Source organism: Tenebrio molitor, unplaced genomic scaffold (assembly GCF_963966145.1).
Source record: "Tenebrio molitor unplaced genomic scaffold, icTenMoli1.1 SCAFFOLD_146, whole genome shotgun sequence".
NCBI classification, from domain to species: Eukaryota; Metazoa; Arthropoda; class Insecta; order Coleoptera; family Tenebrionidae; genus Tenebrio; species Tenebrio molitor.
The window spans coordinates 2,306-73,465 of NW_027184104.1; the positions used below are offsets into that span (position 1 = coordinate 2,306).

Sequence of the window (71,160 nt, forward strand, 5' to 3'; positions counted from 1 at the left end):
AAACGACAGTAGTATACAGTGCATTTTTTTTAACTGTTGCCATAGGGAATTGCATTGTAAAACTTATACCCCTGTTAACTTTTGTTCTGATGAAGATATTCAAACCAATTTTGGAACAAGGTTTGAAGATTTTTTAAACTATCTGACAGAATACAATTCAATATCCTAAACTGTCGAAAAAGTTGTGAAAAAAATATTTTCTCGCGCGCCGGAATGATAGTACGTCGAGCGGTCGCCAGAATAGCATCCCTGTCGGCTCAACCAGCCAGCACCTGACCATCTCCAATTTTGACTTTTGTTACTTTCATTTAAAAAATAAATGATTAAAATAAATAACAAAATAAAATATAAAATCTAATTTTTGTTCCCATATCGTCTACTAAGTTTTTGTCAAATTATTTACGTTCATTAATTCAATTTTGATGAGTAAAATTAGTAAAATAAGACTGCTTGTCGTTGTTCAAACAATATGCATTACGTAGTCTTATTAATGATCTATTACAAAAATAAAAATTAGCACCAAACCTGCAGTGGATAATAAGCTAACAGAGGATATTATTTTTACCATGCAATTATGTAATTACCTATGGCAACAGTAAAAAAACGCATAAGATGTCAACCAGAAACTGTGGAGAAATTAAGAGCAAGAATAACTGAAGCTTAGAATTCCATTACAGTGCGACATTTACAAAACACGCGAAGAAATTTTCAAGATCGCTGCGGACATTGTCCAGCAGTCGAAGGAAAACACTGTACAATTCCTTTTACAATTTCTGTTAATTTGTTGAGTTACTTGTGCGTTAACGTTTTTACATTCTGTTTTTTTTTTAACAAGTAAATGTTTAGATGATCTGCCATCCAAAAGCTAATTTAATCATAGCCTCGAGGAGATTTCGCTATTTTTTAAATGAAAGTGACAAAAGTCAAAAGTGGAGATGGTCAGGTGCTGGTTGAGCCGACAGGGACGCTATTCTTGCGGCCGCTCGACGTACTATCATTCCGGCGCGCTAGAAAATATTTTTTTCACAACTTTTGCGACAGTTTAGGATATTGAATTGTATTCTGTCAGATAGTTTAAAAAATCTTCAAACCTTGTTCCAAAAATGGTTTGAATATTTTCATCAGAACAAAAGTTAACAGGGGGTAGGTATAAGTTTTACCATGCAATTCCCTATGGTAACAGTTAAAAAAAATGCACTGTATAAATTGTTACTTCTGGGGCAGGACATTTGGCGTCTTAAAAAACAAGGCAAAATCTTACAAATTTAGCTGTTTGCCCAAAAGCAAACAACCGAAAAGGGCCCAAAACCTTTCAAAAATCATTAATTTTTATCCACCCCAAAAGTTCCCAAATATGTGTGGACCACCAAAAATTGGGCACACGAAAAAACGGTTAAAATCTCCCAAAATAATGGAAAATTACCTCAAGAACGCCCTAAAAAACTAACAAAATACCTTGTTTTTACACACCCCAAAATGGCTTTTTACTTCTGGACCAGGACATTTGGCGTCTTAAAAATCAAGGCAGAATCCTACAAATTTAGTGTTTTCCCAAAAGTAAACATTCGAAAAAGATCTAAAAAACTTACAAAATGTCTTGTTTTTAACACCCCAAAATGGCTTTTTATTTCTGGACCAGGACATTTGGCGTCTTCAAAAAACAAGGCAGAATCTTACAAATTCAGCTGTTCTCCCAAAGGTAAACATCCGAAAAAGACCTAAAACCCTTCAGAAAGCATTAATTTTTATGCACCTCAAAAGTACCAAATATTTGTAGACCACCAAAAATTGGGCACACGAAAAAAACTTTAAAACTACTTTAAGAACGCCCTAAAAAAACTAACAAAATACCGTGTTTTTACACACCCCAAAATGGCTTTTTATTTCTGGACCAAGCCATTTGGCGCATGCTAAAAAAAAGTAAAAACAATACTAAATCAAGGAGGATACTACGATATTTGACGTCTTAAAAATCTAGGCAGAATCCTAAAAATTTATATGATTTCCCAAAAGTAAACAACCGAAAAAGACATAAAATTCTTCAAAAATTATAATTTGTGCTTATTTTTTCATTACCATTCAACCCCCCCAAATTGGGGGGGGGGGGGGTTAAATTTTTCCATAGTACTTTGTCTTCTTTGTCTACATCGATTCTGAAAGCTTTATCTGTAACACCCCAATATTCGACTATGCCTTCATGATAATTCTTGGATTCAGAATATTTACAGAATTGATAAAAATAAGTGCAAAACATTCCCCGTTTTCATTCCGACTACAATCCGATTTATTCTTACAGCATCTCCTCTTTCACGACAGCTTATACCGTTTATAGGTATGTGTCTATCGAGGAGAATCACCGGCACGACCATCATGAGCCTTTGGCGAATCAACAGGACAGGTCATTGTTGTTCGATATTACTGTAAGTCATGAATAGATGGAAGAGTCCCAAAACCGAGAAATGTTTTGAGAATATTTTGGCAGCACTCAGTTGCCCGTCAATCTTCGTGGGTCCTCAATCTCAATGGCCACTCGAGATCTCACCAGTTCAGATTTAAGAACAACTGCATTCTCAATAAAAAAAGGCGGCGATAGGAATCGAACTCAAAACCTTGTAATTATCTGTCTAACTCTTTACTAACTGAGCTATTTAGGTCTTGTCCATTATAATTTCTAATCAGCTACAATAATACATCAAATTGCGCAATATTACGAAATCAAAAAAAAGTTGGATTCGCAATAATTCGAACCCGAGACACCTTGGATTGAACGCGAATATCTTACCAACACGCCTATAATGGATCTTATACAGTCGTTTTCGGATTGAATATATTATGCTAATTTACTTATTGATTAAAAAAATGAAATTCGCTTCGCATGCTACGCACTAGTGTACATAACAATTATTGTATCCAAATTAAATTTATTTTTTAAAGGTAAACACGCACGTAAGGGTGCGTACAGACTACGCGAACCGAGCATGTAATGTAACATGTAATGTAATGCTCGTCGCAAAATTGGTGCCACGAACAGCCGACGAACCGAGCGCGCAACGAACAGCTTCTATACTCCGTTCACTGATAGATCGCACGCCTTTTTACAGACACAGAGACGAGTGTCTATGCTGCAAAAAGTCGAATAGCGCACATAACATTTGTTTATCATTAATACATACTCGAAGAATAAATAATTCAACTTCATTCAGATTCACAGCTGTAATTCTGTTAACAACATCATAGCCGTAGGAAAACTAGTGGCGGGATGGAGAGTGCACGTTTCTCAGGTCCTCTCGGGCTGTTGATGTTACTCTGGAAACTTTAAAAAACCCGCGTTTTTGAAAGTTGGATTTATACACACTGAGGCGTGCTTTAATTAAGTATGTAAAATAGGTTATCAATAAAAAAATATGTAACCATCACGGGTGCTGTGCCCGTATTTCGGCGATGGTCAGAATAAAATGGATGCCCGTTTTGGGGCCGATTTCTAATTTTACCTGAAAAGGTAGGAGGTTACAAGGAAGGGATTCGTGGCTAAAGTGTGCTTTCAAAATAAAATTTTCATTCTCCGGCGAACGTACAAGTAGTATCTTTTTTCGAGATTTTCGGTCCTATCATTGTCAATAATTTGTCAAAGTCTGTAGGAGACATTCTTGTAAAATTTTTATAATGTCCACTGACATGTTGAAATTTTAAATCCTGCATAAGTTCACTACCGACGCGTTTTCTATAGAGTTCGGTTCGCCACCAACGTCGCCGCTTCTTCTCTTTTTTAATCATATTGCACCCGTCGCAAAATTAAAAAAAAAGGCAAAGCCATAACTGCACATCTTCGGAGAAAGTAGGTAGAATGTTGGTTGTTTTTTAGTTTTGGTACCGAAAATAGACTCCGTGTCATCAAAAAAAAAACGAATTATTGTTTAAAAAAATTAAATTATAATCGAAGGTAAAATAACAAGACCTAATTTTTTTATCAAATTTAACAAATTAGGTCGCCTTATTTTTGGCAAGATTAATTCCAGAATTCAAACTTTAACGTTAATTATTTATTTTTTCCGTTGACCGCTTGTTAATTTCAATATTAATTAATTATTTTGTCTAAATTATAGTGTATTAATGGACCTCATTAATACACTACTTTTCATTAATCAACGATTTTTGCGATTTTGACGTTTTGATGATATTTTGATGTATAAACAACCTCGAACATGCGTTGTTTGCACTTACCAACACTGCAGCAGGTAGTGCAGCAGGGTTTTCTATATTTTATAGCTCCATAACTGCACAATTACGAATTCACTTTTTCAAAAGCCGACATTTTTGGTTATAATTTGCATGTCATATTTTTCAAAGGTAACTAGGTTTCCTTAGCAACCGTGATTTTTACGTGAAATTGAATGTGAATGGAGTTGACGTCTTCTGACATTCTTTGTGGAAAAGTAAATGGAAAGTGTTGAAAATTTTAAAAATGGCCTACCCTGAAGACAAAAAAAGGATGAAGGTATTTATAAGCTGTCATCTTTATGGAAAAAGATGAAATTGGTTTTGATTTGGCTTTAATTTCAAAATTTGTCACCAAAAAAAAAAAGTTTGCGGTCAACGAAAAATTTTTGTAATTAACTCTTTTGTTAATGGGCGATTAATAATCTCAACTATTAAAGCCACTCACTCGCTACACTCGTTCGTGCTTTAAACAGTTTCGATTATTAATCGCCTTCATTAACAAACTAGTTTATTAAATAACTATTAATACTTACAGTTATTAAAAACACAATTATTAAAAACAATTTGGGAATCTGACTGGCGTAACATGCAATTTTATTCGTTTTTGACAGAAGACAAACTAGGAAGACGATTTATCCGCGATAAACATTTTTGATTGGATGAAAGCAAGCGCTGAACACGCACGTTTGATGTATGTGGGAATTAATCTGTAGTAATATAACAATAATTGACTTAAACATCGGATTGATTTGCGAAGCTGATGGCATGCTCCATCTCGACTTATGCATTTTTACAACAAATTGACACAATTCGCATTATTTTAGAAAATGTGAAACTTATTTATTAGTTACTGTAAAGAGTTGCTTTCAAAAATAATAATAACCTATTTATTTTGTTCAGCATAAATGAAAAAACTACAGTGTTTCATTTGACAATCAAGACCGTTTAAATAAGGGACAAAAACTAATGGGAACTGAAATTGTTGGAGATTAGATTTATGAGTTTATGACTGTGGTCAGCTCCCTTTGTGGAGATGCGTTTGTGAATGGCGCTTTGTGTTCGTCAGAAAACCGACACTGAGCGGAGCACTGCGAACCGTTCGTGGCGCGCATGCGCTCTCGAGGTTCACAGCTTCGCCGTCCAAATCAGACGAACGCTTCCTTGTAATTTATTTAAAGAGTAGTAAGTTATGGTATGTATTTAATAAAATGTATGGATCACCATATTTGTAAGACAGCCTAACAAATGAATGAGTAAATGTTATAATCAACAGCAACTTCGCTCCTACCTTTTCAGGTAAAATTAGAAATCGGCCCCAAAATGGGCATTCAGTTATTCTGAGGGACAAGCACCCGTGATGCTTAATAATATTTTTGCATCATCGGAACTATTAATAAATAGATAAAATGTTCTTTTTAATTTATTAAATTGTTTGATTTTTCCAAAGAAGGCATTTTTTACATTTTTCATACTAGTTTATGGGCCATTGCTCTGCACGCGATGCCGAATCTAAACAATAATTTCTTATTTGATTACTTACCGTCTTTTGATAAGTAAACATGTTCATGAAATCGGTAAACACGTGAAAATGACCGGTGGTGCAAAAACGTTTTCTACTGACAAATTGTCATTACAAAAGTTTACCTGTAAAATGGTAAAGAAAAAAAAATTTCTTCATTTTCTTCATTGTAGCTACTTTTAATTCGTTAAACAAATTTCTGAACTAACAATATTTGCGTTAATACTTACCTGCCTTAAATTGAGATTGCACATCGAAAACGCGTATTCTTTTTGGAGATTTTTGGGTCCTATTTTGGTTAGTAAATTCTCACCGTCTGTGGGAGACATTCTATTAAAAATTTTATGCTGTCCGCTAATATGTTGGAACTTTAAATCTTTATAAAGTTCGTCGAGCCTTTTTCTCTTTTTTCATCAGATTCCACATAATTCTTACTGCATCACTACACAAAATTAAAGCTAACGGTTTTTCGTTATCACTCTTATCACATACAGGTCGCTAAAAAGTATCGATACAGCTAAATATTTTCAAAACGGTTTAGCAGAGCTCGTTGAAATTTGGCACACAGCTAGAAGTGTTTAAATTCTATAGGCTGATATTTTTTTCAATTTTATAACATCTTTTATTTTGAAGATGCAAAGCCAAATTGATTTTTTTTAAATAGCACGAGAGGTCAAATTTAACACCGTTAAAAATAATATTTTTTGTGAATCCAGTGATGTAGAACATGCATATCTCAATTTACTCGAAACTTTATAAAAAAATTATCGAATTAATAAAATTTGAAAAAATTTGACCTTTGGAATGTTTTTTTAGCCATTGTTAATTCTTTGCCGCCTGCACTTTGGCCAAAAACTTAATAAAAGTATAAGTGTAGAAGTAAGACATTTAACTGAAACAGATACATTTTAATAAAAAAGATAAAAAGTTTAAACGCGAAATACATAATTTTTAAGCAAAAAAAAATTTTCAAAATGGCGGCGATGTGGGCATGTGTTACTTCACTGAATTCACAAAAAATACTCTTTTCAAAAATATTACATTTAAATCCCCCGTGCCATTTAAAAAAAAAACAAGTTAGTTTTGCATCTTCAAAATAAATGACGTTAGAAAATTGAAAAAACTATCAGATGATAAAATTTAAACACTTCTACCTGTGTGCCAAATTTCAATGCGTTCTGCTAAACCGTTCTGAAAATATTTAGCTGAATCCATACTTTTTAGCGACCCTGTATAATGTAGCTGTAATGACACGCAACCTCGGAACTATCGAACTGAACTGAGACGATTATAAAAAAAATCACTTAAAAACATAACGCACTGAAAAATACAAAACTCTCCATCCAGCCAGTAGTTATCCTATGCCTATGATGTTGTTTACAGAATTACAGCTGTGACTCTAAATGAAGTTTCAGTACAGGTATTTTCAATAATTGTTATAAACTGTTGTTGGAATTATTTATTCTTCGAGTATTAATGAAATAGCAAATGTTATAAAGTGTAGACACTCGTCTCTGTGTCTGTAAAAAAGCGCGCAATCTATCATCAGTGGACAGAGTATAGCTGTTCGTTGTGTGCTCGGTTCGTCGGCTGTTCGTGGCACCAATTTTGCGACGAGCATTACATTACATGTTACATTACATGCTCGGTTCGCGTAGTCTGTACGCGCCTTAATACGCTCGATCGTGCAGCGCTTAAATTTAATAACGAATAACGCATTTTGACTTTTGAGCGTTTTTATTAAACAGAAGACGGTCGATGGTCGAGCGTTGGTATCCTTCAAAAATACGCTGACAGTGCTGACACATCGGCCTACTCGTTTAAAAAAAAAACGGGTTTACTGTAATAGTATATTTCAAACCAAGGTAAGAAAGTGGTTTCTTGCAGACCGCAGGCAAAGATTATAAACCGAGTCGTAGACGAGGTTTGTAAGTGCCTAAGGTCTGCAAGGACACTTTCTTAACAAGGTTTGAATACAATTTTTTTCCCTACCGGCACAACTTTGTTGAAAAAAGTAAAAAAAAAATGGTTATATTCGTGATTAAAACGAAAATTTTGAGAATTGAATAGTAGACTGTGTTATTTGTTTAATTAACTTGTCATCGCATTTGAAGATTTGAGGTTTGTTCGAAAATTTGATATAAACAGGGTAAAGTAATCTACCTACCTAGCTTATCTGTTTATTTTCCAGATTATATGATTGACCTACCAACTTACATTGAATTGGCTTTCATTTATCAATAACTTATTTCACTTTTGACACTTTTGACATTTGTATTTTGGTACAGTTTTACCATAAACATTTCATGATTAACTTTCTTACCTTAGCGAGAAAGTTGAATTTTCTCACCTCAAATGAGGTATCCACAGCCTACATTTCTAACCGGTAGGGAGAAAAAGCAATTTTTTTCCGTTATAGAAATTGTTCTTATTCATATTGTAGTATTCAACCATGACCAACTTCATTAAACTATGTTATGGCCATCCCAAATGTCGAAAAAAAGTAAACCAGATGACAAGTCGATGATGGAGATGAAGTGGCGATATCTAGTGAAATTTAGAATAACCACACATTTAAAAAGTTAAATAGCAGGTTATTAGTGATGAGCAAAACCGCGATTTTTTCATAACGCCGTTATCGGCGATCGCGATTTTTGAATAACGGCGATTTAAAAGCGTTATCGCGATCACGACTTTTAATCCCACTAGGCGAAACGTTTTCACCATTTAGCGGCCAAGCGCTTGCGTGATTCATTTCGCTGCTATATTAATTTCACAATTATATTAATTAATAATTATTTTATTATACAATTCAAACGCTAACAAAATTGCTGCTGAAGCGGGCCTTTTCAGCGGTGGGATCAGATTGGTTAACAGTTTTAACAGTAATTTTTTGAGTATTTAATAAAAATTTTAATTTTTATAATATAACAAAATTTAAAATATGAATTTAAAAAAATATACCTGCGTCTACATTGGAACCTGTAAAAGGCTGAAAAGGCTCTAAGCCTCAGTAGCAATCCACATGTGCCATCTTAAATTGTAATATAAAAATTTACCTAATGTATGAAAAAAGAAAATAAATTGAATTAAAACGGTAACACAGGCCGGTAAAATATTATAGAACACTGTAATTCGCTTCATTGGATTAGGGGCGTTAAGATGGCGTCGCGAATATTTGGAATCTTTGTTTGGAATACAAGGCCATCTGAATCAAAAAGCTACGCTTATAAGGCCGTTTCAATTTTCGATTTTTCCATATAAACTTTGTTTCTGTGACATTTCTGGCGGCAGAACCTTTTTGCGCTCCATCTACCGATTTCGAACGCAATTGATTGAGACTTTTTCCACTTTTTCTTTGAGGTTAAGTGCTTAAAACGTCAATTAAAACATGAATGCAATAAAATATCCAAGATCCGATGTATATTTCATGTAGCAATAAACACTACAAGTCTCTTTTAATTATAGATACTTACAAAAATAGGACAAGGAACAGCATCTTTACATAAGCGTCGTCTTTTGGGGGTTGTAATGTAATTATAGAGACTTGTTGAAAATGCTGCTCACAAATTTCTGAGTAATCCGTAATTTTTGTAGTCTTTTATATTACAAATACAAATTAAAAGGTTGTGCTTATCATTGTCTCCATAAATGAGGCTTCTTATTAAAATAAAATCTGAAATTTTAGGCATCAAATAGCAATTAGTATCAGTTTCTTACAGTCTCTCGCCCGAAGCGTCTCCATCGTCCATTCATAATCAGGGGAAAAATGTTTCAATCTATTATCAGAACGTTCGCGGTCTCAACACTAAGCTAACACAGTTGTATAATGCTATCTCATCCTGCAGTTATGACTTTATTGCTTTAACTGAAACATGGCTTAATGATTCCGTTTTAGATTCTGAGTTGTGCAACAATAATAACTACTATACTCTCAGATCCGACAGAGATTTAACGAAAATGAATTTATCTAGAGGTGGCGGTGTCCTTTTGGCGAGTAGGCGTGAGTTTATAGTAGATAGGTTGGATCTTTCATTGGATGGGTTTGACGATCTGCAATTTACGGACATTCTAGGAGTAAAAATTGTTTGTCACAAGTTCTGTCTTTACATGTTTCTAGTTTATATTCATCCCAAGTCAACACTGCAAGAGTATGATTTGTTGTTTCATTTGCTTGGGCAGCTGAACTATATTCAGGGTAAAAATGTCATGATACTAGGTGACTTTAATATACCAGCTTACACCCTTGATATGACTATTACTTCTATCCATGATGGTAAAACCTCAGTTTTGTTCAATTTCCTACAATTCTATAATCTACATCAATATAATAGAGTGCCTAACAACTTCGATAGATATCTTGATCTTGTTTTGTGTAATAAGGAATGCGCCGTTTTTAAGGCTGAGATAACCGCTTTTGAATTCAAAACTAACCGCCAATGAAAACTATAGAATTACCGGCGTTCGGTACCGTCGGCGACCGCTTGGGGGCGTGGGGTGAAAGTCGACAGGGGATGAACGGCCATGTTTTTTTTTTGGAGGGCACTTTTTTTTGACCGCAGAGTAGTACAGAAGTACCGTGTATTTTTTCTGTGTGCTAATTGTGCGATTTTAGTTGTTTTTTTATTGAACTGTGCTAAATGTTGCTGCCCAGCTGCTGTTTTGAACTAGGTATGTTTGCGGTACTAAAATTATGTCTGTTTCGCGCGAAATGTATTTTAATTATCATGATGGTCGCACGTGGGTTGTTGATGTTCCCACCATATTGTATAAAATCCGCAATTATCTCGACCATCCCCATGTATCACGCTTTTAACATTTGTAAGCTTGTGAAGGAGAGTAAGGCCGCCTGGTTCTAGGTTTGTAAATTTTATAAAATTGCACGGATCACGTTTTTTTTTGTTGTCAAATCTGGTTTTACAATTCACTAACTTTCCTAAAAGAAAAGGGCGCCAAGTTTTAGCGCGGGTCTGTGGCTTTTACTTTTATAAGCGCACTCCCTCATTTTTGATCCCCTTCTAATTATTCCGAGTGACGCTTTTGGTGTGATAAGCATCTAGTTATGGTTCAACACTTTAATCAAAATTGCAAAGTTTCCACTTTCCATCCCGGTAGCAACCAAATGTTTATATTTCAGGTGTCTCCGTGGGTTTTTCCTTAGCTAGGGATCTACTACATTTAGTCCCGGGGCGCCCTCCATATTATTCAGGGCGCCCCCCTTGTCGATGATCCGGCTCTAATAGGCTAGGGTCGACTGGACTGTGTTTTTTTGTTTTATTGTTATGTATGTGTTAATGGTTGTTACCACCTTTCCATCCCAAATTGAAAGTGTTCTTAGATAGCTCTGTCAACAAATATTTGTCGCGTTTCTTCTTTTGTTTGTTTTTTCCAGTTTGCTGTAGCTGTAAATTCTAGACCTTACCGCGAGGGTCTCTCTCTGTTTGAGGGGTTTTGTTTTTCCTCTAACCTCCCAACGTTGAACACGACCTCGCGGCCCTCATAAAATTTGCACCCCAGGGAGACCCAAAAACCTAACGCTTGGCAGGACTTGTTGAATGCTGGGTTTTACTCGAGCTCCATGGCACACTTCCGGAAATGTGATCAGGTCTATTTTCCCTGAGTCTGTGTAGCCTGACAAGCGCGTTGTGTTTTCTTTTGCTTTGGAAAAGTAATGTTCACTTCAACCGATGAACTTAGAGTACCTCAATTTGTTGACTTACGTAAAGCAGTTAGGACCTTTCCCTTAGCACTAAATCACGGGTAGGCGGGAAATGTTAAAGTCGTAAGGATAGGTGCCACAGCCCACCGGACCACCCAAAGCCACTCGCTCCTTCTATAGCGTATCTGCCGCACATTGTAAATTAACTTGAAAAGGAGAAAACATGCTAAGGTTCTCGTCTAGTGCTCGCTCCCGCTCGAACGGTCCGAAGTAACTGTTTTGTTTGTAATGTACATGACCCTCCTGTTTTCTTTTGAATTTGAATTGTGTTGTTTATGAAATCAGTTTTGCTCAATTTTCACTAACTGTCCCGTCTACGTTGTCACTTCGGACTTGTTCGTATTTTTAGGAGAGGTTTTTAGCGGAGCCTCATTCGGGGGTCTAGGAGGATGGCCAGAGCTCACCATTTTCCTAGAGTTCTAAATGAGTAGTCTTCTCACATTTGCGGAGACTTGGGTGCCCTCTCCCGAGACGTTTTATTATTAATGAATCCCGGCGTTAACGAAAATCATAACTTTGAATAAATAGCTGGTTTTAATTATTGTGTTGTTTTATTTGCACTCTTCTGTGTGGTTCACAAACCCTGTTGGAACGAATCTGGTAATGTTTAATTTGTATTTAAAAAAAAAACACAACGTAGGGAAATTAACTAAGTACGATCACGCGCTCTTGGCCAGTTTTTTTGAATTTCGCGGGTTTTATTTTTCATTGTGTATGTTGGTAAAAAAAAAAAATGAGATGGCCGATTGGTGGGAATTTTGAATTACCCACTTGGTTCATCACAAGGCAGTCGATGTTCTTATATCAGAAGATTTACATCATCCTTCTCTTTTAATGAATTTAAGTCTTAACGTGTCAACAGTTAAATCCTTCAGCAATAAAAACTTTAAGAGATGGAATTTCAGGAAAGCTGATTTTCACATGTTATATAAGAAAATTGCATCCACAGAATGGTCTTTTTTGGAAGACTGCACCAATGTTGACATAGCCTGCTCTCTATTTTACAACAAATTTAACAACTTATTAGATACGTGTGTCCCAGAAACTTGCAGCGGTTACAATGGTTGCTATCCGCCCTGGTTCAACTCATCGATTATTAAAAATATTAAACGGAAATGGCAAATTTGGCGTCAATACAAAATTAATAACAATCCCGTAACATGCCAGATATTCAAAACGATCCGCTCGCAAATTAAACACGACATCAAGCAGGCGTATAAGGTTTATATTGACAGTATTGAAGGTAGCATTAGAACTGACCCAAAAAAATTTTGGTCTCACGTTAATAGCATCAAAAACTCTAAGGGTGTTCCAGGTCGCATGTCATATTTAAATAATCAATTTCAAGATCCAAACGACATCGTCAATGCTTTTGCAGATTTCTTCCAACAGTGCTACACTGCTTCGGGAGTTTTCACTGGCCGGGACGTTATTCATTCTGATGCTAATAATGTAAACACTCCTTTCATATCTAAATCAGACGTAACATCAGCCCTAAAGAAACTTAAACCCAAATTAACTGCTGGTCCCGATAATATTCCTGCGTTTCTCTTAAAAGACTGTGCCTCAGTCCTAGCGTATCCCTTGCAGTTGGTGTTTAATCTTGCTCTCAAAACCTGCAGATTCCCTGAAATATGGAAATTATCAAGTATCTCGCCAATCTTCAAAAAAGGCAACAGAACTCAAGTAGAAAATTATCGACCAATATCTCTTATTTGCAACTTCTCTAAGGTGTTTGAATCCATCCTGTATGACACTTTGTTTGCAAGCGTTCGCAACACGATCTCCGAATTTCAACACGGCTTCGTTAGTGGTCGTTCTACAGTAACTAACTTGTGCTCCTTTACGCAATTTGTTGCTGAATGTTTTGATGCCAGGCTACAGGTTGATGTGGTCTATACCGACTTCTCTAAAGCTTTCGACCGGTTGGATCACCGCATTCTGTTATGCAAACTTCGGGAATTTGGTCTCTCAGAATCATTGTTGCAATTCTTCGAATCTTACCTTGGGAGCAGAAAGCAATTTGTAATGTGTAACGGATTTAGATCTAAAGAAATCACTGTATCATCTGGAGTTCCGCAGGGCTCTGTTCTTGGACCTCTGTTTTTTATCATGTTTATTAACGACATCAGTGTAAATATCGAGTCCAATATTCTCATGTATGCGGATGATCTTAAAGTGTACAGAAAAATATCTAACACACATGACTGTGAAATGCTGCAGCGAGATATTGTTAGGATTCAAGAGTGGTGCAATTGTAATAATCTGTTTTTAAATGTTCAAAAATGTCATGCTATGTCCTACACGAATAAATCCACAACAATCCTCTTTGATTACCACATAGATCACTATTTGCTTACTAGAGACAACATGATCTGCGACCTGGGAATTACTTTTGATACAAGATTAACATTTTCAAATCATATAAATGTTATAGTCTCCGGGGCACTGCGATCTCTGGGATTCATTATAAGATGCACTAAAAATTTCAGTGATATCAGATCATTGAAAATGTTATATTTTGCCTTTGTTCGTTCTCGTCTCGAATATGGAAGTATTATCTGGTCTTCAAATTGCCAGACACACATTCAAAATCTAGAAAAAGTCCAGCGTCGTTTTCTTAAGTTCTTGGCCCATAGAATTGATGGTACTTATCCCGAAAGGGGTCGCTCGCAATCTGAACTCCTTGAGCGTTTCGAATGTCAGGATCTTAAGACTAGACGCGTGAACGCTTCAATGAGCTTTCTTCGTAATCTGATACATTACCGTATAGATTGTAGTAATCTTTTGAGCAAGCTCTACTTTCTTGTTCCCCGCCTGACCTCCCGAAACCATGTATGCTTTTACCTACCTACTCCGCGTATTGATGTTCAGAAACATTCTCCTTTATATACCATGTGCGAAAATTATAACGTACATCAACATGCGTTTGACATCTTTCGGTAATGTTATCTGTATGTATTTCTTTTCTCTTGCTATTCTCCTATCCCTTAATTGGACTTGTTCTGTGGGATAGACGTATTCTAATAATAATAATAATAATAATAATAATACAGGGCGGAAAAAAAAAGGCTATATTCTATCTCGTGATTCGGAAGTCACGTTAAGCCATTGGTCCCAGTCTATTGAGTTGGTCATTACGCCCCTCATAGATTTGTAAACCAGTCCTAGACTGTGTAACAACATTTATAATAATAATAATAATAAATTTGCTTACCGCAAACGTTTCAAAAGCTACGAACCATTTTTGTCTTTGTTTCATATTGCTGTGAATTTCAAATAAGCGAACATCTTTTGCCCCACAAATGAAACACGCTTTTACCATTTCATGTAAAATAGAAGGGCAATATTTTAAATTGCCGCCAATATTGTAGCTTTGATTCGTTGATCGGCCACCGAGGGCGCGCAATAAGGTTCTGTCTTCTTTTGTTTTATGGCCACTCTGCAGAAACAATTATTATGTACATTGAAACGGCCTTATAAGCGTAGCTTTTTGATTCAGATGGCCTTGAAACGATAATAAGGATGGCGCCATCTAGACCAGGATCGCGCGCGGCGCTGTTTCGGTCGATAATTCAGTTTGGCTTTTTACTTGTCGTCTGTTGCGTAGACAGTTGACAGTTGTCACTATCATCCGTGGTTGTCACCATAGACCATACGGGTCACGGCCTCCTAGATTCATAAGAGACTCGTCTCTTATCCGGCCTGCCGCATTCGTAGTTCAAAGCATTATTTTTGTTTTATAGGGTGCGCCACAATACGGGGCTTATGTGTTGTACTGTTTGCCTGCCTTGCAGGAAATTATTGTTTTATAGGCGTGTTTTCAAGTTTTAACCCACATACATCTGACACTTTTTCAAAATCTCAAAACATTTTTTATGAACGGTAAACAACTTTCTTTTTTCTTATTTTTTTTTATTTGTCTATGAGTGCAAGTTACAAAAATTTACAATGACAGGAAGCTCTAATTTTTAAATAAGTGTCTCACTCACATTTTACCACGAACAGGACAATGGATTAGTGGATTTCCCGAAAGATATGAGGCCAAGATATTCTTCAAAACAAAATTTATATTTTCCTTTGGAATGCTTGGTAGAATTTCTACTATTATTGAAATTATTGTAAATTGTATAGTTTGCGAACGGGAAATTGGAATTTTAGCTTCTTCACTTGCAATGGGTTTAGGGTAGATTATAAAAATGAAGATTTACGATAGTGTTAAGTTTATCTACCTGCTAGTTACTAAAAAGGGACGCCGAATATCGGCAAACTGCAGATTGTTTGTCCCTCCTGGAATGAACTGCTCATAGTAGTAAATCTTCATTATTATCTATAATCAATAATGTTTAGCCTACCCATGGAGGTAGTATTAATACTAGGTCCATGAGCCTACCCAAAACCCATTGCAAGTGAAGAAGCTAAAATTCCAATTTCTCATTCCCAAACTATACTAGACCCACAAATTGATCATTGGGGTAACTTAGTCTTCCTCTATCTTCGTAATAAATTAATTCCAGTAAAAGGATTTTCTTTTTCGAATTTGAATCTTGTAAATGTGACAAGCAATAATCACATCCATGGATTGGCTTCGTTATTTTCATAATTAAGTAGCCACATAAAAAAGCTGTTGCCGCCGTCTCAATTTGAAAATGGGTACTTGCCGAATAAGTAAAAAAAGACAATTTTTCTAGTTTTTCCAGAGAACTATCTTGCAAGGTGACTGAAATATTTACATTGGTCCTTAAATTTTGGAATCTTGGTAAAATTTTACTACTTGCATATTCTGGGGCACTCATGATATTACCAGTATGATCTCTCAGTCCTATCTTCCATGCCGCATTTAAAGTGATATCATTGGGTACATTATGATAAGAAATGTTAACTTTATGTCGTGAACTAATACAACATTTTTTCTTTGTTTGTGGCATTTTTTAAAGTTTCGACTGCACTTAGTTTTTCAAATTGACAATTTATTATATAAAATGTCATTATTCATACGTATTTTTAGTTGCATATACTAATATATGGGTCACATTAAAGTCGCTAGATGGACATACTATACGGGGAATTTCATAGACAAGGAATTTTCAAAAACAGACATTTATCGAATGCGACAGGCCGGATAAGAGACGAGTCTCTTATGAATCTAGGAGGCCGTGATACGGGTGAAGCCGACATTTCAAGGTCGGCAGCACGAGGTAGATGTTGACCACTCCTAAGGGTTGGGGAAAGGAGAAGGAACAAAAACCAATGAAATGCGTTCTTTTGAATTCGCGCTAGTGAACCTTTAATTTGTCTGTCAAAGTGGTTCGCCCTATTTTTTCCAGTTTTAAGGTTATGTTTTAGGTAGCGTGGGTGACGTTTTAAAATGTGAAAAAGTGCTTTTCATTAGTCTTGAAGACGTGTCTAAACATTAATTATAAAGTTTAGTGACGGTAAGTAACTGAGAAATAGTTCTTGATTGCATAAATTCGATTTTATGGTGATTTTAGATTGAAAGTAACTAGACCCATGAGGACCTAACCTTTTAGGAAGTAAATGTTTGATACGAAAAAGAAATTAAAAGGTAAAGTTGATAATTACAGGTTCTACACTTCATTAATTTTGTTATTTTTGTAGGTATTTGGGTGTACGGTTCGTTGTTTTCCACTTGGAACCCCTGCTGAGGACCTGTTTTTTTTATCAGGTTTTAGATGTCCCTCCGTGTTGGTTTTTTGTATTTTGTAGTTGTGAGCCTACTATTAGCTATGGATGTTGTTGCAAGTATCCAGGTTGCAACAACTGGTACATACTACACAAGAGTTCTTGAGGGTTTCGTGAACAAGCATTTTTTCAAGTTTCCGAAAGATCACATTCAGCACCAAATTTGGAAGGATATTTGTAAGATAGATATTTCTAAATCATCCAAGTTCGCGACAGTTTGTGAGGATCATTTTGACGATTCGGCATTTTTGAATGAGAACAGAAATCGCTTAAATTTTAGAGCAGTGCCACTACCTGTCGCTGACTCAGTCGAATTGTGCCTCTTAGATGATCTGCTATTGCCAGATTTAGCAGAATCTTCAAATGTAGTTTCTCCTGGCGTTGAACCAAGAATCTCTTCTCATTCAAAAGCTAATGATGTAACATGCAATATGACTGATTCCATAATTTTGGACAATAACTGTTTAACTGAAAATGACACCCCTTTCAACGTCAACAAATTCGCGTTTTTAGGCAAAAAAAGTAGAGACGGAATTTTAACTAAAATTGGCTGTTCTTCTAAAGATTTCAGTCCGGGGGAAAAGCTTATCGTAATATTCAGTCTAGGGTTTGTAAATTGAGCAAAATGTTAAAAATGGAAAAGGATAAGGTGAAGACTTTGCAAAAATTACATGATCTTGGAATGTTCAATTTCATTAACGAAAATTTGAACGAGGTTACGCAAGCATTTATTAATTCCCAGCTGCGTAACGAATCTAGTCAACCAACCGCGCGTAGATGGACCGAACAAGATAAGGCATTTGCTCTATCTTTGTACAAGAGGAGTCCAAGATTATATGTATAAATATTTGCAAGTCTATTTTCAATTACCCTCTTCCAGAACTTTGAAAGCCATTTTAGCTAAAATCCAGTTTGATACTGGAATTAATCCAGGCATTGTGAATCATCTCAGAAATCAAGTTTCAAAAATGAAGCGTGCAGATCGCTACTGTACGTTGTTATTTGATGAAATGTCTGTTTGTCAAGGGTTTCATATGGGCTCCTTGGGTCGTTCAAACAAAGTAGCCAACCATGCTCTTGTTTTTATGATTCGAGGGTTAAGATCCCAATGGAAACAAGTCATTGCATATTACTTCACCGCAAACACAGTTTCTGCAAACAATCTAAAGTTTCTTATCGAAGAAATAATTTCGCAACTTCAAGACGTTGGGTTGAATGTAGTTGGCACTGTTTGTGACCAGGGCACTACAAATTGTTCAGCATTAAGTCAGCTTTGTGCCAGACAACACCCACGCCAAGGTTCATATTATTTCTTTGTTAATAAGAAGCCGATTGTAACGATTTTTGATGTACCACGTCTTTTAAAGAACACGCGAAATGCATTGTTGAAATGCAAAAAACTTTTTAAATAAATTTTTATCATCAAGTGGTTTTCAGAAAGATCTGGAAAACACTTTTAAAACTTTATTTAAACATAATGTTGGTTTTGGGGAAAGTTATTGCGCAGTTCATCACTGCTACAATTTAATTTTAGATAAATGTACTGTTCTTCTAATTTTTAAATTATGCAGGGACAACCAAAAACAAAAGACTATCTCGGAGGGACATAGAGCAAAAATGAGACGGCTCAAGTGAGTACTTTTTAGTTTTTTGTATATATTTTGTTTTTATTTTATATATATTTATTTAATTTCTTGTTAAATTTAAGAATGTTGATTTTTTTACCATTTTTTAGAATTATTAAGAATAGTTCTTTTATTTTTTACATTGTTTTTTATGTTTTATATATTTTTATTATTTTTTTTAATGTTTTATCTTTAATTATTGAATTTTATTTAATTTGTTTTAATTTTGACAGAAGTGATAATAATTTATGTTTAGTTTTTTATATTGTTTAGTATTATAATTTTATTTTTGTTTTTATTTTATATATATTTATTTAATTTCTTGTTAAATTTAAGAATGTTGATTTTTCTTTTTTACCATTTTTTTAGAATTATTAAAAGTATATTTTTTTTATATTGTTTTTTATGTTTTATCTATTAATTTTATCCATTTTTTAATGTTTTATTTTTAATTAGTGAATTTTATTTGATTTGTTTTATTTTTTTTTGACAGAAGTGATAATTTTTGTTTAGTTTTTTAAATTGTTTATTATTATTTTTTTAAATATTTTATTCAACACGTAGGAGCTTTGAATGTATAACTTCAAATTTTTATTATTGCCATGTTTACATTTATTTTTTTAGGCGTTTTAGGTCCTGTTGAAATACATTTTTTTTAGTAAATAAAATATTTTTTTAATAATTATTGTTTTATTACAATGTCCTTTTTCTTTTTTTGGAGTCACACTGGAATAAAATTTGATTTTTCAAATCTCATAAACAACTTCTTTATGTGGTTTGTTAAAATCATCTTCTTCCAGTTTGATTCCAATCAAATATATAAAAAATTTATAAAAACAAATAAAAATATTTTAAAAAGCCCGCTATTTTAACATTTAAAATTCCCGGTTGTACATTAGTGTTCCACAAAATTGCTTGAGGGCGCTGAGGTTTGTTTTTGTTGCCCGCCAATTAGCATTAAGTAAACACTTCTAATATTTCCCTCTTCTCTGGTTGTCACAGCAGCAGCAGAGAGAATAAAACAACCGCAGCAGCAACCAGCAACTAACAATTTCCTTGCAGCAGCGTGTTGTGCATCGATTAACAGGTAAGTCAATGTCTTGATATTTATTAAAGGTAAACATGTAGTTTAAGTTTAGGGACCTTTAACTGCGCATGCACCAACTACACGTTCTATCGAAGGAAATGTTTGAACATTGTTGTCAGATTTACATTAGATATAAAGCGCGGGAATGCAATCGGTGTGGTTAAGTAGAGTGAATTGTTGAGTTACCTAGTTATTTAGGGTGCGTTTTTTTGCTCAACGGAAGAATCTCCCACTGTCAGAAGTGTCGTTTTATTGGTCGCGGAAGATTCTCTCCGAGCATCTCTCTTTTCTGCCATCAAATTAGATGGCAGAGAAAGCAGGAAAGTTGCAAGGTTGCAAAGAGTCAATAGTGCAACCGAAACGACAAAAATGATCACTTAGCCACATCCTCTGCGCAGAATCACAGCTGCCTTTTGTTTAACATGTTGTATAATATCATATTGTTATTGTTATTATTCATGGCAAAAAAGTAAACACTTATTACTAATGAGGTTATGTGTGTCTGTGGACTGTCAAAGAGAATGCAGCAAAAAAACGTCCGATTTAGCGACTGTGGGAAGTTTCTCTTTTGGAAGAATCTCTAACTTCTAGAAGATTGCAAAAAAACGCACCCTTAGTTTATGAATCACGGAAGTAGGTATCATTCGTGTTTTTGAGAAGATAAAATTTTTTAACTTTTAACAGTTGTACAATGGCTGGCAGAGGAAACCACGCATCAAACGTTATTGCACTTACCAGTGGCGGAAATATTAAATAATGTTCAGATCCGCCAAGAAATCTGCAATTACCATTCATTGTTTTTTACTAACACCTTGGACGCTATAAAGTGGCTTGCCAAAAGAAAATTAATTCACAATAGCTACTTATGCAATACATGCCAAATACCCATGTCCTTTGTTGTTCGGGGCCAATTAACCGACGGCTTTCGATGGAAATGTAGGGGTTGTGGTGGTGCGGTTAGTTTAAGAACAAATTCTTTTTTTTTCGCAAAGCCATCTATCTCTTCAGCAACTGATTCTAATAATTTATGAATGGTCAAGAAATTATCCTCAATTAGATATTGCTCACGAAGCAGGCATTCCAAATTCATTAAAAACTATAATTGATTGGTGTAGTTTTTGTAGAGATATTTGTGAGCAACATTTAATTGAGAATCCTGAAGTGATAGGTGGGCTTCATGAAAACGGTTTTTCAAAAGTCGTCGAAATCGACGAGAGTAAGTTCTTCCATCGGAAGTACCATCGGGGCCAATTGGGGCCAATGGAGAGAAGGGCATTGGGTGTTTGGTGGAATCGAAAGGGGATCAGGAACCAGACAGAACAGCAGATACTTTGTCTGCAATTGTTAGAAGGTGCTATTCAGAAAAAATGCTTTGCTTCTTTTTTTGCTTGTATCTTTAAGAGAAGAACCTTTTTATTTTGCTTTATTTATTTTTACAGAATTCCTATTGAGTTTTTTCTTTTTATTTATAAAATAATAAATGTACTAAATTACAACAAATCTTTAGATTTATACTACCTGGGACGATTATTGTCTCGGATGGTTGGCGCGCTTATAACCACCTAAATGATTTGGATGGCGGAATTTACGAACACCAAGTCATAATTCATGAGGCAAATTTCGTAGATCCCAACGATAGGGAAGTCCACACCCAAAAAGTAGAAAATATGTGGATGCGGGCAAAACACAAACTTCGCCGACAATTTGGAACGTCTCGAGCGTTGTTTCCGTCCTACCTTCATGAATTTGTTTGGCGCAACCAGTTTCGCGAAAAAAATGTTTTTGCCGAATTTTTAATTTGTATTGGGCAACAATATCCTGTTTGATTTAGTTTTTGTTAATCAATTTGAAGACTATTTTTTATTTTTTAGTTCATATTTTTTTGCAATATCCTGTTTGATTTAGTTTTTGTTAATTGATTTGAAGAGACTATTTTTTATTTAGGTATTTATTTTTTATTTTTTCGTTCATATTTTTTTGCATTGTTTTTTCTAATTGTGTATTTTATTTTTAAAGTTTATTAAAGATTCTTATTCTCAACGAAACTTCTTCTTTGCCTTCTCAATAATCCAGAAACTCATCTCACGTGTTTTTGCATTCTTCACTCCTATATTAAAGTCAGTAAAGGTTGTACAGCTATGACAGTTCATTAACGGTAGGACGCTGCTAAAGGTTTCACCGTAGTTAAGCCCACTACTTACTAGATGGCGCTGTTCGAAAAGATTCCTAATTTTTATTCTGTACGTAAATAATGCAATAACTCGACAGAATCATTTATATTCAGTGGCGGCTCAGAGGTAGAAAATTTAATTTTCTACAGGTAGAAAATTGAATTTAATATTAAGTGTCTCGTGCAAAAAATTTTGTATGTATGACAGGCGTAAAGGGCGTTTTTGGTCCTTGTCGTTAATCTCATACCGCGGGCCATAAAAGGGCTACCTTACGCCATTAATACATAAATAACTATTTTTTTCCCTCATTTGAGGTGAGAAAATTCAACTTTCTCGCTAAGGTAAGAAAGTTAATCATGAAATGTTTATGGTAAACTGTACCAAAATACAAATGTCAAAAGTGTCAAAAGTGAAATAAGTTATTGATAAATGAAAGCCAATTCAATAAAGCAAGTTGGTAGATCAATCTATTAATCTGGAAAATAAACAGATAAGCTAGGTAGGTAGATTACTTTACCCTGTTTATATCAAATTTTCGAACAAACGTCAAATCTTCAAATGCGATGACAAGTTAATTAAACAAATAACCCAGTCTACTATTCAATTCTCAACATTTTCGTTTTAATCAGGAACATAACCTTCTTTTTTTGACTTTTTTCAACGAAGTTGTGCCGGTAGGGAAAAAAATAGTATTCAAACCTTGTTAAGAAAGTGCCCTTGCAGACCTTAGGCACTTACAAACCTCGCCTACGGCTCGGTTTATAATCTTTGCCTGCGGTCTAGAAGAAAGCACTTTCTTACCTTGGTTTGAAATATACTATTGTTCGACACTGTCAGAATTCGAAAATTTTCTCCTGTTTGAACGGATTTTGATAAATGTTACAACTTGTCAAACGTCAAACTAATTTTAAAGATTTTAATCGATTTGGAGTCTTTATGGAGTCTTTAAGGGGCTCGTCGAACAAAAAAAACGTTGTATTAAATTCGTTTTTGTGCAAATTGGGCTCTTTTTGGCACGAGTGGGCCATTTTAAAACGCGAGTGAAACGAGCGTTTTAAAGGCCCACGAGTCCAATTTACACACAAACTCATTAAATAAATAACTATTAATGATTAATTCAATATAACTGAGGTTGCTGAAATTTAGTTTTTTGTTTTCAATTGGTTCCAACTGATGTTGAAGGACCAAATGATGATGTTGAAGGACACAACGTCCTATGTTGTTTTTCTGTAAAGGCGCCTATAGTTTATATAAAAAACATTTAATAAGAAAACATCATGCAGTGCAGTTATTCCACGAAAATGTACAAATAAGGAATGAAGATGACCCACCCTTAAATGATATTTCAGAAGAAGGCACTTCTGCTATAGAACTTGTACCCGCACTGGTACACGTACACACACACACACACACACACACCCGCAGGGATGGGCGGTGTCGTCAATTTGCGTCGACAATTAGCTAGATGTCGAGAAATTGGGAGCTGCCAACAATGTCGACAATGTCAACAATGTCGAGATTCCGATAATTAAAGTTTTAATTGCATTCAGAAAACATCCTTACTCTCGAAATAAAAATTTAAGAAAAGTGGCGGTTTTAAATGCACTTTATGTAAATTTTCTTCTAACGGCGTATGTACGCATTTCAAAATAAATTCAATTCTGAAAAATAAAGTTAGGTTATGTCATGTTGTTAACGAACATCAACTACTTTCTAGAAGCCTTTTTTGCGATAAATAGGAATGTCTGATTATTATCAACGCATACAGTTTGGATAAAATTTAAAATAAAGTAGGACAAGTCTTGCTGCAGATGTTCGCTAATAGGTACAGTTGCGGCCAAATAAAACTGGGCAGCAATTTTTTCTATTGTAAATCGGAATTAAATATTAAATCACCTGAAAAATCATCTAGGAGATAACATAAAAAACTATTTTTCAAATTGACATCATCCGTCACTATTATGTTGTGCGACAGGTATGGGTATCTGGTTACCAGAAAAACTTTCATTTTAAAAGCCTAAATTATTTACCAAGATGACATAGAATGTCAATTTAGTGATCGCTTTTATTTGGCCGCATCTGTACATATTTAATATTTAATTCATTGCAACCGGTTGTAAATGTAAAGTTTTAAATTTGACACTTGGCAAAAAAAAAATCCAAAACAATCAAATCGAACATGGTCTGCATTAACAATTTGGTTAAGTTGGAAATAATGCTAAAGCTGAGTACGGTTGGTCAATAAGGAGGATTGCTCTCAGCTATAATATCGCTAAATAAACAAGAGAACAACGAGAAGCTACACTACCTTGATTTGCAAAAATCTCCTTTATTGACTATGACATCAGATGACTCCCCCAACGATCATTTATATGCGCCAAATTTATACAATTACCTATCATTTATGAAACCAAATACGAAATTAATTTTTACCGTTATATTTTAAAATTATATTATTAGAAAAGTTTTCGCTACGGGACTGCGGCCGGTGGGGATCGAGTTAGGTAGAAAATTTCAAGACAAAACCGGAGATCTGGTAGCTTCAAAAAATTGCACCCTTTAACGCTCCAAATTGTTGTAAACAGCATCGACCCAAACAAAGCCTTTAATAAACAGTTCAATGCCGAGTATGACACTTTGTATCCAATGTTTAGCAGTGCAGCAGTTGTGCTGCACACTTTCAAGATATAGGATATTTATCTGACTCTGAAGGCCGATCTAATAAAACCATAATATTCACCACATACAGGGAACGGCATTGTGTAGGTGTATTTCCCAAAGTATTTTTACTAAGAACGATCCCTGTAATTGAGGAAATGACTGTGCGTTAGGAGTTTCTACCTGATTTGACAAGAATTATGAATGAGACAAAAATGACCCTTATGGTAAAACATTTTTAAGGTAAAATTACAATGAAACGGTCGGTACTCTTGATCTGGTGTCCCATCGGTTTATTAGTCTGGCCTTTAGAGTCACATAAATATCATAAAAGATGTTTGCAAATTTACGTTTTTGATTTTGATGCAACGCCAAGAAAACAATTTGCAGACCCTTTGACGGCTTTCAATTAGTTGTTCTCCGATGCCACCCGGCACCCGCACAAAGCTTCCGTATTTACATAGTTGCCTGTCTACCTATGACACTTGTCGCTAACATTTAAAATTACAGCTCAATTAAAAAACACAGCTAATATGAAGTACGAGTAGGAGCAATTGTATTTAAAAAAAATAGCTGTTCACGATTGATTTAAACACGCAGCAGGCCAAGATATTTTTTTGTTAGTTTGGCGTCAGGTCTCGTCATATGACGTTTGGTTATTAAATATTCGGCTTGTTGTCAATTTCGTAATTGATTTAGTACAATTCAATTATAACCTAAAATAGATTTATTATGCCAAATCACAATATTGATTATTGATTGCCAACTAAAATGTGAGACTTTCATAGACATTTCGAATTTGAAATAGTTGTGAATGTTGTATAATAAATTGTTGGCATATATACAGTTGACTTCAAAAAAAAAACGGGAAATGAAATTTGACCTAATGTGAATTGGAAATTTAATTTGTCAATTTATGTCAATTTGTGTCTGTTTGACAGTAGTATTTGCATTTGCATAACTGACATTTCTGACACATAAGTGTAGTTTTTTAACCTAAATTCTAAAAAACCGTTTCAAACTATAAACATTTAATAAAATTTGACAGAACTTTTTCTGACAGTTCCCGTTTTTTTTTAAGCCAACCGTACGACAGTGCATGTGAGATTTAAATCATACATAACCTCACATTATTACAATTTCCGACATTGTCGATATTGTTGACGCAGTGTCGACGTTTTATCGACATTGTCGACATTGATGACATTTGATGACATTGATGACGTATTGTCGACGTGTCGATGTCGACAAATAAAGTCGACGCGTCGACGCCCATCCCTGCACACCCGGCCGCAAAAGAATCGAGCCTACCCCGCTGCAGGGCGCTGTAAAGAAATTAGCACCTGTCATGAACTCGTAAATCTAACCTATACAGTTTGGTATACGAGGGTTGTTCCATTAATTTTTGTACTTAGACGGCTCTGAATGAAAAATATTTCTTTTTTTTTACATTTCGTGCTATCCGTAGAGTTTGTCTGTCTCTATATTTAAAAATTATTGATTTAATTCGATTGCAATAAATGTGATTTATAACGGCCGACGTTTAGTAGACCTATAAAAATATGTAGAAAAGGGGTTTTTAGAATACAGAAGTTTAACAAGTTTATTGAAACTACGATAAAGCGGCAACAGAACAAGGAAAAAGAAGCTAAACAAATACAACAAATCAATAATTTTTCAATTTTGTATATTCGTTATTAAACGTTGAAATGCATCAAAAGACTCTACAGTTTTTCATTTGTCAATCAACACCGTTTAGATAATTAAATAGAGGACAAAAACTCATGGAACTGTCCTCGTATACCCCGTTTAATGTTTGAATTCTTGGACATTAGATTTAGGAGTTTATGACTGACTCCCTTTGTCGAAGGATCGATTGGTGATTATTGCTCTACGGAAGGGTAGGCTCGATTCTTTTGCGGTCGGGTACCCATTGTGTAAACGTTAACAACACCGACAATAGGTCAATAGGTTTAAACCGCAAGTATAGTCCTACAGAAACTCTAGTGGAATTCGACTTTGGTTGTAAATTTACCAACAACAACCGAAGAATAAGATTTTATTATCAAGTAATAACCTTTGTCATAAATACAACTACGACTACCTGTAACATCCCTGCTTGAAGCGAACATTGCGAACCCCAAACTGACAACCCTCATTAGCATTTATTAGTAGGATTATTGCTGCAGCATAAAATTCTATTTTTCAAGTGACAAACATAAATTTACGACCAAAGTCGGGTTCCACTAGAGTTTCTGTAGGACTATACAACCCCTAATCGTAAATTCGTCCAAGTACTATCGCGGCCATCCAAAAGTGAACGTTTTTTTTTTATAGTTTGATTTTTACTTTAAATCATAGGCGTCCTAAAATGGCAAAGTTTGACACTAGCGTTAAAAAAATTATTGAAACATTTTTTTTTAAATGCTACATCCTACTCCGATTTAGACAGCTAGGGCTATTGAAAAGCTAGAAGAAAATTGGTCGTTGGCTGCTGTGGCGAGAGAATTACATTGCAGTAAGACTTGCATCTTCAATATAAAGAGTTGTTGGCAAGAAAACAGGCTTGAGAGGCCAATACGAATAGGTGTTGGAAAGGTTTCTTTACTAAAGTTTACTTTCATTTTAATAATGTATTAATTACATCTCAGCCTCATTTTTATTAAACATTATTTATTACAACTTTTTATTATTAAAATAGTAACATCTGCTGCACGAACGCCAATGAATACAGCCTGATTTAATCTAATGAAAAATACGGAAATTTTCGCAACCTATCGTTCACTTTTGGATGGCCGCGATTGTGCTACCCTGTAAACTGACAGGTAAAGTGCGTCTATCGATATTTTGAAACGACTTTTTAAACACTAGTTAACATTTTGGGTCATTTATGATGGTCTCATTGCTAGGGGATTATTTACCTACCCTGTAACAAAAACTCTCTATAAAAATTTATGGAAGACAAAGTTAAGTTTGTGGGTATTATTCTTGTCCGCAATTTATGGTACGAAGACCATTCAAGAGGGTTCCAGCGGTACCTGCCTGTGTTGTACGGCGTCAAACACACTGCAACCCCTCATAAATCTTCGTCTGCAATAAATTTTTTTAAAGTAGAACGGCCCAAATTAATTTAACCAAATATCTTTACATCAAAACATTTTAATTAAATTCTAATCACGGATTTTATTTCTCTATCATTTTTTCATAAAGTATACTAAATTTGAACTGCAGCGAACAAAATTTAATTTTTAAAGTGATAGTTTTTTGCCTGCTGCACCTAGGTAATTAATTTTAACAAAAAAGTAATACCCAATTTTTGTGGCGGTGAACAGTATTTATGCATCTATAATACCTTCATATAAATATAATTTACTTTTAAAGTCATTTTCCTACGGGACACAAGTGATGGGACACCCGGTACTACCCGCGTAATTAGTGGACAGAAATACCTTTTGTATCATCATTAGTAATAGTTATTACAGGAGGGCTTCGAGACGTTTGCCAGGAACTTTTAAAAACACATGTGACACCTTCTGCAGTAGAAGTTATAAAAAAAAGAGAGTGTGTCGTAAAGACGCACGATAGAAGTGAAACTTTTGTATTACAGGAAAATCAGAATATTGTAAATTATCACTGATAGATGCAAGAGGAGATGGCTAAGCCGAGATGCTAGTTGCTGGTTCATTGTCTTTATTATTTACACCGATTTTTTCACATTCTGAAATGTCACATCACTCGTTCGTTTTCTCTCACGCCACGCTCTTGTTCTTTCTGCGCCTGACTTAAGCATATTTACAACAAAATTGTATATTTTAACGATAACACTAAACAATATCGAAATGCGTAACTCATTGTTCATTTTTAATTAAAAGAGAGGACATTATCGATAAATGCCGTGAGTGTGACAAAGACAGAAGTATACACAATTTTGAGGGATGTTTGTATCGTGTCAAACAGATTAATTTACATAATTAGACTCCAAATTAAGTGAGATGGAAATATTGGCGCAACCGTTGTGCGAGACAGTGTTTACCCCACTACTTTTCGTCACACTAAAAGGTTGCCGATCAGAATTTCAAACCCCTCCCATAAAAAGTTTCACTTCAAAAATTAGAAACATTAATGTAGAGTTGGCTGAAGAAATTTCAAATAACGCACCTAGAATCAGAAAAAAATGAAACAACAAAGACAAACGCCGAAATTGAGCAGAAGAAACAAAAATTCTCAATATGAACCACGACAGATAAAGTAGCTTCTGAAGAAGTGGCTACAAAGCCAATTAAAAGCTCGACTGCTAAAGCGATTATACATAGAAGTACAAACGTACATGGAGGAAAATATTTTAGATCGGAAAAAAGATCCATTAGAGTGGTAGAGTGAACATTAGTACAACGTGATTGAATAAAAATTCAAATAAAACAATTGCTACATAAAAAATACTATATTCAAAAAATAGAAATTACGCCAAAACGGCTGAAAATAGGCATACATAACGTTAATAAAAGTGGTCTTGCAATTAAATTTTACAGAAAATCAGAATCTATAAAAATACCACATTCCTCAGTTCTTAGTTGTGTCAATTGTTCGAAGGCTGTGAGAGCGGGCAGTATCAAATTGCAGCGGCGGTCAAGTCCTAATCTTTTAGGGGAAGCAGGTACTGATTTCCAAATAAGTAAATAGCAGCGCTTGTCATTTTACCCCCAGGGAGTGGGCAGGTAGACGATTATAAATAATAACTATCTCTTACCTCCTACTTTTAAGGAGGTAACTAATTAATCATCTGCAAAGTCTGCAATTTTCGGAAAAGAGAATACTAACGGGAAACAAAATTTTCTTCGAAATCATTGGAAGGTAAATTATATTTATTTATACTTAGTAAATTGAAATACAGAAACATCGTTGGTGCACAAGAAAAGTGACACATCTCAAAAACCCTCATTTTTCAGTGGAACGATTTTAATAGTATATTGGGATTGGGATATAAGGTTAGGAAGTGCATTATAATAACAAACAGAATCGAGAAAGAGTTTGAAAAATCGAGACGAAGGAGGCACATAATGTACATTTTTATATCCGTGAACAGTAAATAATTGTTTAAAAAATTTTGTACAGTGTGAAAACGTACCGTCCGCGTAAATTTTTGATGATGTTGACAAAAATTTCAATTTTTTGTGGCAAGAAAAAATTACAATGTTTTTCTTTTGTCATTCACCTGAAGAAAATCCTGATTTCGATTAGTTTTAATTTGAATGGATTCAAGAGCATCATGTACACCTTTGATGCATCTGCGTAATGAACTAAGAAGTGCAGTGCTACCTGAAAATTTCTAAAGCCGACCCCTTATTAAGATTATAAGCGCTGCAGTTTACATCAGGTTATTAATACCCAAACTAACCGCGCGCTGCAATTTAGCACTTAGGATTTTAAAACCTTCGATCCTCGCTGCAATTTGACATCGCCGGTGAGAGCACACCCTTCGTTCTCTTGCCTAAATTACAGGTAAAATGTTTTCTTTCTAACTAGCCGAAATATACCTACTTATTTTAGGAATCGCCACTTGGCCTGAAGGTAAAGAATAATTTCTGGTTGCCTGCATTCCAATTTTTTCCTCCGTGTAAATGAACGAAATTCCTTCACATTTTTGTCGTTTTTCAGATCTGTGATTTTTTTGGAAAAACGGTGATGGCACCAACCGCTTTAAAATTAAATTTCCGAGGGCCCCATACTTTTTTTTTTTTAATTTCGAATTAGGTTTTAGTGTTACAGCTTCCTGCATAGTCCTCAAATTGCAATTTATTTTATTGTTATTTATAACGAAATCGAAAAAAGAAAAGTATGGGGCCCTAGAGGAAAGACGTATCTTTCAGATAAAAAATGGACCTTGCCTTCATCTGTTGTGGTTTTAAAGATATGGACGTTTAAAAACCACCATTTTTCAACCATTTCAAATCAGGTAAACCCCACCCTTAAACAGATTTGCGCTTTCCAATTCAATTGGCCCGTTTCATTCTATAAATTTGACAACAATGTTAACAAATCTACTCTTGGTTATAGTATTGCCGTTATAACTTTTTATCTGCTCCGCCCACTAAAATTGACCAATCAGAATCAAAGCCAGATTCAATCTGTACAACTTTTGATCACATTTGCCACGTAAAAAAGTTAAGGTTAGAATTTTGCTGTCAAGTCCACAATTATTGTTTTAGGTTCTAAAAAATAAAATGTCATTAAGACAATTCGAATGTCAGAAATTTTTACTGTGTAAATCAGATCATCTTAACAACCTATTTGATTGGTAACTAAGAAAATGAAATGGGCGGGGCAGATAAAATGTTACGTTGTCTTTAGTATAGACATAGGCAGCGCATGCGCAGTTAAAGGTCCATAAACTACATGTTTAACAGTAATTAATAACTAGAATAATTATATTTATTATACTGTTATCACTGGGAAGTTGTAACACGTGTTGTACGGTAGGCAAAATTGCTTATCTGAATTTGTGTTTATTTGTTCCCTGCTAGTAAACATCAGTTTATCAAGTCACTGTATTCACCTTGAAAATGTCTCTTAACTGGCTAGCATGAAAAAAGAATGAGTTGAATACAACGTTTTTTTGTGCGACGAGCCCCTTAAAGGCTCCAAATCGCAAAAAATCTTTAAAATTAGCTTGACGTTTCGTTTTGACAAGTTGTCAAATTTATCAAAATCCGTTCACACAGGAGAAAATTCTCAAATTCTGACAGTGTCGAACAAAAAACAATACACGCATGGTAATGGGTTTTACTGGCTTCAGAAGGTGACTGGCTCGCCTTCGGCTCTCCAGTCATATCCTTCTGTCGCCAGTAAAAACCCTTTTTACCATGCTAGTAATGTTAAATACTATTTTGTAAAGGTTTTTAAATATCACAGAGAAAATATCTGCTTAAAGCTGACTCGTACTGTAAGTTGTTTCTATTCTTAGTTTGCTAGTATCATAATCCAGAAAGGTCCAAATCACACAATAGGTATTTGACTGCAGCTATTTTTTTATACTTGGAAGTAAGTGAATAATCTCATTTATCGGAAGAAAGGCATACCTATATTCAGAATACCAATTGTTCATTAAACTCAACTTGTTTGTTAAAGTTAACTAATTGCCTTTCGCAGTTACTTTATAATAGCATACTTTACAGGCAAATAAGCTTGACCGTTGATAAACTTACCTACTCAATCTATCAACAACACAATTTCTGTCAAAGTTAGTTGCATTCCAAAAAAAAAATATATATATATTGAAGTAATCTAAAAGTTGGATTTTTTTAAGGACAATTTGTTGTGCTTAGGTTATCAAAGATGAGTTATCTGTTTACATTGTCATCATCGATTAAATTATAATGAAAACATATCTTTACCACAATTGTTGTTATATTGTTTATTACCGAATCTTTGCTGTAATACTTTGCTATTATACTATTATATGGTCTTTGGTTAACTTGATAATATTTTTAACCATCTCTCTTAATTTCAATTATCGTTTGAATTTGCTTTATCTGACTATCTTTTCGAGTGATTCTCATCCTATATTCAAATAAAACTTTTTAGTGTATTCCAAATATGAATAAAATATTTCTTCCAAAGTAATATAATATTCTCTAATTTCTTGATCCGTTTTTGTATTTAGTGTCTCCTATCCCACCTCCACCCGGCGGCACGGCAATTTTGCCGGAGTACATACACTATTACGGATAATACTATCAAGTGCAGTGCTTATCAACATAATTACCGGCGTCTCGCCTCCGCATTTTGACTTTTTTGTGTTTTATGTTCTGTGTCAATGTTAAGGAATTTCCTCACGATGTGACATGAGTATAATAATATACCTTTTTGAATTTCAACCACCAATGTGTTCTCTAAGTCCAAAATTTTTAAATTTTTAAAAAGAGATTGGGGTACTATTCCTGTTGCTGAAATTATAAATGGTAAAATCGAAATTTTTTCTAAACACCAAAGATTTCTCATAGCAACGGAGAGTTCTAAATATTTATTAATTTTTGTATTATATGTCTGTGTTATATTGTGTGAATTTGGAACAGCTATATCTAAAAGATATGCTTGCTTTTGTTGTTTATTTAAAATAATAATGTCTGGTCTGTTATGCTGAATGTGAATGTCAGTTAAAACTGTCCGATCAAAATATAATTTGTAATTGTCATTTTCTAAACAACTTTCTGGTTTATAAATGTAATGTGGTTGTGTATCCTTTAATAAATTGAATTTAACTGCTAAATTCATGTGTATAATTTTTGCGAATATATCATGACGTTTTTTATATTCGCTTTGAGCCAAAACGGTGCAAGAAGAAATGATATGTTCAATGGTTTCCCCTTCAGTTCCGCAAATCCTACATTTATCAATGATCGATTGTAAACCGCATATGTGTTTTTTATAATTTCTTGTATTTATAACACGATCTTGTATTGCAAATATAAAACCCTCAGTCTCAGGATGAATATTTGATTTTTTAAGCCATGCATGAGAAGCTTGAATATTAATTTCTGGCTGTTCTAGCTCTTTAAAATATCTCCCATGTAAAGACTTTTGTTTTATATTTGCTATAGTGTCAGGTATATTTGGCTCAACAATATCTGAAATTATATTATCACTTAAATTTAAAGGTGTGTAGCCTTTATCCGCTGAAACCAAAGCATTAAAAAAAGTATTATCACGAGCTCTATTAAGAAAATAATTTTTTAGTGAAGCAATTTGATTATGTTGTAGAATTATTAGGGATTTAATATTACGAACACTCAATAAAATCCATATTGTTTTATTTAAATTATTTGGCGAAACATTTATAATATCTTTTGTTATCAATTTTTTTATAATATGACAATTCATTTTTAATCTTATCATAATTTATTATTTGGTATTCTATTTTATAGTTTTCTAAAATTTTCTTTAAATCTTTCTTAATATCGCGTAAATTCAGTGGGGGATAGCCACCCCCCACTGAAATTCCATATTGTATAAAGCATAAAAGATCATTTGTTATTATTATATTTTTCTTTTAAATAGCGTAAACCATACCGTGCGTTACACTAGTGTTTCCTAGGTTATTTTGATTTTCTACAAATTTTATTGGAGGAACATAACGTTTATTTTTATAATGTAAGGGAAAATCCCATTGCGCAAACACTGTATTATATTCGTTAACGTTAGTTTCCTATTTATCTAGCAATTCTTCTAATTTAAAATAATATTTCCTAACTTTTTTTGCCTTATTGTTATTCAACATCATTATTAATTCTTTAAAATTTTTAGACATTTTGTATATATGTTAAAGATTAAAAGTCTTAAGGTTCACTCAACACTTTATTCTGCTTTTTGTACAGGAGGTGTTATTAACAATAATTCACGTTGGCACTCGCAGGACTAATCATAATCGTTCTTCCCCGATTTTTCGCGCGGTCTCCCGATCGACGCTCGGGCTGTGCCGTCGGTAGTCTTCGGATGTTAGGACGGGGAAGGTCGATCAGCCCACTACGTCGCGCGTCGGAGCAAAGCGAGGGTGATGCTAACACGGCTATCCTGACCTTGGGCGGCCTCGCTCCATCTGATGCTGAAACAGCAAAAATGCTTTAGTGTGGGCATCGGGTTTCACTGCTCCCGAGTCCCGTGTAGTGATCACGGTTGTTAAAATTCATGGTAGTATCGCTACGGGCCACGGTCTTTATCTTGTTGCGGTCTCCCGCCCTGTGAATGTGTCACAGTCTTTATGCTGCGGTTCTCCCAGCCCTGGGGATGTGCCACAGTCTTTATGTTGCGGTTCTCCCGCCCTGTGGGTGTGCCACAGTCTTTATGTTGCGGTCCTCCCGCCCTGTGGATGTGCCACAGTCTTTATGTTGCGGTTCTCCCGCCCTGTGGGTGTGCCACAGTCTTTATGTTCTTAGTGATACTCACGACGCTATTCAGTGCTTTCGACCGGCCATTGCCTAAGTTGTTGATGGGCCGCGACCGTCGTTCTTTGTCCCCTTTTTGCTAGGAGGTAGCGTTCATTTGGCAGAATTTGTTTGATTACAAACGGGCCGTTGTATTTTGCGCGGAGCTTTCCACCACTTGCATGTTGGGAATCCTCTACTGCCACTTGATCGCCGATCGTAAACAGAACGGGCTTGTACCGCTTTACATCAAAGCGTCTTGCTGCTGCGTCGGCAGTATGACTCATACGTTGTTGTGCGGTCAGAGTCGTGTTGTCAATGTCAGGAACGGTGTCATTTCCTGGAATACCGGATAGGAACTGCTGTGTGGCTTTCAGTCTGGGGTTGGTAGCGAAGTGCAGAGTATTAGGTGGGTACCCTGTAGTTCTATGCACTGTTGAATTGATGTTGCGTTCGACGTTGGAAATTTCATTGACCCAATTCTTCTCGTTTTCGGCGGTCAGAGAGGCTCGCAATAAGTTGAAAACAGTGCGCATGAGGCGCTCGACTTGTCCATTTCCCCTGGGCATACCGGTGGCAATATGATGAAGATGCACTTCTTGGTCAGCCAGGAAATTTTGGAATGTTAACGATGTGAATGCTGCTGCCCTGTCAGCTACGATTCTTCTAGGTTTTCCCATTTGTTCGAATACTAGCGATAAAGCCCTGATTGTATCCTCCGTGCTCTTTTTGCGGATGGGGTGTAAACTACAATACTTCGAAAAGGCATCTATCACTACTAACAGTTGCGTGCAACCATGACTCTTCACCAACGGACCGGCATGGTCGATGTGCCAAACATCGAGAGCACTAGATGGTCTTTCACCTCGTTGCCAGAGGCCTGCTCGACGTCCGGTGTGGGACTTCCCCAGGACACACTGACGACAATTCCTGATGTATTTTTTTAGAGATTGCCCCATTCGTGGCCAGAACAACTCTTCTCGCATCTTGGCGATGCACTTCTCCCAACCGATGTGAGAGGATTTGTCGTGGTACAAACACATAGCCTGTAGACGCGCGGCTACTGGCACGAAACACTTTGGGTCTTGTCCTTTTGTCATCACAAGATCGTTTTTAATCTGATATTCATTGTAGTCATCGGAGTTATTAAGAACTTCTTGACAGAAGCGGTCACTTTTCTGATAATCACGCAAGGAGTCGATTGCAACGAGTTCGGGATTTTTAACACGCACGGTGCACACTTTGTCTAACGGATTTCTGCTTAAGTAATCAACGTGAGCCATTTTGCTTCCTGGTCTATACTCAATTGTGAAGTCATAGTCCTGTAGCTTGACCCACCACCTGGCAACACGTGGATGCAGATCCTTTTTGAGGGCCGTCGCTCGGATAGCATTACAGTCAGTAAAAACGGTAAAGGGTACGCCGTACAAGTAAGCACGAAAGTGTTCCACTGCCTCCACGATAGCTAGCGTTTCTAAATCGTAGGAGCAGTATTTTGCTTCGCAGTCTGTAGTACGCCGGCTGTAGTAAGCTATCGGACGCACAACGCCGTGTTCTTTCTGCAACAATGCCGCCCCGACGCCTAGAGCACTAGCGTCGGTGTGCAATTCGCACGGTAACTTGGGATCAAACATCCGCAGCACGGGTTCGGATACTAACTTACTTATTATTAACTGTCTGGCATTTTCACACTCCGCGGTCCATCGAAACGTGTGATTTTTACGCAGTAAGGTGGTTATGGGTGCCGTAATCAGAGAGAATCCCTCAATAAAACGTCGAAAGTAACTCGCGAGTCCCATGAATTGCCTCACGGCCTTTACATCTAATGGGACTGCCGAATGTACAAGTGCACTCACCTTCCGAGGACTCGGTTGAACTGAACCATGACTGATCACGACCCCTAAGTATTCTGTCTCTTCGGCAAGGAACGTACACTTACGATAGTTCAACGAAAACCCTGCACTGGCTAAGGCGTGTAATACATTCTCTAACCGTTGCAGACCTTCTTCTATGGATTCGGAGGGTATAAGTACGTCGTCCATATAGACGTGGGCCTTCGTTCCCTTGAGCTTTCCAAGGGCTTTATCTATGGCTCGTTGGTAGACTGCTGGGGCGTTGACGAGACCAAAAGGCATCCTATGATACTCGTACAAGCCATCCGGGGTGATGAAAGCGGTAATGTGCTTTGAGCCCTCGTCGATTTCCATCTGGTGAAACCCGGATTTCATGTCGAGTGTTGTAAAGTACCGCGCGTGGCGTAGAGAGTCGAGCAGATCACGGATGAGGGGTAGCGGGTATCTTTCCCTTACAGTCTTTTTGTTTATGTCGCGATAGTCCACACATAATCGAGCCTCGCCATTTTTCTTCCTTACCAGGACAATTGGACTGGCGTATGTCGACTGGCTCTCGCGTATAATTCCCTTTTGCAATAGGTCGGCCACGATCTCTTGGACTTGGGTTCTTTCTGCATGGGCTAATCGTCTGGGTCGGTACGCTACCGGGATATCATCTTTCAGTGTGATCGTTAACTTCCCCGTGGTGATATGGTCTGGAGTTGCCTTTTGCGTTTCGATCAGGAGTTCTTTCAGTCGTGCTAGGTCCCGTTCGGCCAGCCTTGTTACTTGTAAGTCATCAAAAGCACCCGTTTTCTCGATAGTTAGAACGTTCCTAGTGTTGGATAGGTCATGATGAAGTTCGAGGCCGTCGGTACCCTTTTTGATTTTTACGTTTGGCCTACTAATCACGTCCCAACCAATAATAGCAGCCAGATTGGAAGGCATTACATCGTCCGGAACGACTGTAAACAAAACATCGATGCTGACGTTGGGTAGAACAACAACAATCTCGCACGTGCCGATAGCTGGTATAGTTTCTGTCCCGAGTCCAGAAATAACTCGCAAGGTCGGTGACATCGATGCTTGCAGTTTCTCCACTGTGCTCCTGCCTATAACTGAGATATCGGCACCACTGTCGATGATGTAGGTCAAGGAAACAGCTTGGTGGTTACATAACGCGGTAGCGATCGGTGTAGTGTTCAACGTACGTCTTCTACGGACTAGTCACATTTTCTTGGGTCTTCCGTGTTTAAAGAAACAGCTACTCTCGATATGTCCTACCTTCTTACAATACGTACAGGTAGACACCTTCGACTCCGTTGGTTTCTCTGGCTTTTCAATTTCGACGGGTTTTTTAGTTGTCTGCGACACACGACAGTCTTCTTGGCGATGTCCAACCCGGCCACAATTAAAACACTTTCCACGAAAAGAGGATCCTGACACACTCGGTCGTTGGACTGTTGAACGCGCCGCGCTCTTTGTTCCCACCGCATCACAGGAACGCGAGCCAACCACAGTTTGATGTTTGCGTCTGTGGCTATCAATTTCAGAGAGTAGTTTTAAGAGCTCTCGCTCATCTTCTGGCTGTCGGATCCGTATGGAGGCTTGGGCTTCTGCATGGTCAAGGCCATATTCGACCATACTCAGTCTAGTCGCCCACGGCAACGCATCACAGAAACGATGAATTCGGCGAAGCTTCTGGTTTCCGTAGTCGCTGAGCGATTCACAGTCTTTGCTTCTTAAGGTAGCCGCCATGAAAGCGCGAACACCTGGTGTTTCACGGTCCGGGAAAGCAACGCCCAAGTCCTTACAAAAATCCTCCCAACCTCGTCGTACCGGGCGCCAGTCGCAGTAGTAGCGATATGCTCTGCCCCTCAGCGCCTCTCCTGCTTTTGCTATCATGATTAGGTCGCTGGCACCTAGTTCTCCTTTTAGTTTTGAAGCATCCTCCAACCACTCTTCGATGGTAAAATTGCTTTTATCGGGGTCAAACTCTGATAGGCGGAATGATGCCCACGTGGTAAGTGACGTTGGTGGCGTTGGTGCTGGCGTCTGCGCAATCAGGGTGCCGTCGGTGGACGTGCTGGGCGTTGGCCCCGCCATATTGGATTTTCGCAACTCCGCAATTTGCTCCTGTTGGTTTGCGATTAGCGTGAGGAGGGTTTCTTGCCAGGGCACACTTTTCCTCTTTGGAGGCGGAAGGCCTGGTTCCTCCCTATCAATTTCTACTTGTTCAGCCTGGTCCTCTACTGGGTTTCCAGTAGGAGCTTCTGGGTTACGCTTTCTCTTCGCTTTTGGCATGACGTCGGCTGAAGGCAGATTAAGTAAGACGAAGGACACAATCCCACTTCTGATGTTAAAGATTAAAAGTCTTAAGGTTCACTCAACACTTTATTCTGCTTTTTGTACAGGAGGTGTTATTAACAATAATTCACGTTGGCACTCGCAGGACTAATCATAATCGTTCTTCCCCGATTTTTCGCGCGGTCTCCCGATCGACGCTCGGGCTGTGCCGTCGGTAGTCTTCGGATGTTAGGACGGGGAAGGTCGATCAGCCCACTACGTCGCGCGTCGGAGCAAAGCGAGGGTGATGCTAACATATATTTATACAAATTTGCTTTAGCATGTTTATAATCTATTTCTTCGTATGAGATTTCCTTGCCCTTTAAAAAGTTCTTAAAATCGCGTTATTTCTTCAATAAATCCCATGAATTGAAGCAAATTATTTGTGATTAATATTTTTCTTTTTCTGCAAAACAACATACATATTTCCAAAAAATACGACTATCAATTTTCTCTTAAAATCAACACCTACGTCTTCACTTATAGCATTTGTTGATTTTTCATAACCCAATATTTCTGCTAAATCTTTACCTTTAAACAAAGGTTGATTATCATTGTCTAATATGAAAAATACGTCTTGATCATAAACTTTCAAGTAACAGTATTATCTATGTCAATAATTTAATTTATTTTTTATTATTGGGTGACCGATCCCATTTATACTAGCTGTCTCAGTTTCAGGTTATCGTTTTTCAATTGCTCCAATCCCTCTGATGTCAATTTTTCGCTTCTTCTTTCTTGGATGATAAAATTCTTTCCATACGTTATTTGTCTTCATCATATAATTACTTCTAATAGCTTTATTTATATTATTATTATTCTAAAATAATTGCTGTCTTTTCTCTTGAACCTACGTTGATATCTAGTTTTTCATTCATTTTATGTAGACTTTTTATAATACGTAGGTCCCATATTGCCTCGCATATTGTACTAGATCCCTTTTATTACAAGTATTTATTTTTTTGACAATTAATTAAATAAACATTAAATTGATCACCTCCCTATACCACACATATTTTTTTGAATCTCGAGGCTTATCACAATTTTACCTAAAAAGGGACAGTGTGTTTTAGCATGCACTGTATTATTATACTCATGTCACATCGTGAGGAAGTTCCTTAACATTGACACAGAACATAATACACAACAAAGTCAAAATGCGGAGGCAAGACGCCGGTAATTATGTTGATAAGCACTGCACTATTACTTGATAGTAATATCCGTAATAGTGTATGTACTCCCGCAAAATTGCCGTGCCGCCGGGTGGAGGTGGGATAGTTGTAAGCAGACTTAATAAAAGCTATTATTAAAGCTGAAGAGCAATTACATAAGGAAATAAAAAACGGAAAAAAATCAATTATGCCTCCTTTGCGGAATTCGGACAGAGTCCTCATGAGCGAAGCGAATTCAGAAATATTTTCATTTGATGATGATTTATTTGCTGAACCAAGGAAAAAGAGAGTTAGGAAAATCAAATGTGACATATATGGAAAATATATCAAAAGCACCCGAATGCAGCTCCATAAAGAGAAAGAAAACCAAAAGAACCTAAAAACATTTCAGTTTGATGACGATATATTTGCTAAACCAAAAAAAAAATAGAGTAAAGAAGATAAAATGTGATATGTGTGGAACATATATCGAGGAAACTCGAATACATTTGCATATATGTATTAAAACATGATTTGAATAGTCGTCGTTTGCTCGAATTACGTAATATGGCAAAATCCTTAGGTATAAGATACATTAAAAGATACAATAAGTCAGAATTGATAAACGAGATTATTAATGCTGAAGAGCAATTAAAAATAAAAAGAGGAAACAAAAACAGCTTGGAAATATTTCCGTTTAATGATGCCATATTTTCTAAACCGAAAAAAGAAAGAGTAAAAAAGATCAAGTGTGATAAATGTGGAAAATATATTAAGGAAAGTCGAATGCAGTTGCATAAAGCAAGACATAATCCAGAGCCAGATTTTATTTTAGTTCAGGTTGCTTTTAAGGGAAGATTATTAACGTATCAACATAATAATCTAGAAGAAGGTATAGATATGGAAACATACATGGATATGATAAAAGAAAAGGCTATTAAAATAATTATAAATGCTTTAAATCTCCATAAAAATATTAATAGTATATTATATTATAAGTGATAGAAATGCATCATTATACAAGAGTGAGAATTTTGACCGTCGAGTGCGCTTGCGCACGAGTGGGACACTTCTCACGAGTTTCATAATGGCATTTCGATCACGTGTGATATACGACGTTTTATCTTACAGGTGCAACTATTGCAAAAAATCAAAGAAATGCAGTTTCATTCAAGTAAAATGACAGCTGTCAAATTTAGTCACTTGTGAGTAATTTATGTCAAGTTAAATGGCAACTGTCAAATTAACTCACTAGTGAGTACTTTATCTCACTTGTGATTAAAATTTGATTTCTGTCACCGAAAACAATGGTCTAAGGTAGCTCAAAAACTCCACCTGTAAGATAAAATTAATTTAGAGATGGAATGCGAGTTTATGAAACTGGAAAATGAAGACTTTACAATGATACATAAATTTCAGTTACTAAATGTTATACTAAAAGAAAAAGATGGTCTGGAGGAATATTGGGATGAACAAAAGAATTTATTTATAACAAAATGTGATGAATTACAACAAAAGGGATCTGGATGGACTTTGAAAAATATAAATTACTAGCTGACCCGGTGAACTTCGTATCACCTACAATCGCTGTTCGTTAGTCTCGTTAAAACTCAAAAACGGCTTCACCGATTTGAATATTTTTTTTTTGTAACATTTTGATTAGCCATAATCAATCCTAATCAACCTTCCAACTTCAATTAATTGAGATCAATAGTACTGGCTATATCTTATACGGTTTGAATTTCGTTCGGTTATTAAATGAAACTTGTTTACAATTCCAATGAATTTGATGTCTTTTATGTACATGAAATATAAATACAATTGGTACCACTGTGATCTAAACGCATTTCTGATTTCCGGTTGTCAGCTTTGACAGAGTTGACAGGCGAATTTGACGTTTACGTGGTATCATTCTTTCCAAATTAGAAGAAGAGTGGTCGTTGCGGAGGGTAACCCAATATTATAACATCGCGAAGAGTTGACCCGACCGACGTTGTCTTGTCCAAATTTCAATACCTAAATTTGTTTGTGATCGTTTTGTGAATTTGTGAAAAGCTATTGGAAATGTGTAAACAAAGTAAAAATGAGGAATTTTACATGGGAGATGAATTCTATCGGCAGTATTCTACACTGCTGAAATGCTGGAAATGTGTGATGTGCCTGGAATGTGATAGAGTTGGAACTATGCGGTTTTGTTCCAGAATTTAAGTCACAATTTAATTAAGTCAGAATTTCATGTCCAAACTAATTATTTATTTTCTTCCATTAAATTTGAAATCACAATGAATCTCAAGCAGTTTTCTTGGGTGATTCAAAATGATTATGAATAAGTATTGCAACTATGTACGAAAATTAATGTGGCAACTGTGTGAATGGGATAGAGTTGACATTTGTATGAAATTTCATAAGCGTGCATTTGATTTTTTAAATTTCATTACACATTGATTTGACAACTTTGAAAATTGCGCGACTATGAACTGTCAAAAAAATGTCAACTCTATCCCACCTACACAGTTGCCACATAAATTTTTGTACATAGTTGCCAGATTTATCAACAATTATTTTGAATCACCCAATATTTACATTTCGATTGCAAGATCGATGTTCAAGCAAACAATCCGATTGGTTTGATTCCCAATTTCACAATCAGCTGTCACATGACATTTGTGCATGTACGGTCGGTGGACAAATAAAACTGGGACACTTAAAATTTAATCAATGTAAATCAGATCATTGAATTGTCTATATATTTGTCAGTCTCTATATAATATGTCATACTAAAGTTAACCTATTTGTGATAAAGCCGTAATTAAACGATGCAAATTTGTAAATTTTGACTTATGTGACTGTCATTTTTGTCCCAGTTTTATTTGTCCATCCACGGTACTATTGGGGACAAAATACTTTGGTCGTCATTTTGCTGTCACTTCAAAACAAATTAATGTAAACCAAGCATTAACGTCAAGTCAATAGTGATGACAATTTCAAATTATTGACTTTTCTCTTGTCAAAAATATGGCACCTTCCACCATTCAAAAATTTAGAATCATCTCCCTTGTTTCTGGGGGATTGTCCATGGGCCAAATTACCTTGTGGAAACCTTTTCAATTTTTCCTCCTAGGAATATCTCCTTCAGTTGTCCATTTTTCGGTATTTAACATTTTGCAATGATGAGTTTGACAGTGACACTGGTTGACAGTAGTAAAAAATAAGGTTAACCGTCCTAATGCTTGCTTTACAACTTTATGTCAGTCAACTGACTTTGACGACCAAAGTAATTTGTCCCCAATAGTAGGCAAATAAATTGGAATAGAAATAAAACAACTACTACATTTGTCGGACAGATCGCATAACAACACAAAAGTAAAAGCAAATGTAATTTTATTTTAATTTACTGGATTGCGTTTTTCCAGATTTTCCTTCAAATCTTCTAGGTTTTTTTTTCAATTGAAAACAAAAAAAAAGCATCAAGCAAATATGTAGCTCCTATTGTCAGTTATGATCGAGAGTGCATACAAAAATTATAATCTTTTAAATTTGCCCGAATTTTCCGACTTTCTTTGTAATTGTCTCGAATTTTTTTTCCGAAAACTTATCCAAAACCCTAACAAACAACCAAAAAAGAATTACGCATAGCCATCGTTCGAATCCTGAGTTATGGTCTTGAGTTCATACAAAAAGCACTTTCAGTTTTCCCCGAATTATTTTAATTTAGTTTTTCCAGATTTTTCTCCAAATCTTCCAGATTTTTTTTTCTATTAAAAACTTTCAATTGAGTTATTTCCATCCCGGTGCATATCGAACAAAAAAAAAAAAAGAATTAATCAAATATGTCGTTCCTATCGTCAGTTATGATCTAGAATGCATACAAAAATTATAATTTTTGCAGTTTGCCCGAATTTTTCGACTTTCCTTTGTAATTGTCCCGATTTTTTTTTCCTGAAAACTTTTTCACGACTATAACGAACAAAACAAAAAAAAATAATAATGCATATCCATCACAAAAAAGCACTTTCAGTTTTTCCCGAATTTTCCAATTTTCCGGGCAACTTTTCCAGTTTTTCTTTACATAAACACCTCATTACGAACATTAAAAAAAATTTGCCAAATCGTTCCAGCCGTTCCCACAGAAAAAAGCACTTTCAGTTTTTCCCGAATTTTCCAATTTTCCGGGCAACTTTTCCGATTTTTTTTTCTTTTTAAACCACCCCTGAAGTAAAGCGAACAAAATAAAAAAATAATTAATCAAATCGGTCGAGCCGTTTTTGAGTTTTAGCGAGACTAACGAACGGCGATTCATTTTTATATACAGTATGTCCCCGGATTGAGTTTACAAGAGGAAAAAAAATTTTATTTTTGATTTTACGTAAAAACTTCAGAGGAATAACATTTTTTGCTTCATCTGAAACCCCTATTTCCGTTATTAAAATCTCAGTATTGATACACTGTATTCTTAAATTAACATTTTTTGTTAAAATTTGGACTTAGAATTAATTTTTATGTTATAAATTTTATCACAATTGGCCTGGTTTTCTGACAAATATCTTATTACTGTTTTAAAATGTTGTCTTTAGAACAAAGAATTTATTTAATCCAAAGTTGAACCGGTTTTTGTCACATAATTACAAAATTTAATGAAACATTTCCCAACAGTTATGTACCAGGCATGGGTGTTCAGAAGCTTAAACTTCGATACAGGGTTGAATTATGTACAGAAAACGGCGCATAGTTAATAGAATCAATTATCATTTGATTTTTTCAAAAAAAAAGGAAAATATTTTTTCTGCATTTTCTTTGATTTTAATGTTAAGTCTTCCTCTGTGTTGAAAAAGACTTTTTAATAACAGAAATGGGGGTTTCAGATGAAGCAAAAAATGTTATTCCTCTGAAGTTTTTACCTAAAATCAAAAATAAAAAAATTTCCCCTCTTGTAAACTCAATCCGGGGACATACTGTATATAGATTTGCGCATTAATATAAACAAATATACACCTTTAAGCGGAAATTCATATGTAGAATTACCAAAGTGGATTAAAGATAAAAAAGCTTGCGTTAATGTTAAAAACAACGATAACAAATGCTTTATGTATAGCGTAATATCCTGTTTACATCAAGCCAAAGAACATGTAGATAGACTGAATCATTATAATAAGCCGGAATATATAAACGAATTAAATTTTGAAGGAATAAATTTTCCTGTCAAAATCCAGGACATACCTAAATTTGAATCACATAATAAAATTAATGTTACCGTGTTTAGTTACGAAGAACAAATATTTTATCCTTTGTATCATAATAAGAAGCGATTCTATGAAATGAATATCGACTTACTATACTTTGGAAATAAAGACAACAATCATTATTGTTGGATCAAGAATTTGAGTCGATTGTTAAATGATCAGTTGGAAGTAAATAGAAACAAAAAACATTTCTGTAGAAGATGTTTAAACTACTCCGCTAGAACTGAAGATGCTTTAAAGAAACATCAAAATGTGTGCTTTAGTAATGAACCATGTGTTCCGAACATGCCTGAAGATAGTGTATTAAAATTTAAAAATATTCAAAGAATGTTAAGACATCCGTATGTAATTTATTCCGATTTTGAATCTATTCTGAAACTGTTACGGGACGAAGTCGAACGTCGGGGCGAAGCACCACGGGGCGTAGCACCAAGGGGGCGAAGCACCAAGGGGGCAAGACACCAAGGGGGCGAAGCACCAAGGGGGGGGCGAAGCGCCACAGACGTCGGAGTCCTCGTTGATGAAGGGGGGTGTCACCGAGTGCCGTGGGCGACTACGGTGACGGTTTCGGTGGTGCGGTCGGCCGAGAGGTGGCTGGTCGATTCCGCCAGCGCAGGGACCTCTCGGTGGACGGCGGATGATGCGAGGGGTGGCTGGTCGATGTCGCCAGCGCAGGGACCCCTCGGTGGAGCGTTGATGATGGTGTGAGGGGTGTCTGGTCGATCGTGCCAGAGCAGGGACCCCTCAGGATGTGGTGAAAAGAAAAGTCTCGGTGAAGAGCAAGTCTTTAATGACTCCGTCCGTCTTTTACGACCGGTACGGGAGTAACGTTGACAAAATGTGAGCCCCTATTTATGTGCGCCCGGCTGAGGGCCGCCTCTTGGCTGAGATGGCCAACGTCCGGGGCGTCGTGAAACTGGTGGTTTACGAGCGTTTGTGCTGCAGGTGGTACCCAGAGGAGTGGTGTCTTCGTTCCGCGCCAGAGGTGCCCGTCGCGAATCGCGTAGTGCTGCGCGAAAGCTGCGTCACCTGGAGCTTGGGGTCCGGTTTCGGCGATGGCCTCTAACCGCCTCACAATCTTCTGGAACTCGGGGTCGTTGAATTGGGCCGATTTCACCCAGTCGGCGAGCGTCGCGACGTCGGTTGTTGCCGGCGTCGTGGTTGTCATGATCGGGGTTGTTGGGTTGATCTCAGTGGAGTCGGGTGCTGCGTCGACGTTGATTGTCATGGAGCCGAGTGTTGCTACGGGCTCCTCTGTTCCTATCTTGTCGGTTTGCACCTGGGGGCTGCGGTCCACTGCGATCTGACACAGATGCTCTAGGTTGACGCTTCGGGCTGAGCCGGAGACGTCGCTACAGCCCGACGCCAGTTTTCCGGAGCGCGTTTCTTTTCGGGTTCTGCCAGAGACATCACGGTGGAAGCGGTCTCGGTGAAGTGGGCGAGGTGGCTGTACTTCCCGACTGCCAGGGTGCCGCGGATTGTCGGGGGCATCTGCCTGATGAGTTCCGCGACGAGTTGTTTCTCCGTGTTTCTTGGGAAGAGTCGTCGGTACAGCTGGGCTTGTCCGTCGATGAACTGCTCCAAGGGCTCGGTTTTCTTGTACGTCGCCCCCATGAACGTTGCCAGAAGTTGCTGGGACTGAGAATCTGCCCCGTAGTCTCTGCGGAGGCGCTCCCAGAGCTCTTCTACCCTTTGGTCGATGTTCTTGTAGTACCGGTTCCGTTTTTCGGCGTCACCGCGGAGTTGCCGGTAGGCTACTAGAATTTGATGACGTGGGGTTAGATACACTGCACCTACCTTGTCGAAGTAGGCCTCAATGTCCGCAATGAAGACCTCTGGGTCCTCCCGTGGTTCCCCGGCGAAGGTGCGGAGTAGCTCCTCCGGCCGGAAAATTCATTTCATTTGGCAATTCAACGTGGAAATGCTGCAAGTATTTTAGGCACTCTGCCTTATGTAACTCCACTTGAAGAAGTCCATTGTTTATGATTTATATGTATACATTTAATTATTACTTGTTTATTAATGTGTATTGTTCTGTAAATAAAATTACAATTATTTTATATTTTCATTATACGGGAATATTTTCGGATCACAAAACTACAGGATGTTGTGAGTACTTACAGGCTTGATTTATTTAAAGCGTTCCAAAGTAAGTACCCCCAGTTTCCTGTTACTATTCAAAATTTAGCTGACCAGAGGAGAGCCATTATGAAGAAAAACTATATCCCTTCGGCAATTTTAGAAAAGATCAAAAATGATGTAAAGTTAGAATTGTCAATTAATTATTCTGACAATAATGAAGTTTCTAATAATTTACTCCAAAATTCTGTTGAACCGCAAAGTTTACAAAGTTTATCTAACCATAATGACTCTTTCTGTCCAATTCTCGATTCACCAAACACCATACAAACAGACATACATAATTTAGACTTGAGTTATAATGATATACATGTTGATGTCGCTACCGCCGAAGCCGGACCTGTCGTGGAGCCGGACCTGTGGACCCGTAGATGGTCAAGAGTGGGGGCCGACCGGCGACTCGAATTACCCCCGGCCCCCCGGGCGTCAGAGTAGCAAGGGACGCTACAAGAAAAGACGTGTTGACCATTATTGCTGTTTACACGTGTTTTGAGTTACAATTTCAATTAAAAACCGAAAGTTAGTGTCGTGTTTAATTATTATCCTATAACATCAGAAGTGGGATTCGCCTACGAACGCCACTAGGACCATGGAGGCCCAAGAAGCCTTGATAGCACTCCTGCAGAAACTGCAAGATTCGTTGGGCCATTCAAAACACAATGGGGATGATGTCGCCCTCCCGATTTTTGATCCATCGAAGGCTGACCTTGGAGCTGCCGTTTGGTGCGGCGAAATCGAACAATTAGGACACGAATTAGGTTGGAGCGGGCGAGAAACGGTCGCTCGCGCTGGAAAAGTACTGAAGGGCACCGCTGTTGCCTGGTTCGAAAACTGGGAGCCGACGCAGCGAGACTGGGAAACGTTCAAGGCCGACATCGTGGATATTTTCCCTCCGAAGCGAAATCTAGCCGAAAAACTAAAAGCAGCTGTTCTTCTGTCGAGCGAAACCTTTGATACGTACTATCTTATCTGTGGCGTGATTCGCGAAATATCCTGTCCAGTATGACGATATCGGGATCGTCACTGATAAGACTGGCGCTCGCTTAGTTCGCATGAACGCGCTCAGCAAACCAAAACAAGTCAATGTTGTTTCTACTGGTTGGATCCCGCCAGCCATATCGAATTTGAACGGTGTCGAGCAAGCACGTTTTTCTTCTCTGATATCAAGATTCCAAAACATGATAACTTCCAATAATGTAGTAAATAAAATACAGACTGCTGAGCTTCGAATTGTCTTGAAAAGCGATAAAGTTATTAGCTATCATCCTTATCGTCTCACGTTGGCAGAACGACAAAAGATTCGCGAAATGGTTTCCGACCTGCTTTCTAACAAAATCATTCAGGAAAGCGAGTCCCCTTACGCTAGCCCAGTGCTTCTTGTCAAAAAAAAAGACGGCAGTGATAGACTGTGCGTTGATTTCCGGGCACTTAACCGTATCACCGTCAAGTACCGTTTTCCCCTACCCCTAATCGAGGACCAGCTGGATCGTTTAGGCAACGGCACTTACTTCACCGCTCTCGATATGGCATCCGGGTTTTACCAGATACCCATCGCCGCGGATTCCGTTGCCAAAACTGGGTTCGTGACACCAGACGGCCACTATGAATACCTCGGGATGCCTTTTGGCCTTGCCAAAATCGTATCGAAAAACTGGAGTTAGTCCTTACCGCCCTAGCTAAGGCGGGTTTTTCCCTGAATATCAACAAATGTAAATTTTTTCAAACAACTGTCGACTACTTAGGACGCTCTGTTTCTGCTGAAGGCATTCGACCCAGCACCGGTAAGGTTACGGCTTTGGCAAATTCTCCTGCACCCGGTAATGTAAAACAAGTTCGACAATTCATGGGACTCGCCAGCTATTTTCGTAAGTTTATCGCGGAATTCGCTAGTCGCACGGCTTCTATAACTCAATTGACAAAGAAATCCACGCCTTTCAGCTGGAACAAAGAGCACGAAGAAGCAAAACGTTATGTGATCCAACATTTGAGTGCCCAGCCTCTACTTTCGATATTTGACGCTTCCCTACCTACCGAAGTTCACACGGACGCCAGTTCCATTGGCTACGGGGCAATACTGTTTCAAAAACCTACTCCCGATTCTGCTCTTCGTGTTGTGGCCTATTTCAGTCGGCGAACGACCCCAGCGGAGTCGAGTTACCACTCCTACGAACTCGAAACGCTCGCAATTGTTAATGCTTTAAAACATTTCCGCGTTTATCTAATTGGAATACCATTCAAGATTGTGACTGATTGCAATGCCATTAAGGCAACGGTCCATAAAAGGGATCTAATTCCTCGTGTGGCCCGCTGGTGGATTTACTTACAGGACTTTGATTTTGAAGTCGAGTATCGAAAGGGCAAACACGTGGCTCATGTAGACTACCTTAGTCGTAATCCGCCGAACACAGTCCTGGCAGTGAATCCAATAGCTGAGGGCACGTGGCTAGAAATCGAACAATCCAAGGACAGAGAAACTAAGTCTATTATTGCCCAAATAAACGCTGGCGACCCTGTAGTGAGCGATTTTGAAGTTAAACACTCGATTTTGTACCGAAAACTGCGGATGGACGGGCTCCGTCACCTTCCGTTATTTTGTGCCCAAAGGCAGTCGTCTAGGGTTGTTGCGGTTATATCACGATGAGCAATGTCATGTCGGAGGGGAAAAAACCCTTCACAAAGTAAGGGAGCAGTTCTGGTTTCCCCGAATGACTTCGTTCGTGAAGAAATATATCGCACACTGTTTAGTTTGTGTCACGACCAAGCGACCCAGTGGTCCCAAACAGGGGTTACTGCATTCTATCGACAAGACACCTACTCCTTTACCATACCGTACATGCGGACTGTCTGGGACCATTTAAAGTGACAACTGAGGGCTTTAAACATATTCTTCTCCTAATCGACGCGTTCACAAAGTATGTATTGTTAATTCCGCTCCGCACTCTAACAGGGTCAGAAATGGTGAGCGCTTTGGAAACTCACTTATTGCTGTTCGGGACTCCCGCTCGAATGATAAGCGATCGGGGAACAAATTTCACTGACAAAAAGGTTAGGGACCTTTTGAACGGCCTTAAAATTGAACATCACCTAATTGCAACTGCTGCTCCCCGAGCCAACGGTCAGGTGGAGCGATATGTGGCGACAGTAATTACCTTGCTAGCTGTCGAAATTCAGAAAGTGTCGGAATGGACGAGCGTTGTACCAAAAGTTCAGTTAACCCTAAACTCGACGGTTCAAAAAACAACGGGTTTTACTCCACTACACCTTTTGATCGGCGCCGATACTAATGTACCCCAGGTCCAATCTCTTGTCGATTCAGTCCCTCAAAATGTAATTAAAATTGATCTTCGTCAAGACCGAGATCTTGCATACGAGCGATTACGTGTCAACGCCCGTACTCAAAAGGAACGCTTCGACAAAGCACGGCGTGATAATAAAACCTTTGCCGTCGGCACATTCGTGTTTCTCCAACAACAAAATCCCAGGATGGGCAAGTTGGACCCCAAGTTCAAGGGACCGTTTGAAATCACCGCCCTCTTGCCGGGCGACCGTTTTGAGATCAAATGCAGAAGTACCGGCCGTCGCCAAGTGGCACCAAAGGACCGTTTGCGGCGTTGGCCTGGTGAATTTTCGGATGACTTCTCTGATAACACATCTGACGATGGTGAGTGTGTGTGTTACTTTTCGATTACAACCTTGTTTCTGTGAGTGCGAATTGTGTTAGACGGATATTGTCAAAATCCGAGAAACATAGCCGAACTGTTAGACGGATCTTGTCAAAATCCGAGAAACATAGCCGAACTGTTAGACGGATATTGTCAAAATCCGAGAAACTTAGCCGAACTGTTAGACGGATCTTGTCAAAATCCGAGAAACATAGCCGAACTGTTAGACGAATCTTGTCAAAATCCGAGAAACAGCTAGACTGTCAGACGGACATTGTTAAAGTCCGAGAGACATGAAAATTACTAAGTTTTCTGATTACTTGTGTGTAAGACTGTGCTCTCAACGCGCGAGACCCTCTGCTTGACTTCTGCCGAGTGTACTCTAGTAATTGTCACTAAGCAACCTGTGAATTGCTAGACCCTGAGTTTCTCGCGGACGCACCCCGAGAACGGGCTGCTGGTCAGGAGGGCCGTGTTGATGTCGCTACCGCCGAAGCCGGACCTGTCGTGGAGCCGGACCTGTGGACCCGTAGATGGTCAAGAGTGGGGGCCGACCGGCGACTCGAATTACCCCCGGCCCCCCGGGCGTCAGAGTAGCAAGGGACGCTACAAGAAAAGACGTGTTGACCATTATTGCTGTTTACACGTGTTTTGAGTTACAATTTCAATTAAAAACCGAAAGTTAGTGTCGTGTTTAATTATTATCCTATAACATACATGTTATTAATAAAAATTTTTACTACCATCAAAATTTTAAAGAACAAATTGAAGATGAATTTAATAGAACTCTGAACGAATTTGAACATATAGAACCATTTAATAGACCACTATTACCTAAACAACAAAGCTCCAAAAAATTCTTTGCAATGATTGAAATTTTAAATCAATTCATTTTACCTAAATTTGTAAATAACACCACAAGTTTTAAAAAATTACACAGTATTATATATAGTGGAGCTTTAACAATTATCAGATTAAATGGATCAAAAGAAATTGGCCAGACAAATAATATAAAAACGAAAGAATTACCAAAATGGGAACAAAGACTAAATAAACGTATTAATAATATCAGACGAGATTTAGGTAGAATAACTCAATATTTAAAGGGTATAAATTCTAATCATCTAAATAATTGTATTCAATCCATTTTAAATAACAACCGAATACATTGTTTAAAATATAATGAATATAATAAAACATTAATAGAAATCAAAGACACTTTATTACAGAAGTTAAATATTTATTCTAAACGACTCAAAAGATATAAAAATAATAAACAACGGAAATTTGAAAACAAACTATTTAGAAATAATGAGAAGTTGTTTTACAAAAATTTAACAGATAATAAAACTAAAACTAATAATGGTACACCAAATATAAACGAAATTAAAGAATTCTGGTCAAACATATGGTCAAATGAAGTTCAATTTAATAATCAGGCAGAATGGATTCCTCATTTAGAAAATGATATACCAGATAGTAATGATCGACATCATATTCAAATTAGCCTTGAAATTTTAGTTAAAAATATTAATAGTTCACATAATTGGAAATCCCCTGGAGGTGACCAAATTCATAACTTTTGGTTAAAAAAATTTACTTGTATTCATAAATGCTTACTTGATCACTTTAACGGATTTATTAGGGAACCTAACACATTTCCAGAGTTTTTGGCCCATGGTATAACATATCTGAAACCAAAAGATTCCGATACTAAGAATCCATCAAAATATAGGCCAATCACATGTCTACCTACAATTTATAAAATTATGACATCTTGCATTAAAGTAATAATTTACGACCATTGTCAAAAATTAAATATACACCAGAAAGTTGTTTGGAAAATGACAGTTACAAGTTATATTTTGATAGAACAATTTTAACTGACATTCATATTAAGCATAACAGACCAGACATTATAATTTTAAATAAACAACAAAAGCAAGCATATCTTTTAGATATAGCTGTTCCAAATTCACATAATATAACACAGACATATAACACAAAAATTAATAAATATTTAGGGCTGTCCGTTGCTATGAGAAATCTTTGGTGTTTAGAAAAAATTTCGATTTTACCACTTGTAATTTCAGCAACGGGAATAGTACAGCAATCTCTTTTTAAAAATTTAAAAATTCTGGATTTAGATAACACATTGGTAGTTGAAATTCAAAAAGGTATATTATTATACTCATGTCACATCGTGAGGAAGTTCCTTAACATTGACACAGAACATAATACACAACAAAGTCAAAATGCGGAGGCGAGACGCCGGTAATTATGTTGATAAGCACTGCACTATTACTTGATAGTAATATCCGTAATAGTGTATGTGCTCCGGCAAAATTGCCGTGCCGCCGGGTGGAGGTGGGATAGTGTTTTGATAACCCATTGGAAATTTACAGAGGAGAGGAAAGTGATAAATGTTTTATAAAAAGAATAACTGAACATGTCAGAACAATATATAAGTTATTAAAAGAAAATAAACCCATAAAAGATATCGAACTAGAAGAATATAAAAAAACAAAAATTTGTTATCTTTGTGAAAATGTGTTTTCTATAGAAAACCCAAAAGTAAGAGATCATGATCACTACACTGGAAAATATAGGGGAGCTGCTTGTAGAAAATGCAATTTGAAATATAGACAACGATTGTTTATTCCAATTTTGTTTCATAATTTAAGTTCTTACGATTGTCATTTGTTTATAAAAAATCTAGGAGAAGATAAAAGTCAATTGAAATTAATACCTAATAACGAAGAGAAGTATATTTCTTTCAGTAAAATTTTAAGAATGGATGATAATGGATATATCGAATTGAGATTTATCGATTCATTTAGATTTTTAGCAAGTAGCCTAGACAATTTGTCATCTAATCTGGAATCAAGTCAGTTGAGAGAAATAATTAAATACTTTTCAAATAATGAATTAGATGTGTTATTTAGGAAAGAAAAAAGCAAGATAATTAGAAAAGGAATATATCCTTATGAATACATGGATTCTTTTGAGAAATTTTCTGAAACAAAACTTCCATCAATAGATAAATTTTATTCTTCGCTCACAAAAGAAGGAATTTCTCAAGAAGAATTCAAACATGCAGTGAAAGTATGGAAACATTTTAAAATTAAAAACTTGGGTGAATGGCATGATTTATACTTAAAACTAGATGTTTTGCTGTTAATTGATGTATTTGAAAATTTTAGAGACTTATGTTTGGAAAAGAGTTATGGACTCAATCCTGTTTGGTATTATACAACTCCGGGGTTAGCTTGGGACTGTATGCTCAAATATACTTTAGTGGAATTGGAATTATTAACTGATTATGAAATGTATTTGTTTTTTGAAAAGGGAATTAGAGGAGGAATTTCACTGTGTAGTAACAGGTATTCGCAAGCAGATGAAAATACTCAGATTATCTATATAGATGCTAATAATCTATATGGATGGGCTTTATCTCAGAAATTACCAGAAAAATGGTTGACTTGTGATGAATGTATGTATGTATATTGGTATCAGATAGTGATACGGGTTATGTTTTGGAAGTCGATTTAGCATTTCCAGTAGACTTAGCTATTCATAACAAATTCAAAGATCTCCCTTTAGCTCCGGAAAATAGAATTCCTCCGGGCGGAAAAGTAGAAAAACTACTTTGTCATTTCTATGATAAGAAAAATTATATAATTCATTACGAAACATTAAAACTTTACAAAAATTTAGGTATTAGAATAACAAAGGTTCACAGAGGTATAAAATTTACTCAGTCAAATTTCATAGCACCATATGTAAAATTTAATACTGAACAAAGACAAAAGGCGAAAAATGATTTTGAAAAAGATTTCTGGAAATTAATGGTTAATGCTCCATATGGTAAGTCTATGCAATCTGTTAGAAACCAACAAAATATTAAATTATATTGTGATGAAGAAAAATTACAAAAAGCGATAAACAAACCTAATTTTAAACACAGAACTATATTTAGCAAACACCTGGCAGCAGTTCACAATTTTAAAACAAAAGTATTGTTTAATAAACCAATTTATATTGGGCAAGCTGTATTAGATTTATCGAAATTGTTAATGTATAACTTCCATTACAATGTAATTAAAAAAGAATTTAATGAAAACGTAAAACTTCTTTATGGAGACACTGATAGCTTTATATATGAGATTAAAAATGCCGATTTCTATGAATTTATGAAAAACAATCCCGACTATTTTGATACATCTGATTATCCAAAGGATCATCCATTATATTCTGATAAAAATAAGAAAGTAATAGGGAAGTTCAAAGATGAATTGAATGGTATTAAGATATTAGAATGCATAGGTTTAAGGTCAAAAATGTACAGTTACAGAACTGAAACGTCTGTTTCGAAAAAATTAAAAGGTATCAAAAAAGCAGTATTGAAGAAAGAAATAAGTTTTGAAGATTACAAAAATTGCTTGTTTAATCAAAAAGAATACTTCCATAGACAGAAAGTGATCAGGAGTCATAAACATGATATATTTACTGAAGAAGTAAAGAAAAAGTCTCTAAGTTGGAAAGATGATAAAAGATACCTTTTACCTAATTCTACAGATACATTAGCTTATGGACACGTATTAGTATCATCATAGGTACGTTCATGGACATTGTTGAATAAATCGCTATTTTTTATTAGTGTTGAAGTAATAAATTAAGAAAACAATAATTACAATTACGATAATAAACATAAGAACAAAAATAATAATTTTTAATTTATTAACTTGTTGAATGAGACTTGAAAACTTTTTTCGGAATTTTGGATATTCTTCATTGAATATATTTAAATTCTTGAATACAGTACTTTCCATTTAATTTACAATTTTTGAATCTTGATTTATTGCTCTCATATTTTTAGTATGTCTTTCAAATATTTTCAAAGTTCTTTTCTTTACATCATCGATGTTTGATGGTATTACTACTGTTTTGTTTCTTAATTCTGCTAGTTTCTTAGGATCGTAATTATTGTAGTTATCTAATTTATATTCCAATTCATCTATTTTATTATTAGCGGACTCTAGTTCACAGTCAGTCATAATTAATTGTTCAAGGAATAAATTAGCTGTTTTTCTTGCAATATATTTATCTACAACTTCTTGTTTGAAACCAACTATTTTTGCTCCATCTTCTAATCTGTCTATTTCAGTAATAATAGGTTTTAAATCTTTTTTCCATTTTTCTTTCTCATCGTTGGGAATGTATGAAACTAGTTTGTCCATTTATGACTGAAAAGTTTCTAAAGATTTACTAATTAATTCATCTGCTTCTTCATCTAAACTTATATATTACGACTACCTGCTTTGTGTTCTACATTATCGAATATTTTTTTACTTTTTATTTTACTTTTTCTCTGTTTTGTTCCCAATTGTTCCGATTTGTTGTCTTTTGTTCCGGATTGTTCCCGTTTGTTCTCATTTGTTCTCGTTTTACATGTAATCTTTATGCCAACAGAATTTAGCCCCATATTTAGGGAATTTCTGGAAATACTTTTAGATTTGCAAAATTCTGTCTTTGTTAGTTTTTTATTTACGGTCGAATTGAGATATTCGATAGCAAAATTACGATTTCTCATTTGAGTTACTTCTTTGATATTTTTTGGTATATTTAGTTTTTTATCTTGAGTAAAAGATTTGTAGCTATTTTTAAATTGCTGGAGTTCAGATGGTTGTCTTGTTTTTAATGGTGTATAATATTCTGCTACAATTTTGTTCTCTTTAGTATTGGTCATTTTTTTTAATTTATTTAAAAAATATTTGCCTCCATCATTCAAAAAGAAATAAGGAGGTTACTGATATTTCGATGTGATCAACAATGACTGAATCTGTTGGCGGCACTGCAACTTTGAATGAAATTTGTACCTCTGCTAAGTAATAAATAGTTTAATAAAAAATAGGTAAAAACCTAACTCTATTATAATATTATCGTTCATTAAATTACTTAACAAATTAAATAACAAAACGCCCTGATGGGATGACTTTAATACCGTGGAATAAAGGTCAACCTTTGGTTTGGGACGTTACTGTCGTAGATACACTTGCAGACAGTTACGTATTGAAAACATCTGAAGTCTCAGGTTTTGCCGCTGAAATGGCTTGCAAACGCAAACATAACAAATATCGTTCAATTATTTCGTCAAACTACATATTTAAAGGTTTAGCCTTTGAAACCTTAGGCCCTTGGTGCAAAGAAACAATAGATTTTATTAATGTAATCGGAGACCGACTTATCGCGGAATCAGGGGATTCAAAATCTAAGAAATTCCTTTTTGAGAGGATTTCCCTTGCCATTCAACGTGGAAACGCTGCAAGCATTCGGGGCACTTTTCCAGATTCCGCATTATTATCGGAAATTTTCGCATTGTAAATTAAAAATGTTATTTTAACATTAAAAGTAAATTTTTCATTTCTTAAAATCATACACTTAACAAATTCACATCAAACTTACAATTGTTTAGTTTTTTAACAAACATATTGTCTGTGCCTGCACAATTTAAGAATGACCATTACTAACTGCTACGTCTCATTACCGACGTCTTTTTCTTATTATTACTGACCGATTGAAACGTACCCAGGGAATGGGAGTGAAAGTGAGTAATTGTCACTTTCAAACTTTTTAAAAGTTAGAAAATAGTTAATTACCAATTGATTTTGTGAATAAATACATTTCCTGTTGTCAAATTTAACTGCACCGACAACATTTTGACAGGGTTTGTGACTTTCTAACCTTTTTCCCTTTCATCGTGTTTTCAAATCCCCAATGTGAGATAACCTAATTGAACATGCACGCTCGAATATTGTGACTTACGGTTTGTCCAGATTTTACAACTTGGCCGCAAACAAAAGTCGATATTTTTCGATTGTTTTAATACCAACAGATTCAGTCATTGTTTATCACTCTGTAGCTTGATCATAAAGGGCTACTTAATTTTTTTTTCTTTCAGCATTGATTTATCCGTTTGAGGATCTTATCATTACAGATTATTTTTTTTACATATTTTAATTACTTATATTTACAAGCCATGTTCACCTGACTGATTATTATTATTACGATTAATTATAATTTTTTATTGTTAATGTTGTTATTGTAGATAAATGGCCCAGCCCCCTTGTAAAAGAACTAGATTGGCGATTTCTTCAGACTTGGAAACTTTGTCCGGAATAAGTGAAAATGTAAGTTTTGTATAAATTTTAGTATGTTGTTAAATTTCTTTATAAATTTTGTTAATCCCGGCCTTAATTTAATATATTGTGTCCTGTTGTATAACCAGATGGATGTAACAACCGAAAACAGAAGTGTAGAGGTTCAAGGAGCTGGTGCCCAAGGACTTGAAGGGAATGGCCAAAGTAATTCTGACGACAATGTAAGTTAATTTGTTGATCTTAATTTCTTTATTAGCAATGTTTCTTTCAAATTTTCAGAAAGATTGTCTTATAGACTCGGAAGAATTTGAGCAGCTTCTCCTTAGATCTGGTGCGTTAATTGATAAAACGCTATTTATAAAATGTTTTTTTGAAGGAAGTCTAAATGAAAAATCAGGGGCAAAGAAAATTCTCATCACAGCACCTAGTCGATTTGGTAAATCGGTAATCATGAATACCTTGAAGGTGTTCTGTGAACCAGATGTGGATGAACAAGGAAATATCGTAACCTGTTTGGAAAAAAATGTAGCCGGAAAATGGGTCGAAGATAAAAACAAAACTCCACCAAAAAATTACAAACTATTCAAGACCGTTATTAGAACCAAGCACTTGCAAATTTACAGCTGCACCTGTCCTACAAAGCACATGGACGACGATTTGGAAGATGGAACATGCGACAGCAGACAATTCTTCTACCAACATTGTGGTCAACATCCAGTAATTTTCTTTAGCTTGAAGGATATTTCGCCTCATAATTGGAACGCGTTTATTGAGACACTCAAAAGAAGTTTGTGTAAAACATATAAACGGCACGGGTATTTGGGTGATGACAAACAAAGCCATTTATCTGAACGGGATAGGGCAAAATTTAATTTGTTTTGTAATGGCGAAAAAGGGGAAATGAAGGAAGGTAAAGAAATTATCTCCGAGTTAAGTGAAGATAATTTGCGGCATTCTTTAGACCAATTAGTAGAATATTTGTGTAGCCAGTTCAATAAAACAGTGCTGATATTGATAGAAGAATTCGACGCTCCTCTTATGAAGTTGCTACATAACCCAGAACAAAACATAAAACAAGCGTACATAAGCAAGATCATTCGGTATATCGGGGAAATGTTGAGTACCGTTCTAAAAGGTAATGAGAAGGTATTAGGTGCATTGATTAACGCCTGTGTTTTATTGTCAACAACTATATCACCGTACGCGAACAATGTTTCTATTTGTCCATTCCTAGAAAATCATGATTTTTCTGAATATTATGGATTTACCAAGGCTGAAGTAGCAGATTTGCTAAAGATGCGTTTATTCAAGGGCTTTAATGAAGCCGACATTTTATCATATTATAATGGCTATGAAGTGTTTGGCACAAATCTACAGTTATATAACACATTTTCTGTTTTAAAATATCTCCAGGATTGGAAAGTTGCACGGCGACGCGCGAAACATGAAACTAATAAGAGTCCAGATACAAAGAAGCACGCATCTAGATGCTATTTTAGTAGCCACGGGATTCAACCCTTGAACAAACTGTTTGCAGTTGGGGGTATTAGAGACAAACTCAGTGATATTATTACCAAAGGTACAGTTACTGTAGAGGATCCTCTGTATGAATTGACACCTGAACACGTTTCAATGCTAATGGAAGTGATGTTACAACCTAGTGAGATCGATGACGAACGTGCCAATTTATTCCTTCAGTACATGAAGGATCGTGGATATTTCAACGTAATTGAAAAGAATCAAAACCGGTGTGTTTACGCTATACCAAACGGTGAAGCCACAGACGAAATTATTAATCAGTTTTGTGATAAATCATACTACATGACCAAATACAATATTAGTAGAGAGATGATTAACATATATACGACGGCTATAAAAGATCTAGATCGTGACAATAATGAATCATTTCAAAAGTTCGCAGATTCCATTGCAAGCTTACTTTCTGGAAGTTTCAAGCCAAAGAATCATGATGAGCTTAAGGCTGTTCTCTTCACTTTATGTGTGAACGAATTCGATCCATCTTGTGAACGATTTTGTCAAGACAATAAGAAAAATCGACTTGACTTACTGTTTATAAGAAAGGATGGCACAGGAATAATTATAGAAGTGAAGTTTGGTCAGAGTAGTGCACAAGCTGGTCTCAAACAAATTTTTGACAAAGAGTACTATAAAGTTTTTGAAGGAGAGAATATTATAAAAGACAAAATATATATTGGGCTATACACGAACCATCAAAAAGTAACTGTCTGCGGTTTTGCAACATCTAATGAACAGGTTGTTGACTCTTTCGCAAATATTTCTGATGACAAGCTGATCGTAAAATCTAGTAAATTGTAAAGGATATGTATCATATAGCTTAGTTCACATAAATCCCTTATAAAACTTAACTTTTAGACGTTCCGTCGGATTATAACAAAACGAATTTTTTTTTGAAATTATCGTTTATGTTAGCTAAGCTGATATATGGTACCGAATTTGTTTATGTTTATACATTTCTAAAAACTGTCTTTCTGTACAAAATGTGTTATCTCATTTACGAACGGTAGAAGTGTGAAATTTGTTTACCTAGAATAAAATGAGATTGAAAACGATAATTTTATGTTGGGTCTCGTTTTACTCTCTGGACTCGTGTCAGGTGGTTCTGGAGAAGCTCAAAGGGGGTCGTCCGCAAACAAATACTGGAGTAATTAAATATGTGTATTTCACAATAAAGGTAGATAAAGATAACAGAAATCGAACTGGTCTCGTTGAGCGCTGCTTGAGGAAGAGACCGCGGTCAGATCTTGCACCGTCCAGCTGCGGTTCTCCCTCCTACAAGGGTAGGGGTGGTTCGCCCTGTGCCGCAAACACATACCACCCGCAGTACTCCTACTAGCTAACAGAGTTGCCTAACCTACGTTTCTTAAAGCTAACACTCGACCATCCTGATGACAAGATGCGTCCCGCATCGACAAACTCACATTTTCTCCTTAAATCTAGTCTCCTAACATTACATTTCTACATTTCAGTCCCTAACATTAACTCACTAAACTAATTTCTTAATCTAGTCGGTCACACAGTCAGCTAACTTGGCCGGAGGTCTCCAGATGCGCTGAGGTCTTCCGATGGCCTCTGGTGCTTGTGTGGGTACCGCATCACTCGCACTCGGGTACTCTGCTTTGTTTTGCACTCCCGCACTAGCACTGTCACTCTCTTCTTCTTCTGAACTGAGACTCGGTTGACAATATGTGGTCGCTGAGTGGGTCTTGACCTTTGTGAAGTGGGGTGCCGCTCTCCGGCTTGTTTTCCTCTAGGTGGCTTCGTGTGCACGCGAAGGAGGCACCCAGCGATGTGTCGCCGGTCATGGTGACGCATGCTCGGGAACTGGCGCTGACTTCTGATTCGGCATACGGCATGGTTGATACTGCCATGTTGCAGCGTGCTCGTCAGGAACTCCCGGTGCTTCTGGCGACGCTTGCACTCGGCTTTCAGTTTCTGGTGTTTCTTCAATTTCACGGTGGCTCTGGCTTCGAGGCGGCGCTTCGTGTCGGTCAGCAACCCCTCTTCGCTGATGGTGTTGTTCACCTTCTCCAGGAGCTCGTCGCGTTCAGCCTGGAGTCGTCTCCTGATCCTCTCCAACTCCTCGACTTTGATGTTGGACTCGTTCAGCTCGCGGCTCAGCGACGGGACCTGTGTTTCTCTCGCTCTGACCTGTCTTTCGGCGACTTGCTCCTCTTCGATCAGCTTCTTGTCGACGTTCTCCTTCTTGAGTTCGGTCACCTTCTGCATCTGCGTCTCTGGGTCGATTTTGGTGCGTTCGATCTTCGCTGCGGCATTTTTCTCACTTCGCTCCGGCTTCTCGTTGGCCACTGTTAACTCTTCAGTGGTCAGCTGGCTCTTGAGAGTTCTGTCCTGCAACAGTTCGTTGCTGCCCTGAGCTTCTTCGATTTCTTCTTCTCGGGTGGCGGTTCTGGCATCGCGCGCACTAGGCTGGTTCGTCCTCTCGTAAGCCTTGACTGCCGTTTTCAGAGTGGTGTCGCACCTGGTGCACGCGATTTCCTCGTTCTTCAACTGTCTCTGCGAGTTGAGACATTGTGGGGCTCTGAGCTCGATCTGCGCTTGGATTCGCAATGGCCCTAAAACAACGTTCATATGACGCACAAATTCGAAGGGCGCTCCTGCCAACCCAAACACCATCCGGTTAAATTCCCCTGTCGTGTCTGGTGTGATGAACGCTGTCTTCGCCTTCGCCTTTGAGGTTAGGGGTACCTGCATGTAGCCGTTCGCCAAATCGAGGGTCGCGAACATCTTGGCACCGCACAAATGTTTGAATTGTTCATCTACTTCCGGCATTGGATAATTTATGTGGACCGTTTGTCGGTTTAGCTTGCGGTAGTCCACCACTAACCTCGGATCACCGTTCTTTTTCCGCACAAGAAGCACAGGCGATGCGTAAGGACTGTTCGTTTCCGACACTATACCGCACCTTTTTAGGTCCGCCACGATCTCTGCGATTGTCTGTCTATCCTTCGCCGAACACTTGTATGGTAACGATCTCACTGGTACATCATTGTCTGTTATGTCCATCTGCACCATGTCAGTACATCTCAGCTCTTCGAGACGTAACGCGAAACAGTCTCTAAAGGTGTCCACTAATTGGTATATCCTTGTTCGCTGCTCTGGGGGTATTTCCGACCCACTCTGAATGGACATCTCTGGGATCTTGTCCACTGGTAGACAAAGCTCCTCCTTCGTCGTAGTTGCTTCCACGGGCTGGTCTGGTTCACAGGTGATTGGTTGGTTGCAAGCATTGTAGATTCGCATCACTTTATTCTGACCGTAGCTGGATGTTGTTATAGTTTCCACCACTGACAGCGGAGGCACTGTCACAGACTCCATCATGCGTGCTCCACTGCTGCCTACGATCGCTTCAACATCCCAGTCACTGAATGGGGCTTCTCTGGCGTACCCAAACATCAGGTCACCTCCTTTCTTAATGTACGCTACTCGATCATCATCGCAAAAGGGACGTCCAATGATCAGTTCGGTGTCTTGTGCTTCATCCGGGACTGTGATCAATTCTAGGGGTCCCACCTTTACACCGTCTATGGCTATCGATGCCAGAACTTTGCTCTTGGCGTGCATCACCGGCTTAGTCGTGTCTCCGAACGCGTAGAGTGCTTGTGCTTCAGGCACCTCTTTCATCCGAAACTTCTTGACCGCGCTCTTCTGGATGCTGCAGATGGCGCTGCCCGTGTCGACGAATCCCTGCACCACGTACCTGCCGTCGAGTACGACGTCTTTGCAATATCTCTTGCCTGTCGTCTCTGCAGCTATCACGTTCACTGTCGCTCCCGCTTGGTCTTCTCGGGGTCTTTTTTGTGTTGCGGTGTGCTCTCTCTGCTGTGGGGCTCCGCAGTGTCTCGCCACGTGTCCATATTCTTTGCACGCATAGCACAGGGGTCGACCTTGTTGGTCTCTCGATGGTAAACGTTTATTTTGGTCGCCTGAATCGGTACCCGGTTTGTCGTTGGCCTTGGTGGATCGGGTTTCTTGTGTGGACCTCGTTTGCTGGACAATCGCACGCTCGCCCTTGTGACGGTCTCTCCTCTCGGCCGTCATCCTCTCGAACGCCACGATGTCCCTAAAGAGGTCGTCCTCGTCATAGTGTCCCTTCGACATTAGCATTGCCGCCAGCTCTCGGGAGTGTACCCCGACCACAATCTGTTCCTTCTGCTCATGGAAAGGCAGATTTAACTGCCGGCATAGCTTGGCTTTTTCCAGGAAATATGCGTGGACCGACTCCTTTGCGCCCTGCATTCGTGCAGTCATCGCCTTCCACCGCTGAGTGTGCGTGGTTTCATGCACGAATGTCCTTCGAAAAGCATCCTCGAAGTCTGCCCACGTTCGGATTGTGTCTATCCTGCCCTCGTACCATTCTCTAGCCGGTCCCCTCAGGCTGGTTCGTGCCGCTTCCAGTTTGTACTCGTCCGGCCAGTGGTGCAACGCGGCGGTCGCACTCAGTCCCTTCAGCCACGTTTGGCTGTCGCTTAGGTTTTCGCCAGAGAAAACTCTGATGGACTTGGAGAAGTCCGGGACCACGTGGTAACTTCTGGTGTCCTCGGACTCTCGCGAGCTCTGACTCCGGGTGCTCCTCTCTGTACTCTCCAACACGTCCAGGACGAGCCTTCTGGTTTGCTCGGCCTGTTCCTGAAGTATCCGTTCCCACATGGTTCGGTCGTTACCATTACCGTCTACACTTGGTTCGATCCTCGGCGTCCTCCGGGGGTTCTCACCTTCATCGCCTTCGCTCCGCTCGTCCCGGTTCATGGCGGCTGCGAACTCCTCGAACTTGTCGAGCGGTACTTGGGGCATCTCCACGTGCTCGGGTGTCCTTTCTGTTGTCTCGGGGGTCTCTGACGCTCAAACTCACGTGTTGGTGTCTCTTTTGCTGCTTCCTCGTTGTCCCAGCGCTCTTGTGGATCTCGTGGTCTCGGGGTGGTCTCGTGGTCTCGGGGTGGTCTCGTGGTGTTCTCTCGGCGTCCAAATCCCACTTCTGAGGTGTTGGGTCTCGTTTTACTCTCTGGACTCGTGTCAGGTGGTTCTGGAGAAGCTCAAAGGGGGTCGTCCGCAAACAAATACTGGAGTAATTAAATATGTGTATTTCACAATAAAGGTAGATAAAGATAACAGAAATCGAACTGGTCTCGTTGAGCGCTGCTTGAGGAAGAGACCGCGGTCAGATCTTGCACCGTCCAGCTGCGGTTCTCCCTCCTACAAGGGTAGGGGTGGTTCGCCCTGTGCCGCAAACACATACCACCCGCAGTACTCCTACTAGCTAACAGAGTTGCCTAACCTACGTTTCTTAAAGCTAACATTTATGTATTTAATTTTATTGATATAGGTTGTCTAGACAGGATTTTTTAAGTCTAAATGTTTTTGAATGATACTAACTTTATTATAAAAAATGATCAAAATATTAACAATGTTTCATGTAATAAAAAACGACCTGTCATATTCTGTGACCCAAGATTATTGATTTCGTTCCCACAGTTGGTTCTGAACAGAATATAGACAGACACACACTGCTCTAGATGGCGCTAACTATATTGTTTTGCTTTTTATAAACTGGCCCAATTTAAACTTTATTATTTACAAAATATAAAAATGTATAACGGTTTAATATCACAAAACAAAAAAAAAACAATTTTAGTAAGTAGTTGTCTTACAAAAACAAATGATAAAAAAACAAATTTTACGTTGGCATCGTTACTTAGGTGTAATAATATTTTTTTAGACAATGTAAAATCCTAACAATTAGGATGTGAATGAACTTGTGATAATATTGTGTCTAGAATTCAATTAAGATATGCAAACCAAAAAAATCAGCTAAAAATTTAAAAGTATTGATTGTTAATCAGAATAAGAACAATTTCTATAACGGAAAAAATTGTTTATATTGTTCAAGGAATTTTATAGACCATACCAACGCTCGACCATCGACCGTCTGTTTAACAAAAACGCTCAAAAGTCAAAATGCGTTATTCGTTATCAGTATCACATCGAGCACCATCGAGCGTATTACGTGCGTGTTTACCTTTAAAAAATAAATTTGGATACAATAATTGTTATGTATACCATAGTTAAATTCGGACAAAGTCCTCATGAGCGTCCACAAAGTGGACTAGCGAAGCGAATTTCATTTTTTTAATCAATAAGAAAATTAGCATAATATATTCAATCCGAAAACGACTGTATAAGATCCATTATAGGCGTGTTGGTAAGATATTCGCGTTCAATCCAAGGGGTCTCGGGCTCGAATTATTGCGAATCCAACTTTTTTTGATTTCATAATATTGCGCAATTTGATGTATTATTGTAGCTGATTAGAAATTATAATGGACAAGACCTAAATAGCTCAGTTAGTAAAGAGTTAGACAGATAATTACAAGGTTTTGAGTTCGATTCCTATCGCCGCCTTTTTTTTATTGAGAATGCAGTTGTTCTTAAATCTGAACTGGTGAGATCTCGAGTGGCCATAGAGATTGAGGACCCACGAAGATTGACGGGCAACTGAGTGCTGCCAAAATATTCTCAAAACATTTCTCGGTTTTGCGACTCTTCCATCTATTCATGACTTACAGTAATATCGAACAACAATGACCTGTCCTGTTGATTCGCCAAAGGCTCATGAGTCGAAGACGAATTCAGGATTGATGGTCGTGCCGATGATTCTCCTCGATAGACATATACCTATAAACGGTATAAGCTGTCGTGAAAGAGGAGATGCTGTAAGAATAGATCGGATTGTAGTCGGAATGAAAACGGGGAATGTTTTGCACTTATTTTTATCAATTCTGTAAATATTCTGAATCCAAGAATTATCATGAAGGCATAGTCGAATATTGGGGTGTTACAGATAAAGCTTTCAGAATCGATGTAGACAAAGAAGACAAAGTACTATGGAAAAATTTAAACCCACCCAATTTGGGGGGGTTGAATGGCAATGAAAAAATAAGCACAAATTATAATTTTTGAAGAATTTTATGTCTTTTTCGGTTGTTTACTTTTGGGAAATCATATAAATTTTTAGGATTCTGCCTAGATTTTTAAGACGTCAAATATCGTAGTATCCTCCTTGATTTAGTGTTGTTTTTACTTTTTTTTAGCATGCGCCAAATGGCTTGGCCCAGAAATAAAAAGCCATTTTGGGGTGTGTAAAAACACGGTATTTTGTTAGTTTTTTTAGGGCGTTCTTAAAGTAGTTTTAAAGTTTTTTTCGTGTGCCCAATTTTTGGTGGTCTACAAATATTTGGTACTTTTGAGGTGCATAAAAATTAATGCTTTGTGAAGGGTTTTAGGTCTTTTTCGGATGTTTACCTTTGGGAGAACAGCTGAATTTGTAAGATTCTGCCTTGTTTTTTGAAGACGCCAAATGTCCTGGTCCAGAAATAAAAGCCATTTTGGGGTGTTGAAAACAAGACATTTTGTAAGTTTTTTAGGGCGTTCTTGAGGTAATTTTCCATTATTTTGGGAGATTTTAACGGTTTTTTCGTGTGCCCAATTTTTGGTGGTCCACACATATTTGGAAACTTTTGGGGTGGATAAAAATTAATGATTTTTGAGAGGTTTTGGGCCCTTTTCGGTTGTTTGCTTTTGGGCAAACAGCAAAATTTGTAAGATTTTGCCTTGTTTTTTAAGACGCCAAATGTCCTGGCCCAGAAGTAACAATTTATATACTACTGTCGTTTTACTTCGAAATGTACAAGTTCCACGACGAAATTCCGATTTGCACTTAGTTTTTCGTGATCCTACACACTTGCGAGCGAAAAAACGTATTTAGAGGAAAGTTAGCGTCTTGGAACCTGGAATTCTGTAATTCTTGCGTCGTTTTACTTCGAAATGTACAAGTTCCACGACGAAATTCCGATTCGCACTTAGTTTTTCTTGATCCTACACACTTGCGAGCGAAAAAAACGTATTTAGAGGAAAGTTAGCTTCTTGGAACCTAGAATTCTGTAATTTTTGCGTCGTTTTACTTCGAAATGTACAAGTTCCACGGTGAAATTCCTATTCGCACTTAGTTTTTCGTGGTCCTACACACTTGCGAGCGAAAAAACGTATTTAGAGGAAAGTTAGCGTCTTGGAACCTGGAATTCTGTAATTCTTGCGTCGTTTTACTTCGAAATGTACAAGTTCCACGACGAAATTCCGATTCGCACTTAGTTTTTCTTGATCCTACACACTTGCGAGCGAAAAAACGTATTTAGAGGAAAGTTAGCTTCTTGGAACCTAGAATTCTGTAATTATTGCGTCGTTTTACTTCGAAATGTACAAGTTCCACGACGAAATTCCTATTCGCACTTAGTTTTTCGTGGTCCTACACACTTGCGAGCGAAAAAACGTATTTAGAGGAAAGTTAGCGTCTTGGAACCTGGAATTCTGTAATTTTTGCGTCGTTTTACTTCGAAATGTACAAGTTCCACGACGAAATTCCGATTCGCACTTAGTTTTTCGTGATCCTACACACTTGCGAGCGAAAAAACGTATTTAAAGGAAAGTTAGCGTCTTGGACCCTGGAATTCTGTAATTTTTGCGTCGTTTTACTTCGAAATGTACAAGTTCCACGACGAAATTCCTATTCGCACTTAGTTTTTCGTGGTCCTACACACTTGCGAGCGAAAAAACGTATTTAGAGGAAAGTTAGCGTCTTGGAACATGGAATTCTGTAATTTTTGCGAAGTTTTACTTCGAAATGTACAAGTTCCACGACGAAATTCCGATTCGCACTTAGTTTTTCGTGATCCTACACACTTGCGAGCGAAAAAACGTATTTAGAGGAAAGTTAGCGTCTTGGAACCTGGAATTCTGTAATTCTTGCGTCGTTTTACATCGAAATGGACAAGTTCCACGACGAAATTCCGATTCGCACTTAGTTTTTCGTGATCCTACACACTTGCGAGCGCAAAAACGTATTTAGAGGAAAGTTAGCTTCTTGGAACCTAGAATTCTGTAATTCTTGCGTCGTTTTACTTCGAAATGTACAAGTTCCACGACGAAATTCCGATTCGCACTTAGTTTTTCGTGATCCTACACACTTGCGAGCGAAAAAACGTATTTAGAGGAAAGTTAGCGTCTTGGACCCTGGAATTCTGTAATTTTTGCGTCGTTTTACTTCGAAATGTAAAAGTTCCACGACGAAATTCCTATTCGCACTTAGTTTTTCGTGGTCCTACACACTTGCGAGCGAAAAAACGTATTTAGAGGAAAGTTAGCGTCTTGGAACCTGGAATTCTGTAATTTTTGCGAAGTTTTACTTCGAAATGTACAAGTTCCACGACGAAATTCCGATTCGCACTTAGTTTTTCTTGATCCTACACACTTGCGAGGGAAAAAACGTATTTAGAGGAAAGTTAACGTCTTGGAACCTTCAATTCTGTATTTCTTGCGTTGTTTTACTTCGAAATGTACAAGTTCCACGACGAAATTCCGATTCGCACTTAGTTTTTCGTGATCCTACACACTTGGGAGCGAAAAAACGTATTTAGAGGAAAGTTAGCGTCTTGGAACCTGAAATTCTGTAATTCTTGCGTCGTTTTACTTCGAAATGTACAAGTTCCACGACGAAATTCCGATTCGCACTTAGTTTTACGTAATCCTACACACTTGCGAGCGAAAAAACGTATTTGGAGGAAAGTTAGCGTCTTGGAACCTGGAATTCTGTAATTCTTGCGTCGTTTTACTTCGAAATGAACAAGTTCCACGACGAAATTCCGATTCGCACTTAGTTTTTCGTGATCCTACACACTTGCGAGCGAAAAAACATATTTAGAAGAAAGTTAGCGTTTTGGAACCTGGAATTCTGTAATTTTTGCGTCGTTTTACTTCGAAATGTACAAGTTCCACGACGAAATTCCGACTCGCACTTAGTATTTCGTGATCCTACACACTTGCGAGCGAAAAAACGTATTTAGAAAAAAGTTAGCGTCTTGGAACCTGGAATTCTGTAATTCTTGCGTCGTTTTACTTCGAAATGTACAAGTTCCACGACGAAATTCCGATTCGCACTTAGTTTTTCGTGATCCTACACACTTGCGAGCGAAAAAACGTATTTAGAGGAAAGTTAGCGTCTTGGAACCTGGAATTCTGTAATTCTTGCGTCGTTTTACTTCGAAATGTACAAGTTCCACGACGAAATTCCGATTCGCACTTAGTTTTTCGTGATCCTACACACTTGCGAGCGAAAAAACGTATTTAGAGGAAAGTTAGCGTCTTGGAACCTGGAATTCTGTAATTCTTGCGTCGTTTTACTTCGAAATGTACAAGTTCCACGACGAAATTCCGATTCGCACTTAGTTTTTCGTTTTCCTACACACTTGCGGGCGAAAAAACGTATTTAGAGGTAAGTTAGCGTCTTGGAACCTGGAATTCTGTAATTCTTGCGTCGTTTTACTTCGAAATGTACAAGTTCCACGACGAAATTCCGATTCGCACTTAGTTTTTCGTGATCCTACACACTTGCGAGCGAAAAAACGTATTTAGAGGAAATTTAGCGTCTTGGAACCTGCAATTCTGTAATTCTTGCGTCGTTTTACTTCGAAATGTACAAGTTCCACGACGAAATTCCGATTCGCACTTAATTTTTCGTGATCCTACACACTTGCGAGCGAAAAAACGTATTTAGAGGAAAGTTAGCGTCTTGGAACCTGGAATTCTGTAATTCTTGCAACTAGCAGTTCCATCACAATACAAAACAACTGCAAACTTGAGATTCGTCATTCATTATCACTAGGGGGGCATCAATACAGCCTAAGGGTCTCGATAATAAATAGGGTAACGACAACGGTTGCGACAAATATTTCCACCTCACTTAAATCTAGCGTTTTTTTGTGTGATATCGCTGTTTTACCGCTACAAGACACTGTGAAACCCCAGCCAATTGTAGTTACGGGCGCAACTTATATCACCCCAAGCAACCTTTAATATCGCGTTTACTATGTTAGACTTTTACCAGAGTCGGAAGGTAACATGCTCGCGGCATTTAATACAGAATCGCATTTAACTATTACGCCCTAGTGCCGAAATACCTCTTCCGGTAAAAGTCCGGTGCTTAAACACCAATCACAACTTCCGAACAAAACCCGGATACACAAGTCCTCGCAAATTAATCTGAATGACTGTAGGCGTCATTTCTCTCACAAATTTCGTCCACGAGCTTCGACAAGACTTGTACAGAACTTTGTCGTACGCGACACCAGTTTATTACAGGTAACCGGGATGGTTATTTTGTCGCGTTTGTCCTCGTGGTAGCCCACACATACATGGTACATGTCGTTGGAGCGGGAATTACGACGCCAATTCTAAGTCCACGGCCGGAAGCTACGACCTGACACCGTGTCTTAGACCTAGTAAAGTTGGAGAAGAGGGTCCCCGGGAACCACGACTCTCCTCATCGTTGGTGGCCGACAAACGCGCCTATAATTTCAGGTGCAACTGATGCAAACAATAATTTTGCTTTGATCGCCTAAACACGA

General features: G+C 37.4%; 1 protein-coding gene and 2 long non-coding RNA genes across 6 annotated transcripts; 2 read left to right on the forward strand and 1 right to left on the reverse strand.

Moving 5' to 3' along the window:
* The first annotated feature begins 16,603 nt into the window (after positions 1–16,603).
* LOC138140704 (uncharacterized) lies at positions 16,604–19,178 on the forward strand. The gene is made up of 4 exons (XR_011162708.1): positions 16,604–16,891; positions 16,949–17,022; positions 17,076–17,336; positions 18,731–19,178. It is a non-coding gene; the product is annotated as an uncharacterized lncRNA (long non-coding RNA).
* A 532-nt stretch (positions 19,179–19,710) lies between these two features.
* Positions 19,711–60,741, forward strand: LOC138140703 (uncharacterized). 4 transcript variants are annotated; one of them, XM_069061689.1, is made up of 4 exons: positions 19,711–19,871; positions 58,096–58,177; positions 58,276–58,368; positions 58,427–60,741. In XM_069061689.1, exons 2-4 carry the CDS (start codon positions 58,100–58,102, stop codon positions 60,482–60,484), a joined length of 2,229 nt encoding a protein of 742 aa, XP_068917790.1. In that variant the 5' UTR covers positions 19,711–19,871; positions 58,096–58,099; the 3' UTR covers positions 60,485–60,741. The 4 variants fall into 4 exon arrangements, with proteins under 4 accessions (XP_068917790.1, XP_068917791.1, XP_068917792.1 ...); XM_069061690.1 differs by lacking the exon at positions 19,711–19,871 and adding an exon at positions 57,477–57,594; XM_069061691.1 differs by lacking the exon at positions 19,711–19,871 and adding an exon at positions 57,606–57,714.
* On the reverse strand, positions 45,960–48,272 carry LOC138140705 (uncharacterized). Its single transcript, XR_011162709.1, has 3 exons — positions 47,824–48,272; positions 47,606–47,769; positions 45,960–47,220 (listed from the first exon to the last, which is right to left on the reverse strand). It is a non-coding gene; the product is annotated as an uncharacterized lncRNA (long non-coding RNA).
* Positions 60,742–71,160: the final 10,419 nt, after the last annotated feature.

Bases quoted from the DNA above. Each gene is read 5' to 3' on its own strand.
- LOC138140703 (XM_069061689.1), top strand. From the start codon at position 58,100: ATGGCCCAGCCCCCTTGTAAAAGAACTAGATTGGCGATTTCTTCAGAC. The intron at 58,178-58,275 runs GTAAGTTTTGTA...TTGTATAACCAG, and splicing joins TGTCCGGAATAAGTGAAAAT to ATGGATGTAACAACCGAAAA. The intron at 58,369-58,426 runs GTAAGTTAATTT...TCAAATTTTCAG, and splicing joins AAAGTAATTCTGACGACAAT to AAAGATTGTCTTATAGACTC.